The following is a 72,089-nucleotide window of genomic DNA, read 5'->3' as shown; positions in this document are numbered from 1 at the left end:
AAGTATTGCTCTTGTATACATTACCAAATTAAGCATGCATATCTTAACTGTAAAATAAAGTGTGCACACTTGAGTCTGTAGCTCAAGCCAGCTGTAGGAGTCCATTGTAATATTGTATTCAGATGTTGTGGGTTCAAATTCCACAGATAACAATATATTGGAAAATAATGTAAAAATATACAATAATTTCAACAAATTGGCACACATGCCATGCTGTTAAATTAATATGTATTATCTGATCAACATAGGTGCAATATATGCATATTGTAAGGATTACTTGGAACTATCATCAGTCATAATTTGTAGTTGTTAAAAAGTATACTTAATGTAAAAGGAAAATGAGTATTTGTATTGTAGCAACTTATTGTATGTCACATATGATGGTACTAATTATTTTCTTTTTTGTCTCTTACCCCACCCTTATCTCTCTTTTTTATTATTCTACGTGTGGTCACAAAATTCTGATGTAATCAATTTCTGAAAACTCACAAAATGATTTACAGCGCAGGTAGGTAGGCCAACCAGTGCAGCTCAGCCTGCCACACCTCCAACAGCTGCAGCACCGATGACCAGCACATTTTGGACTCAGTTGGACAGTACTGCCTCTGCAGCCCCTGCACTACCTGGGCCCTCCACATCAGGTACCATTACCCCAGTAGCTGGTACACTGGCACCTTCCAGGAGTATTGGCAGACATGGTGATTTTGTCACCCACCAGAAGATGCCAGGCATGGTGTGTGACTTCTTGGAAAGTACCATTGGTGTACGCCTCAGCCGGATGGAGAAGATGCTCTCCAGAATGTTGGACAAAAGAAAATATGAAGCACTCTAACAGCAAACTGGGGAGAGGGATGGTAATGACAGTTCTGAGGGTGAGGACTAGATTCTGACTGTCCCCATGTTTGATGGGCATGGGCATCCAATGTCCCCTCCCTATCCCCAATCTTAGTGTCTCCCAACCTGTTGTGTCCCTCACCATCCCTGTCTTTTGTCTTGTTTGTCCTGTTTGCATCCACTTCCTCACCTGCCCTACTTACCTTACCCTGACATAACTACATCCCTTACCCAATATTCCCCTGTTACTGAAGTAAAAAGACAAAAATGGGCACCTGTCCTAAAAAATATCATCCCATGCATATCTCTCCACTTCCCACATGTATCTTTTTGACACACTTAATTAGGTCTAATTGGCTATACAACATTACTGCATTGCCGAGACACATTTTTATTGAGGTGACAGTCCAAATTCATACAATATTCTATCCATATTCATTATACACTGCTGAAGAAGTGGATAACTATGGTTCTTTTCTAATTCTCTCCTGCACATTCCTATATTGCTTCCCCTTTGTTTTTTCCCCTGCTTGCCCTCCCATTTCACCACTTTCCTATCTACCCCATTTTTACACCTTTAATCTGGTCAAAAAAATAAAATCACACACCACACACATGGCAGAAATGCCGCTAATGAAGCTCTTAATTTTTTGTCCTTTGTGTTTGTGCAGAGTTTGGCATTGTGCACCAATGCTGAGTTATGGTAAATGATTCTTTACATCCTATGGCATGGTGCTGTTACCTCTGCACAACACTGCTTAAATTTACTGTATTAATCAAACACACAGTTAAAACAGAATAAAGGCACGCGTGTTAAAAACTGCATATAATATTTATTTAGACTGATATACGTATTTACACATGTACAAAATTGTTACCAGAGCCATGGAGACATAGTAGATGAACACAAATTCAATGGGTGATTATTTCCTTTGTGAAAAGAAATACACAAGTTAATTACAATATAGACAGCACATCCCTATGAGCAAACCAGGTGGTACATGACTTGTGCACTCAGGTAGATAGTACGCAGAACTTCCACCAGCATGTACCCACAGTGGTGACTAATTCCTTTTATTTAGTACAACTCCTGAGTATGTGCAGGACTTCCACATCCCATTGTTCTCAGCTCTCATCACAGCAATAATTGAGTACAATACACCCTTTTGCGTGTACCTCCAAACACATCTTCTAGGGATGATTTACTCAAGTTTACCTCTTTTTGCTACAGTAAGGTACCACACATGTTTTCAGCCATAACTATGTATTCTTTTTGTTGGATAACCATTAGGAGTTGATAGTGCACAACTCCCTTCAGGGTGTTGTACAAGATGCATGTGTGATATGTGTTCCTGAGATGCAGCCAGTAAATACATACCTCACTGACAACATTATTGGCATGGGATACAGTTGTGCAAGTGTAGATTGTGGCATATATATGCCATGCAAACCTGTCAACTAGCTGGGACTGATTGCAATTTAAACTACAGGTGTGAGAGTGTCCCTCTTAATACCTCCAAAATCTGTTAGTTATTCTCTCTTAATACCTGTAAAATCTGTTAGTTATTGAGGAAAGTTGCTTGATTCCCCTTATAGATTACTGACAAATCATTACAGTTGTACACGTGTGTTCATATAGAACATGTATACTGACTCACAATCACATATTTGGTGTCAATGACAGATGACTGGTGTTGTTATTCTGATATTGTCCGTGATTGTGCATGCTTCAGTCTACTGTTGTCCATGAGCCTGTTGCTATGTCTCCCACTTGGCTGAGACCTATACTAACATTACATTCATATTCAAGCAACTCATTTTGCACATCTTCACAATATGCACAAACCTCCTAGTGTATATACCGTCCTTGATAAATGTCTTCTCCACTGATCATGTCAGGATGTTTATATTATAACCAGTCATCTCCATTGATATGTGACCTTGTGTGACAGTCACATAATATACAATAACTGCTTGATGATATGACTAAGCTCACACATGAGGTATAAACGGCAACACATACTGCATCATGTAGATGTTATTACTGTTCATGCTACAACTGTCTTGTCTTTGTGGTGTATTTACATTGACATACCCTCATCTGCTGTACATTACCATGTTTCACTTGTCCTCTTCCTTGCAAGTCTTGAACCCAGGACCCTGCACACCATAGCTACAGCAGTTTACCACTAAGCCATCTCTCCTCTCTTTATTACTACAATTCATGTATGTGGCCCTTTTCAATACACACACTTCCCCAGAATAATTATTCCTAATGTAGTCTGTGTACCCTTGCTGATCATCACTAAAACTTTACTCAGTATACCTAAAACAGGTTTGCAAAGTACTTGCACTGACTACACTTTCCTATAACGTGTTAGAACTTTATGCATTCCCTTATATTAAACCCTGGTAGCCATTGTGGCTGTACCCACACTCCCGCAGAACTAGTTTGCCTGTAGGTACACATGTGTCCGTGCTGCTTTACATGGTTTCCTGGCTGGCAACACTGTTATTGGCCACAAAACCTTGCTTGTTTTCATGTAAGCACTATGTGCAGCATGCATATGCAGTTAGCACTGTTGCTCATTGCTCAAACATCCAAACTCAATGTAGGCTTTGCACTAAGTTTACACAGAGTTTATTGAATCCCCAGATTATTTTTATGTTTTTAATCAAATGTATATAAACAGATATTTCTGCATTGTAATTTCTGCACAAAATAAGTATATCTGCATTGTAATCTCTGTACCAAATTATGGAATCTCAAGTGTTCCTGAAACGGTGCAGATTTGTATCTTGTCTTTATGTCTTAACTTGTTGTATGAAATGGGTTTTTTCTCACCTGGATTCCACTTAAAACAATTTCTTCTCAGAGGACTATCCTGGTTAACAAATGCAATAAGTAAATAGATACATAGATCAATAAATAGACAGGTAGATAGATAAATACAATGCATCTAGAATATGCAATGTGACTCCAAGCACAAGTTTTTGAATATATCCAGCTTATAAACTGCATGCAGAACTCTTTGAACAATATATAGATTAAGCAGATTTCAGAAAGAGTCCAAATGTGGGAATAATTTAGCTACAACTCTTGTCCCACATTCCTTATGTCTCATGTCTGGGTTCATGAAAAGAATAAGCTTGAAAGTATGTAATATTTCTTGATAATGTACTAGGGACTCCCATTTAGATTCTATGTAAAGCCTATAAATAATAGACAGTTCTTTGTCTATGTGCCATATGGAGCAGCTGACTAGTAAATATGGCCTTTGTTGATAGAAGTCTGATCACTTGGCTGGCTAGGTGTGTTACCGTAGCTGTTCCCACCTACCATCACAGAATTTATGCCACTCATCTGCATGGGAAACACACAAACTGAGCAAACTTGGAACAAGTGTGTTCATCTGTGTTATGGACTGGAGTATGGTACCCTCTATGTACATGTTTTATTTGAATAATTTACAGATGAGGCATTGACAAAGTGCTTTAGCAATGAAAGGTGTTTGTTCGGTGCAGTCACTGAGGCACTGTCCTTAAACCCTATTATAATTATGGTGCCTTCCACAAGTTTCACAGCTGCTGCTTTGAGTTAGCTACTGAAACACACAAAATGATTTTACCTCATGCAGGCTCATTATTTTATTAAAACAAAATGGGCCAAAACAAATTACTATCTGAAAGACATTACTGCTTTGTCGTAGTGGTAATATGTTGTTTTGGTGGCTGCAGTAGTTATAGGTATTCAATAGCCCAGTTACAGTTAGACACACTTAACTCCATTACTAATGGTCATTTTTCTTGCAGTGGACAAAAAAATCAGAGACTTTCCATGCTACAAAGTACAGTTTTGATTTTGAAATGAGTTATTTATTTTTGTTGTTCTAAACTGAGTTGTTAGTCTAGCCAGTTTCCAAAGTATTTCTTTTCTTCAGTGGTTTCTGGTTATTGTATAATATTGTATTGCTCTTGAAAGACTGAGTCAAGTTTTTGTTATGTTCTGAAAATCATGGTTTTGGTTATTTAGTATTGATTTGTTGTTAGTCAATTAGATAAGTTCAGGAGGCATTATTCTAGCTGTTAGATAATTCACTGGTCATTCACAATTTTGGAAGAAGGTTTTAAATTTGAAGATACAAGTCCTCTGGGGTGTTCCATAAAGAAGCAACGTATAGTATTGTAATCAGAGACAACTGTAAAGTCCATAATGACATTTTACAGTTAACAGAAGGAGGTACCGTTGCATACTGAAATACCCAGACATTCTAATTAAAATGAATCATTTTAAATCAGAATAAAACTTCCCAAATAACAAAACAACTCCTACACTTTCCATACATACTGTCATGTCCAGTATTTGTGATTCAGATCTGGATTATCTGATGAGCAGCAACAGGTGACTGCTACATGAGTACAGCCCTCTTCTTTACTGTGCTATGGTGTCCATTAGACCCCATGCAGCAACCTCATTCGATGTTCCCAAAGTCTAGGTTTCAGCTGAAACTTTATCTGTTCTATTGTGATGCCCTTTCCACCCCTGCCTAAATCCTCATCACCTGATTGCAGATGTTCTGGATTGTAAGTTCTTGGTGCTGTTTCATAAGTAGCCAGTGCAATAATGAGACGATCAAGGAAAGATATTCACATCCATCCCCACAAATCCATCATAGAAGTTTCCCAAAGAAACACAACCTTTTCAAAACATTTAATAATAAAGACTTAAACAGGTTATACCATAACTGAAATAACACCTTCTGTCTTTGGAATTTTTCAAATAGTCAAAGGAAGCAGGGGTATGTCTGCCCTGTACTAACTGTACCGTGTCTAAAAGTGTACCAGTACCACCTGCATCTCAACATTTCCAGCTCATTAGTACAAATTTTCAGGTGCATTCATAAAGGAGCATCTAACTCAACTTATAGTACAGAGGTTTGTCACTTTAATGAAATTATAAGTCAAAAGGTTCAGAAATCCTAACCCACCTAATTTAAGTGAGTAACTGCAGCACATTTTAGAACCTCTGTCTTCTTCAGTCTCGTATACTTTGCAAGAATGGCTTCTGATGTTTCCCTAGACACAGACTGTTGTGTGGGACTGCTACATGTCTAAGAAAATACAGTAGAGGAGCAACAGCTTAAAAGCTCTTATTTTCTCAAAGAAAGACATCTTAACCTATTATAGGTGTGCAGCATGACAAAAAGTTTCTCACATAGTGCTTCTAAATGTAGCTTTATCATAGCCTGAAAACTTGAGTGTAGTTTAACTCCTAGATATTTTAGTTGATGCCGAAAACAGTAGAAAGGAAAGGAGCAGTTTTGGATAGCCACAAGGAAACCCAGTAACAGTAATGAAAATAGTTATGCCTCCATTCATCTAAAGCCCAAAATACTATAAAAAGATTCTAATGCATTATAGACAATTACTAAGCTAGCTGCCCTTGTAGACCATTTTAAGCTTAGGCAAGTTCCCTTCAAAGGTGAAAATCAAACCCTGTACCTTGGGTCTGGGAGGTAAATACCTTAACCATTACACCAACCTCCAATCCCAATATGATATTATTGATAATATCAGAACCCCATACCAGAAACTCTGAAAAAAATCAGATAGTCATCTACTAATAAAATGACATGCAATTTGTGATTCAGCAGCTGACAGCCCTTTAAGTGAGAGATCTCTGTAATATGCTGTGCTAAGGGTTCCATTGCTAGGAGACAGAGAGGTGGGGGAGATAGGATGCCTTTGACATTGCTCCTTTAAGAATGGAAAGCTTGAAGTTGGTAAGTACTGCGGTATAAGATGACTTATATAATGTTCTAAAAATCAAAATGAATTGGTAGGTAAACAGATTTCTTTATACCAGACTATGAGTATCTCGAATGTAACTAATCATACACTTTTTTGAAGTCAACAAAGATGGCCAGTGAAGCAAGAAGTGAACATTTTTGAAACTGTATTGCTGAAAATACTCACATGATCAGCACTAGACCTGTGGTTTGCAAAACCCACTTCAGAGGGATACATCAGCTTTGCTAAGCCAGGCTGTATCTTATTCACATGTGTTTTGCATTCAATTTAACTTTTATCAAGGAAATGGACTGATAATTTTCAACCTTAAGAGGGTCTTTACCTGGTTTAGGTACTATTACTCTCCTAATGTTTTTTTTTAAAGGTTGGTGGGGTAATATTGTAGGAAACATATAGAAAAATAAGTGTAACAAATGCATCTCTAACCAGGACTGAAAACTTTTGTACACCTCCAAAATTAATCCATCTGGTGCAGTTTCTTTGCCTTTGGGAAGAACAGAAAAAACATCTAGAATTTCTAGAATACTTATTGTTTTCTGTAACTCCTCTGCATTGTCTCGTGTCAATGATGGCATTGTAAGTGAGTTGGGAAAGTCTTAGACATCTAACAGAAGGCATCATAGAGGGACACAATTATTTACTGAGACTTGTAAAGTCAGAGGTCATACTTTTTATGTTAATTTGTCACTTGTGTCATGCATGCGTGATGTAATTCTTCCATTATGTAACCCAGTGTGCTGACATGGATCTCCTTTAATTTTACTTATGAAAATTAAATAATTACATTTAAATAAGAACATTTTGTAGTTTTAAATTTATATGTTCATACTTTTAAATATCTTATGACCTGCTGGCCTTTAAGAAGCTTGATAGCAGGTCCCCTTGTTGATAAGTTTTACTTCTCATTTTATGTGTCAAGATGATTTTTGAAGGAAGTCAACAAATGACTTGGTCTGTTTATAAAGGGGATCAAATTTCATAATATTAGATGTCATGCAGTGTAGTCATCATAACATTTACCTGTTGCTAGTATTTATTTTAACATTTTTTCCAGTCTAGTGTTACCCACCCAACCAGTACACACCAAGCATCAACTCAAGGAGAAGCAGTTTGGCCTTTAGTCTGTAATCTGGGTAGAAGTCCTAACATATAAGAAACATAATATAATAACAATTCCCAAAGTCTTTCTGAATAGTTCAAGTTTCAAAACCTATGAGTTTTCAAGTAAGGAGTCAAATTTGTTTGTGGCTTGGTTGAATACTACAGGATGCAAGATAGTATTCCTTAGTGAGGATAAAAGCAGGACAACGATCTCCCATAACTGACTACACATGCATTTTACAATTAAATGAACTATAGTATATGACTGTTTGACATTGGCAGATACATACTGATAAAATATTGCTCAAAACTCATGGATTAGGAGGTGGAGTGTATTGAAGAAATAAGGGAAGAGTAATAAGACAATCTTAGGATATTTACTAAGTGATGGATATCTGTTATACAGACTTATTGCGACTGCTGTTGTGTAATGAGTAATGCACAGAATATTCATTTGTCTGTTAATGGATTAGAAAGTTGAGACAGAAGAAGAAAAAGTAGGGAAGTAATAATATGTAGTAAGAAGTGATAGACGTAAGAAGGTATTGTGAGCTTTGTAGTGTTTGTATTGTCTTCATGTAATGCCTTAGTTTGTAAAGCATTTACATGTTGCTTCATCAAAACAGGAATTCTTTAAGTTGGTGTCTGAAGTTATGGAAGGATGAGAAAGATCTTAATTTCACTGGTAGTCTGTGGTTGTGATACCATTACACAGAGGCTGTGATCTGTGGTGGGAACGTTGTTTCAGGTGTGTTTAGGGAGTTTAAGGATATTGATCTGATGATACACGTGCCAGTTTCTAATAAGCTGGATAGCAAAGAGGTGGAAGATTTCTAGATGCATTAGTTAGTAGGACTGGGATGGAATAAGTAGGGTCCATCGTTGTTTTATAGGAAGTCAGTTTGCTTTTGCCATAATTGAGCAGTGATGCTCTCTGCAGAGCACAGCAATAAATCAACTGATTGGCTGTTGTTAGCCACCAGTAACAAGGACGCTGTACTCAACTTAGGCCCAATGTTCCCAATTATGTGGTCACTGCCCTTGTAAATTATGGAAGAATACACTCAGTCATTAATGACAGACATTACAGTTTCAAACTTCTTTTCCTTCATTGAATGCATGCTAATGCAAAAGCTGTTATCTGAGTGATTTTTCTAAGTTTAAAAGAGGAAGAATTAAATCTGTCCCTGAATGTGTATCTGTGCCATACCAGTAATTTTGGCTTTGTGTACAGGACTTGCTTGATGAAGCTAAGAAGTATGCATATGTATGCTCTATACCTCTCCATCATAACTTATGGGTAGTTTCTGGCTGAGATCTGCAGAATATAATAAAAACTCTAACCACGCTAATTTCTCAGCATAGCAAGGTAATGTTACTATTTTCTGTATCAAAGGTGCAGGATTCAAAGCCTTCTCCCTCCTCTGTACATTAATTTCTTTATTTTTACAAGGTTTAGCTGTTATTCCATAGTGTTCCTTGTTGTCTAGTGGGATTAAAGAGGACGAATATCCTTTTTGGGAGGTAAGACATTGCATGGTTGGAATCTTTTTAATACTTTTAAGGCAAACTATTTATACTACCCCTAGTGTCTAGCTGCCCCCAATCCATATCATCTTTCTGTTTTTTTTAATAAGTTCTTTTATGCAAGCCATATAGAGTATCCTTGGTGTTTACTGCTCCCTCCAGCACACTTCGTATTAAAAAAGCCTCTCTAGTGTTCTACCCTGACAATGTTGCAGGATTGTTTGTTAGATTTTAGGAGTGTGTGGATTTGACAGCCCAACTCCCACACACACCTAACCTACATCCTCACTAAACCCCCTACTGAGACCTCATGTATACACTCACACATGCAGCCTTTTGCATATACACACACGTGCAGACACACACACACCTCAGTACTACTTGCCTGCTAAACTTCTGAGCACTTACCTCTGCCACAGTGGATGAACATAAGCTTTTAGCTGTGTTCATTAACACAAGTAACCACGTGTGGTCTTGTTAACTTATGCAACTGAGCAATTCTCTGAATCACTCAGCTGTAGAAATATTAGCATGGGCAGTCCTTAGAGAGAGCCCATGGCTAATTAACATATTCCTGTCCCCTTGGCCGCCCCATTAATGTTTAGCATAGCCACAGAGACAGTCCACTGTACTGCTGCACATCTCCTTTTGCAGTACCATGGTGCCTAATTTATTTACGTTAAAGGTGTGATCCTTGCTATTTCACCAAATATGTATTTTCTTTCTTCCAGACTATCTTAGAAAACTTTGACACCCTTTATTGAAATAGTTTTGCTACTAGTCTGCAGTTTTCAGGAGGGTTGAGAAGGTGGCCTGATGGTTAAGGTGTTTGCCTTACAAACACAAGGTTCAGGGTTTGAATCTCACAAGGGATAATTGGCTAGGCTTAAAATGGCTTGCAAGGGCAGTCAGCCTAGTACTAACCTATGAACCTATATCTTATTGTCCACAGCCCATTTACAACTTTATTTCTTAAAAGAATATGCAAGATAAAATCAATCCAGTCAGGCAATGCCTACACCAACTTTTGGCTTATTTCTTAATCAGTGTTTTCCCATTTCTGTTATGAAATTACTCATCACAAATACATTTATCACACATACTCAGATAACAAACTCCCAAAGCTGTCTGTAAATTTTCACCCAATGATGCAGCTCCATACAAGTATATTTTGTAGGATCCCCCCAGAAGTTATATATGCACAAACTCCATGGTCACACAACATTTTGTAAAGCAGAAATTCCCCAAAACAGTGCACAGTAGTCTTAAGCAATCAATTGCCCACTTTTATAAGGAGAAGAAAGTGATTTTCATGATCTAATGGGAAGGCAGGCTCTAACTTGCAAAGGAAGAGCAGAATAACCTTAAGAATAAAGCCAATGTGTATGATTGGGTTGTATTAAAGCTTTCAGGAGATCTAACTGTTGCTGCTGTGCATAAAATTAGGGTTAGATGCTACAAACATGTCTTAAATATTAGAACATGGAACATGTAAAATCATAAACGAAATGTGCAAAACTTGATCTGCTGAATGTTTTTGAACTGGAAAGATCTGGCATCACGCACTTCAAATCTGATGCCCACATGGTACACTGTGCCAGTAATGAAAGAAGGTAGACATTTATTGTAATTGTAATTAAAAAGCTTACAAGAACTTAATGAACTACAATGCAGTCAGTGAACATTTAATATTCGTTTCTGGGGTACACCCATTAAAGTATTTATAATTCAGACAAATGCTCTAACAACAGAGCCAAAAAGGATGTTGATCAGTCCTATGAGCAAGGACAAGCTGCAACTGAAATTACATGCAAATAACATATGCTGATTGTCATGCATGACTGGAACAGAAAAACAATTGGGAACAAAGGTCAAATGGTTAGAAAAAAAGGTTTTGGCAAAAGAAAAAAATACTTCAAAGGATCAAGACAGACACTTCACTCAAAATGTTTCGGAAGTCTTTAAAAAATCATACTGTGGGAAAACTTTTAGTGCCATTCTTTTGACATTCATAGTTAATAAGCAGGCATAGCCTTAGGTGATTATGTTTCACTACTTTCTATTGTCTGCTAAGTAGCTATGGTCTATTTTCCATGATTTTCATGTATGTGTATTTTCTGATAAGCTAGTGCTTATAGATTTATTTACATTTCTCTTCTAATTTACCAGCTCTCTATAAACCTTTGCACCTTGCCTGCTTTGACTATTGACTTCATTACTTCACAGTCATACTGTGATTTTCTGATGTGTACATTTACAAGTTTTATCTCGCTGTTCCATATTGCACTGTTCACTATTTATCTGACTTCTTATGTGCCTCACACAATTGTTATTTAATACCACTACTCTTTATTATACTTCAGAATAGTAGTTAGGGCTGGGCAAAGGAGACAGTTTCCCTAGGTGCAAAGTGCAAGGGGGCAAGATTGTCTATACCAGACCAATCCAGCTATCCTGATTAATCTTTAATGCATACCGGCCTTTAAAAGCCAGTATTGCATTTGAAACTATTGTGCTCCATGTGTGGCCTAAACTATAGCAACCACTTCTTATATTTGGAGCAGTTTGTTTCAGTTTAGAAGAAAAAAATTTGTTTGATTATTTTAAGGTTGCTACAGTTTAAAAGAAAACAAGATTTATTTTCTTTTTTAAACTAAAAACCAGAGTGCTATGTGCAAGGTATAAACTATAGAAACTACTTGCTATATTTGTAGCAAGCAGTTTGATACAGCTTAAAAGAAAGAAAGAAAAAAATTGTTTCTTTTTTTTCCCTCAAACAATATCTAAGGAAGGAGGGTTGGGGAAAGGCACATAAATGGGACCTGATTGTTAAGAGCACGAGGTACCAGATCATGGCCCTCTTTTCTGTTTTTTTGCACCTGTCCTGAGGATGGGTGGGAGTGAGAAGCAAGACCTTGTTGGCTGGTTAGCACCAGGTACCATAGGGAGTCTTTTTTTTGCTCCTCAGTCCTGATGTTAAGGGGTGGCAGATAGCGGAATAGCTCCAGGTGTTGGATAAGCCAGCCACTTCTGCTGATCTTGCCTTTGTTATACTTGCACACTTCTCTGTGGAATATTATAGCAATAAACCATGTCTGGGTGTGGGCACTGCTGGATTTACCCATGGTTGGTGTGGTTTGGTCATGAGGGCAAAGCCCGAGTGGCCAAACAAAGCCAACAATGGGTAAATCCAGCATTACCCACACCCAGAAGTGGGTTATTGCTATTATACAATGACATTATTTAAGAAAAAAATAATTACTTTTCTTAAATAATGGCATTGTATAATGCCTCCTTGCTGCCCTTCTGCAGCTGTCTGGTATTCTGCGGCAGTTCTGATGTACTGTGCATGCGTATGCCTACACAGTACATCAGAGCTGTGGGCAAAAGCAACTGAGAAAGCAAGATCTCTGCTGCTTTTTAAAAACTGTTTTGCTATGTTAAATGCATTTAACATAGCGAGACAGCTTTAAAAAAAGCAAGGAGAATCTCCGTTGCTTTTTTAAAGCTGTCTCGCTATGTTAAATGCATTTAACATAGCGAGACAGTTTTGAAAAAAGCAATGGAGAAAGCAAGATCTCCGTTGCTTTTTACAAACTGTCTTGCTATGTTAAAGGAGTTTAACATAGTGAGACAGTGTGAAGCAACGGAGATCTTGCGTTCTCCGTTGCTGTAAAAAAAGAGTTATAGTAATAGAAAAAGCCTGGGCGACTGGACCTTTTTCCATTACTATAACTCTGATTTACAACGTGCACGCTGACCAATCAGCGTGCACGTTTTTGAATATTAATGGGGGGTTGTTGTATAATATATCATATTAGATGCTTTTTTATGTATGTAAGATGTTTCAACAACCTTACCTTTTATATACCATTGTAGATACACATATTGCAGAATAGTGATTTACCATGAACTATATTTCAACTAAAAATATTATCAATTTAAGTATGTCTTCTTGGCCTAGGTCAAGCCTGAAAAAGGTTCTTGGACCAATGTACTTACCTGAGCAACACATGTATAAATAACTAAATGAAGAAATATAAATGAAGTGAGAGAACATTTAATGGGATTTTGTTAGATAAACAGAAATGTTCATTTCAAGCATGTTATTTTCAACAATGTAAGTGAAAACAGTACATGACTTCACCCAACTGACTATGTTTGTGAAAGTAAATGATAGAAAAAATAACAACATCAATAAAAACAAACCCTAAGGCCAATGGTGGTACATATTACCAGCTATTAGTTTGCAAAATCAGGCTGAAATTAAATAGAGTAAGACAGCCAGTTATACAGTAGTATGAGCTTGAAAATATAACACTGAAGCTCAGACACTTTTACAAAATTGATTCACTGAATTAGGTACAAATGACAGACTACCTGAAGAATTATGTAAAGACATCAAGGACGCTGTGTTTAAAGATAGTATAACACTTCTATAAAAAGTCAAAAAACAAAAACAGTCAAAACAGGTGACTGATGAGACTGTGAATATTGCTCAGAAGCATAAAGAAGCTAACTTCATAGGACAATGTGGAGCAGTTTTGGAACATAGCTAAAATGTTCAATGTGTACCAAACAAGGCAAAGAAAAGTTCTACAATGACATATGCGGGAAAATAGATTCAGAAAATACTAGAAGAACAACAAGAATGGCTTTTCTAAAACAGAAAATACCAGCTAAAATGATGTTCAAGGATCTGCGCTGAATGATGCCAAGAAGAAGATGAAGGAAAGGTGAAAAGACTACTGTTAGTACATTTTTAAAATCAAGCAGATCAATAATCATTCAGCCAGTACCTGACAACAAGGAAGTGAATGTGATTAAAGAAGATATAAAAAGCAGCACTGAATGCTTTACCAAAAGGCAATGCATTGATGACATTCACACTAAAGTATTAAAAGCACTTGGAAATAGTTTTTACAATATTTACAAGGCACTGAAAATAAATTGGGGTGATGGTGTTGTGACCAAATGATGGAAAAGATTTGTGTTTAAACAAGTCTTGAAGAAAGGTGATCTAGACTCATTGTGAAAAGTATCACACAATCGCTCTTATCCCACATGCTAGCAAGTTTCTTCCCAAGGTTATATAGTGAAGATTCTAAAAATAATTTGGATAAGAGTTGTCATAAGTGTAAACAGGATTCAAGACACAAAAGCATCATCATAGATGTGAGCTGGATCCTTGAGAAGGCGAAATATCAACAGGATATCTTTGTGTGCTTGTTTGATTATAGTAAGACCTTTGTGCAAAAATTCTGGGCCACACTGAGAAGCAAGGGTATACTAGCATGCCCGATGGCTCTCTGACACAGTCTTTACATCAGTCAAGAGGCAACAATTCTAACAGAACTGGAAGAAATAGATGGCTTGAAATTGGTAAATGTGTATGACAAGGCTGTGTATTTTTTTCATAACTTCTTGTATCTTTCGGCTTTTCCCAGTTAGGGGTCGCCACAGCGGAACTCCGGTCCACTAATGATTGGCAGTAGATTTTTATGTACCGAGTTGCCAGCCCTGATGTACAACCTTCAACGAAGGTACACCCATTCACGCATGTCTCCACACAGAAGACACTTTAGCTTAGAATCGAAAAGGACAATGTCGTACTGTGAGGCCACAATGCTACCGCAGCACCACCACCGCAGTGTTATAATTGATATAGAGGAAAAAATCAGAGAAGCAGGATGTTATGACGAAAGTCAAGGTTCAAAAACTGGAAGAAAAATTATCAACAGCCTTTACTATGCTAATGATATCGTATGACTGACTTAAAGTGAAAGAAATCCAAAATATCTCCTTATCAAGATAAAACAACATAGTCTCAAAGTAGTTTTGCCTCTTAACATAAAGAAGACAAAATCCTGACACCTCGTAAATTCAGTGAATTTATTCTAAATGTTGAAGAAAAAGAAATAGAAATGATAGACAGCTTCATCCTGTCTGGATCAATAATCAATAACGTATGAAAAAGCAGTCACAAAGTCAGATGGTGAATCTGACTTGACAGAATAGCCATGAAGGATCTAGATAAGATTTTCAAATGTAGAGCTGTGTATTTGAATATGAAGATTCAGCTTGTTCATAATATGGTATTTTTAGCAATTTTATATAGATGCAAAAGTTAGACAGTCTAGAAGGAAAAACATTGATGACATTGAATTATGATGCTGGTGAAGAATACCGTGTGAACCACAGACTGTCTGAAAGATGAGTCAATCAGTGTCAGAGGACATAAAAGTGCTCCCTGGTAGATGAGATGTCAAGACTTTGACTTACCACACAAATGGAAAAATCACTAGAAAGGAACATAAAGCTTGGCAAGGGTTTGTTTGTCTTTTCGGCTTTTCTCAGTTAGGGGTCTCCACAGCGGAACTCTGGTCCACTAATTATTGGCAGCAGATTTTTATGGTGCCGAGTTGCCAGCCTGACGCCCAACCTTCAGTGAAGGCATGCCTATTCACTCATATCTTTCGAATGCCACTCAACCACAGGGAGGACATGCAGACTCCACACAGAAGGCACTCCAGCTGAGAATCGAACAGGAGAACCTCTTGCTGTGAGGCAACAACACTACCGCTGTACCACCGCAGGGTAGGAGTCCAAATAAAAGTCTTGCAATGTGATGACTTGATATAACTACAGTTATGGTTGCCTGTTTTTCACTAATTAATCATCTAATTGAAGACAGAACTTAGTTCAGAACAGCTCTCTGCAGAGTCATCATGAGTAGACATTAATTCCACGGCACGTAACAACAAGTATAAAAACTGATCAGGCAGATAGATTTAAAATTGTTTTTATGAACTTTGCTTTGTGTATTGGTACCACTATAGCCAATCACTGTAGAACAGTGATATATCCATAAACGGACATTTTGTTTAGCTTGATTGATAGTATTTTGTTTCTGTTTACTTTTGTGAGGAACTCATATGACATATTGTTTGGTCCCATTGAACTAGATTTTTTTCAGTCTTGTTTGTGGCTGCATTTATTATATCTGCATGTAAACAAGAAACATATTTTATTATGCTTTATACATATTTTATTATTTATAAAACACTCCAATATATGTGTTTGGTTATTGTGCAATCTACACAATTTTTTTTTTTCTAAAAGGCCTTCAGTATGTCCTCTACCTGGATGATCCCTTCAGTACTTAAGTGCAATCACGTATTTTCCCTTTCAGTGTTTTGTTGTAATTAAAGAATCCCTACTTACTATTTTCAAACACTGAGACCAAGCTGAATTCATAATTAGTGATGACAGATTTAATCTTAAGTAGGTTCTGTGCACTATTCAATCTAGACTTGTTTTAATAGCTAACATAACTTTAAAAAGTTAATTAGTAAATGCTTCTATTGAATATTATATTCATTAGGTTGATTGGTGATTTTTTTCAAGTTGCCTGGAGATGTGTGTAGCATGTCAGTGAATGAACATGTGTGTTCTACTATAGACCATTACCCTGTCCAGAATGAACTAAGCAGATTACCAGAAAGTGGATAAATGGATATCTTATCCACAAAAGTGCTGAAGTCAGTTTCTTTGTATATTTATGATTTTTCTAGTATGTACTTATCAATGCACATGTCAGTAATGTAAAAAAAATGACAGTATATGCCTGGTTTATAAAACTATGTAATTTATTGCATCAGTTTCCTTTCATGATGTCCAGAAAGGAAGATTTGTTTATGACTGATCTGATTTTACTCAGTGGTTAAATATGATAACAAAATAATGAGTGTTTATTACAGGGAGTACAACCATAGGGTTGAGAAGGTTCCTATAGTGTTACATTTAATTCCACTGCTGTTTAGCACTTTGATGGTATTAAGTAGGTTCCTATAGTGTTAGATTTTATTCCACTGCTGTTATAGCACTTTGATAGGGTTGAGTAGGTTCCTATAGTGTTACATTTAATTTAACTGCTGTTTTAACACTTTGATGGGGTTGAGTAGGTTCCTATAGTGTTATATTCAATTTTACTGCTGTTTAGCACTTTGATTGTGTTGAGTAGCTTCCTATAGTGCTATATTTAATGCCACTGCTGTTTAGCACTTTGATGATGCATAGTAGGTTACTATAGTGTTAACATTTAATTTCACCATTGTTTAGCATTGTGCTAGTGATTTTTAGTCCTGAGCTGTTTTCCCAGTTTTTAGGAATTATTTTGCTAATACAGACACACCACCACTTATTTTATGGATTTGCAACAATGAATGCAGGTACACCTTTTTGTTTCAGGTACGCATTTTGCATTTTTAAATGTATTTTTGGTAAGGGTACATGCAGCAATATCCTGCAGGCATTGGATTCTTCTATGTCACCCTTTCTTTGTTGAGACACCAATCATGTAGCAAAGTTACCTACATCTCTGATTTTGTATCTTTTCTATTTTTCATTTTTTTGTTTATTCATTAATTTGTGTAGGAAATGGAAGTTATCTGAAATGTACTATTATCTGTGCTCCCCAAAAACAGAGGTTAATCCATTTAGATACAAAGAAGTTTGGTTGGATGCCCACCTTACTCCAGGCCAACAGTCACTTAATTCCCTGCCTATGATGCTAAGTTTATGAACATGGAAGGAACAACAAAATGTTGTCTTGATATACTGCTGTCATATGAGGCAGTAGAAAGAGTTCCCTAAACAGTTTTGTTTTTTGTTATGCTTGATAGGATGTTCACTAGTCTCACTGCATTCTGTTGCTTATCTTGGATGGATGACCTCCTTAGCCTGTTTACTCAGAAATGAGTAATGGTCTTGTCATAAATACCCTTGATTATTTTTTAGCTCATTTAAGATATCAATAAGTTTGGTCCCAAGTGGCACATTAGCTAACACTGTCACTTCACAGCAAGAAGTCCTCTGGTTTGATTCTCATTTGGAGTTCCTTCTGTGTGGAGTCTGCATGTCCTCCCTGTGTTTGCTTAGGTATTCTGCAGTACTCAGGTTCTCCCAAAGACATGCAGTAGGTTGATTGGTGACTCCAAATTCTCCTTGGGTGTGTATGTGATGTGGAAGAAAGGCCTGGTAATCTACTGCCATCCTCCCTGTCTAGTAAACACTATGGATGGCCTAGGCTGTTCATGGAATCACTTTAAAGTCAGACATGACATGCTGACCTGCATGGATTGATGAACTTTTGGGCCCAGTTAGATAAAACACCAAATACTGGAGAGAAAACTAATTTCTCTGAAAGTCTTCTTCTTGCTTTGTTACCCCTCCCTTGCAGAGAGCTCTATTAATTTCTTTTTCTGTGTTCAATGCTGTTCCCAATCCAAAGAAAAAAGTCAAGTTTAATCACACAACAGTTTGTTCTGTAAAAATGTATCATTAACTTTTGAGGAAAGGCAGTCCATATGGCAAAAGAACATCTGTGAATACCTCCATGAGCATTTTTAAGGTGTGTCATTAAGAAATTTCTACAGAAAATTGTTGTATAAGTAAAAATGAAAAATGATAAAATTTGAACATTAAAGAGAAAAGTGCATTGATAAAACATGTTTCTTATGTAAAATACTGTTGGCTATACTAGTGAATGTGTTATTTACAGTATCTTTATTCTGTCTAGTTGTTACGATTTCAATGTGAATATTTTGATATGGTAGTACTGGAACCTTGACCAGTTGTAATTTCATCAGTCTTTGAGGTTAAGGGATAATATCATTAAAGGCCTTAGCAAATATGAAACAATCAAATGTCAATACATAAATTAATTAAATAATTAATCCACAATATTTCCAGAAATTTAATACTTGAAAGCGCAATGGCCACTATAATGAACTTTTATATTCAGCACAATAGCGCAGTGGTAGATCTATAGTCTTAAGTTGCATTATAGATCAGAATCCACCAAATAATGATGACATCCTAAGCCATAACCAGTCTGTGTTTCATTAAAGCTAGAAGATACAAACAAAGACACACCAAAATATGTTAAGAGAATCAGATGTGAAAGTAGTCATTACTAGTGACAAACTGCCTCTGACAAATCCTGTCATATAGGTTCACAGGTTCATAACAGATTACTAGGCTAATGGCTCAAGAGCCCTTACAAGCCTAACCAGTTTTACCCAGATTTTACCCAATATTTCTGTCCCTCTGGAAAAGAAAACAAAGGTCAGCAAACAGGATCTTGACAATTTTTACAGACTACTTCTAAGTCCATAAGGGACATGGGCACCACCTCAGGAGTGAATTTGAGATTTACCATCCATTGGTCCAGATTGTGCTTGAAGATGGTCAGGGAAGAGTTCTGCTTTACATGAGCAGGAAGCCTATTCCAGAGGAGGGGCAATCTCTGCAACACATATCTGTTTCTCCGGCATGATCTATTTATGTCACAGATCAGGTTTAGATCTTTGGAGAGGGTAGGTCTCTTGCAGTTTTGAAAATATGCAACATTTCCATCAGGGCTGGATAAGAGATTGCCTTTTAGGTCAGGCACAGATCACACCCTAGTAATCAGTAGGAAACTGACTAAGGTGATAGGGCTTTTAATCAGCCCACATTTGACATGTTGGTTATATCCTGTATTTTTTTGATGAGACACCTCTGAGGATGCTCCAGCAGTTGCAGGTGCCTGGCGAGGTATATGCCAAAGGTTGCACTGTACTTGATTATTAGTCTGATGAGGGCTGAGTACATTAGGTCTATGACATCCTTAGATCTGGATGTCATGAGCTAACTTACAAGCTGAGACATAGAAGGATTTCCTCACCACTGTGAACATATGGTGGTCAAAGTTCAGATTATTATCTGAGTACCCAGATCTCTCACCACTGTATCTACTCTTAGGGGGGGTGCTATCAGTGTTGTAATATGCATTTTAGCAAGTGTTAACCAAGGCAAGGGCAGCAGAGTGGTACAGTGGAGAGTGTTGTTGCCCCACAGCAAGAGGTTCCTTGGTTCAGATCTTGGCTAGGGTGTCTTCCGTGCAGAGTCTGCATGTCCTCCCTGTATTTGCATGGGTTTCCTCCAGGTGCTCTGGTTTCCTCCCACATTCCAAAGAAATGTAGCAGGTAGATTGGGCAGTCTGGATTGGCCATAGGTGTGAATATGCATGCAAATATGCGGTGTGGAAGAACTACTGTAGCAGGTTTTGCCACCTGGTGGTGTAAATCTTGGCTCTCGATGATTGTCAGTGTTGAAGTAACACCCCAATGGCATGTGCAAAAATGGGAAAAATGGATTGTGGATGGATGGATGGATGGAAGGATTAACCAAGGCAAATTTTTATAGTGATGAAACCTCTGGCAAAAGAGCAATTGTCAAAAAGGATGTTTATTGGGTTTCCTGTGAGTAGAAGGTGGTGTTGCTGCTGTTGTTATATACACTAAATCTGACGTAGATATCAGGTTATTATTTACATTTGTAAACAAATAAATACACATGCAAGCACTTCTTTCCCTGTAGAACTACACATGGTATATAGGGGCTTATGGCAACCCTTTAGTGTAGCCTGGTGAAAACATGTAGCAAGCATGACTGCCACAACAACAAAAGTCTTGGCTTTTCTCATTGTACTGTGCTGAAAGAATAGAGAGGTACTGGATAACAAGGACAGGTAACCCCACCTTACAACTAATCTTGATATGCATAAACAGGCACATTCATTGAGGTAGTAATACTGGCTCAGGATAACATGATGTTTTAGCTGAAGATTGAAGGATACATGAGACAGATGATTTAGACAGAATGTATCTTGCATCATCAGTGGAAGGATGATTAGTCTTAAATTATTTTATTTTTTTATATATTTGCTAACCAGGCGAGCCCTTGGTTTGCCGATATTTATTTTCAGAGAGTACTATATGATTAAGTGACTTTCTTAGAGTCACACAGTAGGGAGATGGAGGTAGAAAGAATCAAATCTTTACCCTTTGGTTATAGAAAGTAATTAACAGTTCAGTGCCTTAAGTCACTCTGCTGAAAGGAAACATTTAAGCAATGTTGATAGTGAAGCAGACATTTTATCTGTCTATTTTCATGCCTAATGATGCATCAGATGATCCCAGGTAATGGCTTACATTTTCTTAATCATCTCCAGAACAATCCTATATCTGTCTCAGAAAGTTTCAAATTCTAGCAAGTTTGTTAAACCTACTATTTCCCCATGTATACAACACTCTCTATCTCGCTGTGAAAAATACATCTCTACACTGCCAATAAGCCAACCATCTCTTATTGTTTCAACTGTGCCCAAGTATTCATTTGCATTTTTATAGAAACCATGTCACATTCATCTTTGTAGGAGATACACATTTATGTAAATATTCAGGTTGTGCTAACATTTTGCTTTACCTTCATTTAGAATTTCACCTTACTTCACTTTTATTTCATATAATCTCTAGAGCAGACCACATGTCTGTTTATTGACAATTTCTTGACTTTTAATCATTAATTGACATTTAATAATTATTTTGCACTTATTCAACATTTCATGCCATAAATGAAAGTATTTCTATATAAAACACTTTGATTAAATCTGTCCTGCTTTTATGCACTATGCATTATGATCATTGAAAAATATAAAGTTTAACCTTTGCTCTTTCTTTTCTGCAAGGAAACTCTGCAGGAACTAAGTAAATACCAAGGACATCAAACTTTGCCTTGTTTGTGTAAATATAGTTAAGGCAAATATAAAGTTATGTTTTTCATTGAGCAAGTATTAGTACCGCCAGGCCATTTGAAAGGTCATTTAATAATGTATTAATGGTGGCTATAATAATGACTTAAAGGCTATGACATTTGAACAGCATTTCTAAAAAATGTTTGAATTTTTCATGATTATATGCAGTCTCATTATTATAGTTAACCTCTCACAATACAGACACTATTTATCACTGCAGGTTGTATGGGCAGAAAAGTCTACAGAATAACAGTTTTTAAAAAATAGTGAATAATGTCACATTTTATTTTCGGTGAACAATACCTATAGCAGCATCTTATCAGTGTGTACATTTATCTAATATTTTAACTCCAGTAAAAGTCAAGTTTCTAGTCAAAGAAAATTACCTGACTGGGGTCAGTTACTGAGCACAATTGGCATTTACATTTTCTGTGACCGTCAGTACAAGACTTACACCAGCCATCTTATGATTAGTACTTTTAATTAAAACTGATGGTAACAAAATAAGCCAAGATTCAGAGTATCCATGCCCTGTTTTTAGACTGCTTGGTATAGGAAATCATACAGTGAAGTGGAGGGGAGAAGAGATAGAATTACTAAATCAATATTTATATAGAATGTAAGGAAAAAAAAAAAACAAAGACTAAATGATGTGAATGAATACTGGCCAGAGGAGTTACATTAAATTATTATTTATATACACTAAGTAATGTAGGAGGAACCGAGTGGAGGCAAGGCTTTTTGAAGCAGAAGTGTAAGAGAAATACAATGGCAGGGAGGAGGCAAAGCATGTTGCACATTCTTTTCCTCTGATTTCATGAATGAACAGGTTATATTTTCCCCTAACACATTTCAGGATGAAATCACCTTCTAGTATGTATTGTTTGAGTCCTGCCAGTATGCTTGTTCTAGGACTTGTTTCAATATCTTATTGGAGGTAGGAAGTAGAAGATATGGCACTTCTACATAGAGGATCATATGTCCCCTTAGCAAGAGCCATGTAATCAGCCTGCATAGTGCCTAAAATATCTATGGGGCTGCTTTAACAGTACACCTGTGACTGTGAACTCTGAGAGGCAACTGCATGTTTTGCGCAGAAACCAAGAAAGACATTTAATTAAGTAGAGGGACATGTTCAGCGTATAAAGTCAGAGAATGAAGTAAGCTACTGAAAGAATGTTCTATGGAAACACTGTTGAGATATGTACTCGTAGTTTTGAATGCTTTGTTTGAGAGATGAAATGCAGTTTTTTTACTCAGACTGTTCAGGCATAAATATATTAAGATAGTAGCTGGTAAAAGAGAAGAGCTCTTTCAGAAAGAGGAAGATAAATATCCCTCTGCCACATTTATCTAGGTTTTTTTCTCATTATTTAGTCTTATCATACCTCTCAACTGTCCAGGTTTTCACAGAACGTCCAGATTTTTGGTTCATATTTTTGGCCTAGTCCTCATAAAATTTGTGGTTTTCTGCCAAAAACAATGATCTGAGAAGTTCACTCACTAAATAATGACATACATTTGAGTTGCAGACTTCATATTCTTTAGAAAATGTATGTTAAAACAAACCCTGTTACTCTAGTTTATAACAGCAATATTTAAAATATGTCCCTATTTTGGGACCTTTGTCCCCCCTCATTTTGTCAGGATTTGTCCACATTTCTTGCAATAAGAGGTTGTGAGGTATGAATCTTAACTAAAATAACTTTTCTAGTATAGGAAAACATATACAGGATGGATATGCGAGATCGGATAGGCAAATTGCATCAACTGTGTGCGGGTAATATATGCTAATCAGCAATTTGCATTGAATTGCTCAAGCTGACTGCTGATTTTTAATTTTCTTAGGCAGTATTCACTCATGGTTTATTTGTCCATTACAACATTGTTTACTGCTTATTGTAGTGATGTCTAAATGCTCAGTAAATTGTGCTTTACTATATTCCAAGACTGATGGTTTCTGTGGAGGGTGGAGATCATATCATGGCCAGAATGTTTTAATAGTGAATTGTCATTACATCAAGTAAACGTTGTACTTATGCCTTTAGAAAAGCAACTTTTTTGCCACTGCAAACATGCCTTGACCAAAACTTCACATACTAATGAAAGTAATGTAGTCAAATTCTGCCAGTGAGCTGCACTAAAATTCCTAAAGGCAGAATGAGTCTTCAGAGTAACCTATTTCAACTTCCTGAAAGGCTTATTAGAATAAAAGAAAGGTAGAACGATATGTGACTTATGTACACAAGCATCAATCATAGGGAGGTACAGACTTTCATGGCAAAGTCGGTTTGCTTCTATTTGAGAAGGATATTTGATTTTGTTAAATGAAGAATACTGCACATGCCCAGAATATGTCTTTAGACTCCCTCTTATCCAGTCTCACTGGGGCCGGACCTTAGACTGGATAAATGAATGGCCATTTAATCAGATAAAGCATATAAAATAGCATTTATAGCTTATAAATCAGCTATAATGACAGGACTTGTGATAGCATGCATTTTCTAAAGAATATGAAGTCTAAAACTCAAATGTCTGTCATTATTTAGCCTAGAGGAGGCAGAAGTGCTGTTCTCCTCTGTTGTCTTTTGCTAGTGCTATGGCAGAAATTTGATGGCCGGTTAAAGAGAGGCTGGATAAGAGGGAGACTACTGTACATAAATAGTAAAAACACACTTTACCAAGCAAGACATTTTTGTCACTAAAACAGCACACAATGAAAGGTTTTTGCACTGATGTAGGCAAGATATTGCAATCAAATTCAGCTCTGACTGCACTGAAATCCCTAAATACAGAATGGCATTCATAGTTTCATAGATTCATAGGATGTTACTAAGCTACTGACCTGACGATCTTTACGGGCCTATCTCGTAAATCCCAATATAATACTAGACGAGAGATATAATCTATGCCCAAGGTTTTTCTAGCAAGGACAACCAATGTCCAAGGGAGAAGCTGGGGCAATCCCCGGGCAGACATTTATGATTTTTCATCCAGGTTGTGCTTAAATATGGTCATGGAGGTGCTCTTCTTGATATGGATTGGAAGTCTATTCCAGAGGAGTGGCAACCTCTGACAAATGTATCTGTCTCTTCAGCAGTCCTGTTCATGTCATAGGCTAGATTGAGGTCTCTGGAACTGGTGACTCTAGTCCCACTTGACATATGGATGAATGAAATGTACAGTACCTAAAATGTCTTATTATAACTGAGATTTCTAATAAAAAGTCTGAAGGGAGGAAAGACATATGGTTTTTACACCTAGGTGCCAAAGGGAGTGTTTACATGCTTTTCACTGTTTCAGTCCAATATATTATCTTGCATTTTGCTTTCATTAGGGCTGAATGCATGACTTCTATTTAGGTGAGGAATGTGGTAGCTGTTCAGAATATATCTTTACTGAGTTATGATTACACCATAAAAAATCACATATATATATATATATATATATATATATATATATATATATATATATATATATATATATATATATACACACGCACACACAATTTCTAATGAACAGAGAGTTTTTCTGTCATTGAATTTAATCTTACTCCCCAAATTTAGACTGCTATGCAATGAAGCACATTGCATACAGATAAAGAAGCACAAGTTTCTTTTAATCTAAAACCACCATCTAAGCTGATATATGCTCTATGATATGTACTAGAGAATTTTAGCTTTGGAGCTCTAGTCCTATTTTGATATATAACAAGTAGATCTATGTTGCCCTTTGTACTTTTTACCATTCATTTAAAAAAAAGTCTTATTTTTTCAGTCGGACAAACTCATTATTTATCTGAATCTTGTCATAGGTTCATAGGTGGTTACTGGACTATTGACCCAAAGGTCTTTATAAGCCTAGCCATGTGTACCCAATATAATACTAGAGAATCCTAATATAAAGGATCTTGCCTAAACTTGAGATCTTTGTTAGCAATGACTGCCCATATCTAGGAGGGTCATACATGAAATCCTTGGCAGGAATTTACAATTTGCCACCCAGCCATCCAGGTTACATTTAAACAGGCTCATAGAGGGGCTTTGTTTGATGTGAATTCCTAGCTTATTCCAGAGGAGTGGCAACCTATGAGAGACACATCTGTCTCTTCAGCAGGTCCTATTTCTGTTGCAGGCCAGGTTAAGGTCCCTGGAGTGAGTGACCTTTGTCCCATTTGACTTGGGGATGTGCAGCATGTCCATTAGGTTTGGATCTGAGATTGCTTTGTAGGCCAGGCACAAGTCTCCTTTAAGTAGTCTGTATGCTACTGAGTACAGTGACAGTGCTTCAGTCTGTCAATGTATGACATGTGCGGGAGACCTGGAATTTTCTTGGTTAGAAATCTATGAGGTCTCTCAAGTTGCTGCAGGTGCCTGCTAAGGTATAGCAAAGGGAGCATTGTACTCAATTATTGATCTGATGAGGGTCGAGTACAGGGGTGTTATGTCCTCTTTTGCTCTTGAGGCAATGCCTTTGCTAATGAGGTGTGTGACAGTAAACACATGGTGGTCAAAGTTAACTAGCATTCCCAAGTCTCTCACTACTGAGCTGTTACTTAGGGTATTATTATTTATATGATAGTCTGCAGGGATATTGTTTTTACCAAAGGGGATGATAATTTTTTAGCACTGAGTCTGAGTCCATGGCTTTGGGACCAATCATTGGTTTGTGTAAGTTCCTCTTGAAGTATATTACATTGTTTGAGGATTCAGTGATTGCACCTAATTTGCAGTCATCAGCAAATCTAGTCAGCCACAGCCCCTTTGTTTTGGCCTGAATTTCTGAGAAGTATATTCCAAACAAAAGGAGGCCCAGCACTGACCCCTGCGGAGCCCCACTGGTGAAAGGTCTGCTGGTTGAGGTAAAGTCCCCTACCTTGACTGAGTATGATCTGTCGTGAGCCAGTTAGCAACCGACCTGATGACTTAAGGGTTGGTATTCAACTAGGAGAGTTTATCAATGATGCCTAAATGTGGGATGGTATTGAAGGCCTTAGCTAAGTCAAGGTAGGCTGTATATACAAATTTGTCTCTGTCTATGGCTCTGGTGATGTTTTCAAATAAGTCCAGCAGGTTTAACAGGTATGCCCTGCCTTTCACAAAACCAAACTGTGTTGGGTCAATAGTTTATAAGGTCCATGATGATTCATTACATGGCCTCACAGATAAGGCCGGTTAAGCTTATGGGCCTGTAGTTCTCAGGGTCTATTGCTATAACTCCTTTATGAAGGGGGATGACAGTTGATGTCTTCCATTCAGCAGGGATAAAGCCAGTACTCAGGCTGTGGTTGAAGACGGTGCCTACTGGAGTTGCTAACTCATGTTTTAGACCATTTAAAAAATAACCTGGCATACCATCTGGTCCCACAGAGGCTGTATTTTTGGCCTTGGAGAGAGCATTAATGACTTGCTCTTTGGAGAAGTAAGGTGGGGGAGATGTAGAGGGAATGCTTTGCAGAATGTTTGGAGGGGACAGGGGTGTGAAAATTTCGCCAAAACTGTCTACTAATAGGTTAGCTATTTTCACAGGATCAGTGTGTTGTCTGGGTCCTACCTTTTAGGTTACGGATATAGATGAAGAATGCCTTATGGACATCCTTAGTTATGGTTGTTAATTTTTTTTGAAGTTGCCCTTAGAGGATTTTACAAGTTGTCTTATTTGTTTGTTCAAGCAGAGGGTCTTAGACAGCAACTTCTTCCTCTTGCTGTATAATTTATTAATGCTAGATGTCTACCAGGGAAGCTTGTTTTTTCTTGAGCATCTTGTTTTGATCCTATCAGGTACAGCTGTGTCAATACATTTGTGTAAGAGTTTGTACAGGGCATTTGTGCATATCTTAGTATAGTCAATGCCGTCTGTGGGAACAGGAACTTGGAAATTATTTATGCCATCCCTTAGAAGGGTATAATTAGCTTTGGTGAATTTTTTAGCCTGATTTCACCTAAGAGGATTTCAGGTGTTATAGCTGCCTAAAATATGACTGGTTTGTGATCAGATTTAGCCAGTGAGGGTCCTATACTTGTGATGGTGCAATGGTCACCAAGGTTGGTGAGGACAAGGTAGAGAATATTTGAGCCCCTTATGGGGTTGTATACTATTTGTTCCGGGGCATTATTGTTAACAAAGTCCAGAAACCTTTGTGAAAGCATGTTGGTACTTGTATAAATTTTCCCAGTCAAAGGAGTTGTAGTTCAAATCGCCCATAACTAGAGTGTTTGGCTATAATTTGATTGACTCAAGTAGGTCCAAATAGGCAGTGTGGGTATCTTTGTTCATTGAAAGGGCCTAAAGCTAAAGATGACTTGAAGGGGGTGTCTAACCCACAGTTAGTTGAACTTGGAGTAACTCCCTGGAGTTTTCCTGTCTAACCAGTCTACAGGTGTATTTATCTTTGATGAAGATAGACACTCCTCCTCCTTTGGTTCTCACAGATTCATTTTGCAGTCTGAAAGTGTGGAAGGCATTGTAGCCTGGCAAGGCTGGGGTACTCTCTGCAGACCTGAACAACATTTCTGTGACTGCACAGGCATCAACATCCTCCAGGGAGAGGAGTGCTTTTAGAGAATGCAGTTTCTGATTTAAACTCCTAGTGTTTAGCAGCATAACCTTTAATTTATTTGTGAATGATATTTTCCTGTCCGAAATTTTGTTCTTGAGACCTTGCCTAAAAAAGACACCATGAGGGAGGCAAGTACCTTAGCCAGTAACTGAAAGCCTAGAAGTGACAGGTGAAGACCATCTCTGCCAAAGCTGTGTGGTCTATCAACCATGTCATCCCAGGCTGACAGCAACTGGATCTGCTTAGAATGACACTAGAAACTAAGCCAATTGAAGTCAATCATTTTTGTTTATATTGTGGTATCATCCCTAGATGAGGGTAGAATGCTGCTCTAAGCTAGAAAGATGGTTGCCTGGGACACATTCATAGAGCTCAATCTTGAGCTTCATATAGTCCAGTGAGGTACATCTCAAGTCATTCAAACCAACATGAACTATTATGGAGTCATAACAGTACTCGTTACTGAGACTTGAGTGCATGGGTGATCTGAAGGATCCTGGCACCCAATAGACATCAGACTGTAACCTTCTCCTTGTCCAGCCTGATGAGTGGGACATCTGTGTGTCTCACAATGGAGTCACCTATAACTAAAAATGTGGTTTAGATGTGCTTTGCCTTAGTGGCTTATTTGGTGAGACACTAGTGCTTGTATTTTTATGTGTATTGAGTGCTGCAGATGCTGTATTAGGTGTAGCATGTTTCTGTTTAGGTCTCTGGTGCTTAGGTAGGTTTCTGGTGAGTACCTCTGTGTATGATAGTTTGTGTTGAGTGCATGGTTTGTGTAGGAGGTGTAGTATGTGAGCTGGCAACCTATTCAGTGTTACTGTTCTATGCATAATAGAGCAAAGATTCCAGATTTTTAGTATAGATGCATCTGGCACAAATTGTACTTGGGGGATTTAAGAGTAGAGGGTTGTCGGTGTACATGAGGTAGTTGCTACACTGCTTCAGGATACCCATGTCAATCAGGCCTGTAGGAGAAATGGAGGGAAACTGACCATCCATAATGCCAGGTTAAATCCTGTTTTCACAGTGGGGACAGAAGATGGAGGGGTGTAGTATAACTGGGTGTTTTAAATGGGGTCTGTACAAATGGGGTGCTCTATAAAGGTCTATACTAGTGGGGGTCTCTAAATAGCATGAGATTATTGTAGATTTGGTGATTTTGTGACTGTTTAAGGGGCAAAAGCCCAGCTGAGGTGCTCTCTGAGCAGCTAAGTGCAATTTAAGGAATCGTCTGCTGGATCATGGGCAACTACTAAGGAAAAATGTACCTACTGAAGTTTTTTCCATCTATAACCACCACTGGTTATTCCCACTGCATGGTAGTGTGAGATGGTGCATGGAGGTGCACTAAGTGTAAACGTGAATATAGCAGAGCAGCGGCTGCTTGCCTAACTCTGTGGAGCTGTGTTAAAACAGTGAGCAAACTTAACTAACCAATTTATCCAATAAAAAAGCTCAAAACTGAGCCCTGTGCCAGCAACCTTCAATTAGATGAGTCCTAACTGCACTCTCCTGCCACATGAGTGCCGGGGGCCCTCTCCAACAAAATATTTATTTATTTATTTTATTTATTTCAGTTTGTTAACCTGGAAAGTCCATTGGGCCAAGGTAGCCCGTTTTCAATGGATGCCCAAGGAGAAAAGCTCCAGACAGAAAGACAATATACAATATAGTAGTACAGCATATGAGAACAACAGTTTAACATTCAATGTACAGCAAGGCATGATTTTACATATCTTGAAATATATGAGCTGAGTCAATTACTTATAAGATATTAGCAAAAACAATAAATTTATGTTCATTTAATACACTACATGTATTTAGGCAAAGGAATTTTAGAGAGATGAATTTTAGCAGTGGCAGAGATTAGAGTAGAATAGAATAGGGATAGGTATCAGGAATCAGGTAGGATGGGTACAGGAGCACTCCCAGAGGGAGTAGAGGTGAGAGTGGAGTAGGGTTTTAAAGGATGGTAGGTTAGGGGTAGTTCTAATGTAAGGAGGAAGAAAGTTCCATAATCTGGCAAGGGAGAATGATAGTAGAAGTTGCCCTGGTGCATGTAAAGGCTTGTAAAGTTCTAAGAGGTTCTGATTTGTGGATCTAAGTGTTCTATGTGACTGGTGAGGTTTTAGGGAAGAGGAGAGTGATGGACAGTTAGAAGGTTTGAAAATTAGCTTGTGTGCTGTAGTTAGTTGAATGAAATTTAGGTAGCTTGGGAGTTCCAACCAATTAAAAGCATGTAGGGAGTTGCAATGGTGAGTAGAGGATTTGGATCCTGTGGCAAACTTTGAAGTTTTGTTATAACATGAGGAAAGTTTAGATTTTAGAGATGATTGGAGGTTAGAGAGTAGCAGAGCTCCATACAAAAGGGAGGGTAGGAGGTAGATGGTAGACAACAGTTGCCTAGAAGACAGAGAAAGGTAGCGCCTGTGTCGATAAAGCATACCAAGTTTTTTTTATGTCAGTCTTTATGGGAAATCTGCCTCCCATAGTCATATTTTCCCTTCCTAAATGACATGAACACAAACTACAAGGAGGAAAAAAGGAAGGAGCCCCCAGTGGGGCATTTATCTGTATTAGGCTCAATAGATGTACCAGCTTTGTGAATGCAGTACAGACCAAATTCAGAAGCAATGTTCAGACTGGCAGCAAAGCACTTCTAAGGAGTAGGCATCCATACATCACACACATGCCTTAGAAATAGGATGTCCAACGTATGATGCCACAAAGATGACACTCTACAAAAGGGCCTTACAGAAACAGATGCTTAGTGCTAGAGCCATGGGTTCAAGCTCAATGCCAAGAAATGTATAGGTTCATAGGTAGGTACTAGGCTATCTGCCCAAGGGCATTTATAAGCCTAGCCAGAATGTGTGGACTTTCGCCTCCCTTTTAAATTAGTTTCCTGGGCCTCTGTCCAGCAGGGCCACTGAAGTGATCCCAGGGGTAAATTTACGATTTCCCATCCACTCGTCAAGATTTCTCTTGAAGAGCGTCAGTGAGGGGCTCTGCCTAACATAAATTGGGATTCTATTCCAGAGCGAGGGAAGTCTCTGGGACAGGAACCCACCCCTCCAGCATGTCCCGTTTACTGTTGTGCTGATAGTCTGGTTTAGTGTTCAATTTAACAAACAGAACCAGATTCAGCAGGTCTGAATCTAGTCTATGCTACAGCAGACAAAAAGTGCAACAAATTAGCAATAAAAGTTTAAAAGAATATACGGTATTCTTAAGAAAAGAGCTAAAATACTCCCTAAAATTTTCTACAGAAAAGTTACATTTTCTGTCATTTGAAGCATCATAAGACATGATTTACTAGCTCTCTAACCCAGGTGACTCGAGTTTGATTAGCAACACAGGTGCTGGAAGAACCAGGTAGGGGAATGTGGGAGTGAGTGCATCACACTGGTCTGGCCTTCATGGAGGAGGGTAATGAAGATATGCATCACTCAGATGCTCCAGTGCAGTGGAGGCTAGCACAAAAAACAATGTCACATGACTGGGAAATGAGGACTTGGTGTTACAAGCTGGTGGTGGCAGCCCTCAGAAGCATATGTGTGGAAGCACACACTTGGCAGGTGAAAACACAGAATGCAGGGGTGGGGACTCCACCTTAGAAATGCATACTAACCCTAATACTGCCTCTGCCCTTAACACTAATTGTAACCATACACCTTGCCTTAGAAAACCCCTTTTTTGTAGCACTACCACTACATGAGACAGCTTTGACACAAGTACATACACACACATACACACATACAAAATACTTAATCTATTCTCTTACCTAACCCTTACTCTAACCATAATCTGTAAAAACTTGTATATACACTAAAAATGTGGCCTTTCCCAACCATTCCTCTAACCGTAACACATGCACACACATACACACATAAACATGTCCTCCCTTACCTATCTCTTCCTCTAACCCTAGCACAGACACACACACTCATACATACATACAGATACACTAAACCTATCTGCTTCCCTAGCCTTTACTCTAACCCTAATACACACCCATACCCACACATATATCCCCACTTCTATTACACAACCACTTACCTTTGTTAACACAACACAAAGTCAGCTAAAACGCAGCTCTCTCAATCTGCCATTCATACAAAGTATCCTACACTGCACTGTGTTGAACAAAATGCAGGGCAATCACACACACACACACATACACAGTGGATATAAAAAGTTTACACACACCCCTGTTAAAATGCCAGGTTTTTGTGATGTACAAAAATGAGACCACAATAAATCATTTCAAAAATGTTCCCACATTTAATGTGACCTATAACCTGTACAATTCAATTGAAAAACAAGCAAATCTGTTAGGGGAAAAATATATATAAAAAATGTACAATACGCTGGTTGCATAAGTGAGCACACCCTTAAACTAATACTTTGTTGTGTGTGTACACCCTTAAATTAATACTTTGTTGAAGCGCCTTTTGATTTAATTATAGCATTCAGTCTTCTTGGATACACACCTACCATCAATTAATGAGACTCTGATTAACCCCAAATAAAGTTCAGCTGTCCTAGGAGGATTTTCCTGACATTTATTCAGTTGCCTGCTGCAGCAAAAGCCAATGTTCACAGAGAACTTATAAAGCATCAAAGGGATCTCATTGTTGAAAGGTGTTAGTCAGGTGAAGGGTACAAAAACATTTCCACAACATTGGATATACCATGGAACATAGTGAAGACAGTCATCAAAAAGTGGAAAAAATATGGGACAACAATGACTTTGCAAAGAACCGGACATCCCTCCAAAATTGATGAAAATACAAGACAAAAACTGGTCAGGGAGGCTGCCGAGAGACCTACAGTAACACTGAAGGAGCTGCAGAAATTTCTGGCAACTACTGGTTGTGTACTGCATGTGACTACGATCTCCCATATTCTCCATATCTCTGGACTATGGGGTAGGGTTGCAAGATGGAAGCCTTTTCTTACACAGAAAAACATCCAGCCTGGCTAAAATTTGCAAAACAATACAACAAGTCTCCCAAAAGCATGTGGCAAAATGTGTTATGGTCTGATGAGACCAAGGTTGAACTTTTTGGCCACAATTCCAAAAGGTACGTTTGGCACAAAAATAGCACTTTGCATCACCAAAAGAACACCATACCCATGGTGAAGCATGGTAGTGGCAGTATCATGCTTTGGGGTTGCTTTTCTTCAGCTGGAACTGGGGCTTTAGTCAAGGTGGAGGGAATTATGAACAGTTCCATATACCAGTCACTTTTGGCCCAAACCCTTCAGGCATCTGCTAGAAAGCTGAAGATGAAGAGAAATTTCACCTTTCAGTACAACAATGACCCCAAGCATATATCCAAATCAACAGAAGAATGGCTTCACCAGAAGAAAATTCAAGTTTTGGAATGGCCCAGCCAGAGCCCAGACCTAATTCCAATAGAAAATCTGTGGGCTGACCCGAAGAGGGCTGTGCACAAGAGATGCCCTCACAATCTGACAGATTTAGAGCACTTTTGTGAGGGAGAGTGGCCAAATATTGCCAAGTCAAGATGTGCCATGCTGACAGACTCCTACCCAAGAAGACTGAATGCTGTAATTAAATCAAAAGGTGCTTCAACAAAGTATTAGTTTAAGGGTGTGCACACATAACAAAGTATTAGTTTAAGGGTATGCACACTTATGCAACCAGTGTATTGTACATTTTTTATTTTGTATATTTTCCCCTAACAGATTTGTTTGTTTTTCAATTGAATTGTACAGGTTATAGGTCACATTAAAGGTGAGAAAAGTTTTGAAATGATTTATTGTAGTCTCATTTTTTATATCACAAAAACCTGGCATTTTAACAGGGGTGTGTAAACTTTTTATATCCACAATATACACACACACATATATATATATATATATATATATATATATATATATATATATATATATATATATATATATATATATATATATATATATATATATATATATATATATATATATATATATATATATATATATAAACACATATGAACATTGTAGGATCTTACTGTCTTGCTTAGATGGAAATCTCAGAGCACATTGTGTATTATGGGCTTCCCTTCTGCCTTCCATGTTTTTAATCATATAATTAAAACGCATTTATGATTGTTAACACACTCCACTGGATTTTATCAATAATATACGCATACACGTCTAAACACTTTTAATTTGTAAAACAAAGTGTATTTTACTTTTTGAAGCTTTCTCTTACAATAAACCGAGTACAGAATTCATTAACTGTTGTACAGTTAGATGGAAGAATTATTCACAACCAAAAACAATATAGTTTTGACTGTATACAATTTCATTTGCTTACAGTCTCAAAAAAGTACCGCAGTCTATAAGGATTACTATTTTGTATTATAAGAGCTTATTCTCATTTTCAAGACTTACAGCTTCCATGGTATTTTATATTTTTCTATAAATGCATGTCACAAGCAGAAGCTTCATGCTTTGCATTTTCTGGAGCAATATGTTCAGCTTTGTTGTGCCTTTTGGATTTTTACATTTGTGTTGCTGCTTTTTTTTCTATTTCAGTTTGTATTAGTTCAGTTTCTTCCTTTAGATTTTCATCCTGTTGTTTTATGAATTCTGCCAACCCCCTAATTAACTTCTTTAAGATTCTTGCCCAAGTTCATTGGCAGAACTTCAGCTATAGACAACAGGTTATTTCTTTATTCCATCTGGTTTTCTCTTTATGCAGCTTCGTTTGTATGTTATGGTGCAGCTCAAGTTTTACAAAGTCTTTTATTTCTTGGATTCCCTTTTCTTGTTTGAAGCATGCTCAAATTATTTGTCAGGGTCATCATTTGCATACACACATTTGTGCAGAACCATAGCAGGTCATATGGCACCTTGTGCACTCTCAAACTGGTACCCACCTCAACACAAAGCTGAGGTCCAAAAACAGCTTTCTGTTCTAAAACTATAGCAAGCAGCTTGCTAAAGTTAACTCACAATATACTAAGCATTTCTGCACCTCAGCCGTGACCTCAAATGCATAATCGGCATTAATTATGAAGCCAAGATATAATTGTGGCTTCACAAATGAATGCTGGTTCTGCACTCCCACACCATCAGCCCCTGATAATAACTCCACCTAACATTTTGTACTCAGGACAGCCACCCCCTTCACCCCATTCTAGTTATGGCTCTGAATTAGCTTCACCCTGTTACAACAACTCACACATTCTTTTTTTTTTTTGGAAGGGTATGCTACATCTTTTTGTCTGATTTACATTATATTTGTTAAAGTTCAGCTATCATTCCTTCATAACCTTCTTTGAAACAAAACATCATACTGTGTATTTCTGGCATTTCACATTTGTATTGGGCTGCCATCTTTACTAATTTTCTTTATCATCAGTGACTACCTGTTTCAGCTTTACCAGCTCCTTTCTGCCTTTTTGTAGCTAACAGCAGCACAACTGATGACTGCTTTTGTAATTCACAACCCCTAGCTACAGCTGTGCATTTTCACAACCTCCTTGTTTTTTTTTTTCTTTTTTCTTTTAGGGGGGGTGGATGGGGGGGGGTGAATTTTTCTAAAACACCATTTGTTCCAGCCTCCCAAAATATAGGCTAAAAATCAACCTGTGAATCACAACACAGTTTCCTCCAGCTCTTTTAAAACCCTTACAGCTGGAATCAGCAGTTTCAAATAGGGTTTCAATTTCAGTTTGCAAAGTTATAATATTTTGTAAAAGGGCTTCAAAATTCTTTCAACCTTGCAGCTTCCTGTTTAAGTAGAACTGTTAACAACCCCATTTTAGTTGCAAGTTCTAACTTATTTTTCTAATCAGGGACATTATTTACTGTTTACAAATCTTTTCATATTTATTCCTTATCACTCTGAAAACAAGCAAAGGTAATTTGAATTGTACTGGCTTTCAAATGCAAGTACAAGTTGACTTTGTTCTTTTTTCATCTTTTTCATCTTTACTAAGCTAGGTTACTAATTCTACCAAATAGTGTATTTCAGGAACATCACATTTCAATTTTAACTTCAGAAAACATTTACAATTTTCAGAACCATGGCCTTAAGCTCAATGCCAAAAAATGTAGTCATCCTCTTTGGGAAAAAAAAAAAACATTTCCCATGATCTACCACAACGATGGTAGTCCACTGAACACAGAAAGTGTTATAAGAGATCTGGGAACACAGGTTGACAGCAACCTCTCTTTTGACCACGACACTGCCACTGTGGTCAGAAAGTCCTTCTATGTGGCACATCTCATTACTAAGGGTTTTGCATCCAGGAAGAAGTGGTCATTGTCTCCATCTACTCTTCCCTCATTAGGGAAGTCATCGAGTACAATGCCTCATTTGGCATGCACCTCACTAGACATCTGCAACAACTGGAAAGGCCACAATAGTTCCTCACAAAGAGGATCCTAGGCCTTAAACGCTTGGCCTATATGGACAGAGTCAAAAAACTCCAACTATTCTCTGTCTCATATCACCTACTTAGAGGTGATCTCTGTTTGACTTACAAAGCCATGTCTGACCCAGCTCTGTTAGAAATGCTACATCTAAAGAAATTTCAATCCCTCCACACCACATGCTCCAAAGACCTCAACCTTATTACCACAATCAACAGAACATGCTGGAGGGACAGGTTCATAACCCAGAGACTGACCATGCTATGGAATAGACTTCTCATACATGTCAAGCAGAGCACCTTACTGGCCCTCTTCAAGAGAAATATTGATGGGTTGATGGGAAATAGAAAATTCATCCCGGGGATCAGTCCAGTGGCTCTACTCGGCAGAGGCAATGGAAACTAAGGTCAGGTGGCATAATGCCAGGGTAATCCTATGGGCTAGGCTTGTAAAGGCTCCAGGGCCATTAGCCTAGTACACACCTATGAACCTATGAGCAAAAATTTTATTTTAGTCTAAATGCAGAAAAATAAAAGAAACAATACCTACTTTTTACAACTGATATTATTCTGCTGCTGTAACACACAATGTGCTAAATTGGAAGCTTATTAAGATTTCACTCTGCACAAGAGTTTGTTTCTCAATATTTATTTCAATGTAGAGATTTCCATTTGCATTGGTTCCCTTTGGTTCTCATTTTTAATACACAGTTCATTTACCTACAACACATTTTCCCCAGTAGATTTTTTTTTCTTGTCAGTATACTAATGTGTCAAGGTTCTTTTATTTGCATAATTATGATGTAAATAGAACAATATAGAAGTGTCAATGGATTTATATCTGGGTATCAGCCCACTTGAACTATTTCAAAAGCACCATACTTTTGAACCTCTACTTTCTTAACTATTAGCATTTCAAATACTGTTTAGGCTTTTTTCATAGCACACAGTGCAGTCACTATTATCCAGAGACATGACTCAGAACTTTCTGATTTATTTTCTCAGAATGCCAGTGCAAATTTTATTTTAGAAATGTTTTTGAACATACACTTTATACTGACACAATTTTTTCCAACACACTTTGCATCAGTTACTGCTTCACTTTCTTAAAGCATAGCAATTTTCACACTGTCCATATACTAGCAATACTTTCTTGTACTGGGTAATTTCTAACAACTTTCTCCAAATCATATGCACTTTGAAACTATAGTGCTTCATGATTCTTTTAATTCTTCATTTAAGATGCAGTAGTCTATTTTTGCAATGTGAGACATCAACACAATTTTAAATAAATCCAGCTTCAGCAATTTCTTTTAGCAGCTCAGCACATCCACTGTGCAGATTTTGGGTACACAGTAATTAAAAGTTCCATTGATGGGAAAGGCAGAATAAACTTCCTATATACACATTTCACAACACTGCTTTGAATTACAGCACACAGTAAGGAACTCCTACCACAATGCTTCATTGGGAGGGTAACTCTCCCACACCCATTGTAATACACCATCTGAAATTCACCGTTTCCACATACAAATTAACTCAGAAGCAGTTTGCTTATATTTTAATACTACAGAATAAAACAGTCAAATTTTCCATCATTTTGAGATCTTATGATCATGTTTAGTGTAAGCAGAGGGTCATCTAACTTGATGCAACTAATCATTAAGTGGAATACAGAGCTAATGTTAAAAGAGGTTTTAACTGAAATTCATGCTCACAGAAGAACTCTTACTGAGCTCTCCATTAGATTGTATATGAAAGTATGACAAACACTTGCTAGACAATCACATAGTCTGCTAGGATGAATTAATAGCTCATGACTATTGTAATTGTTTCTTACATTTACTGCTGAGAGAATTTCACTGTGATCTCAGAAGACAATTATAAGATGGTGTACTTCCAGCTATGCAGTGCTATATTTAATCACTGGAGGGAGGTGGTGACACCTCAAAGCTTGGGGAATAAAAGATTTATGGCAGCCATCAGGGCATTCCTTCTATTGTGGAGGTGCATAAAGTACATTTAAGCCCCAAGCAATCTTTTTCTCTTTGGCTTTCACAAGATACAATAAGAAAAAAACAAGCTACCTAATAAGTTTTGAAGAGATTGTAAAACAGACAGGCAATTCAGAGAAGCTCATATTCTTTACCAGGTATAAGTGAAAATGATCCCCTAATTGATGCAGCTGAATTAACCATTATTATTCAACAAAGTTTGGTTCTACCTTTTCACATAAGCCAGTTATTTCCATAGCGTATGGGCCTATCACACACTTACTCCATGGAAGCCTACACTGAAAAGATCGATACAGAAAAACTCCTTTGGAAAATATTCCTCTGACCTATTATGGCTTAGTCATGGCTTCCTAGCTTTGCTACTGCAGGAATTTTGAGTAAGAAATGATTGTTATTTGAGGTCTATGCTACATTAGTACATATTTTATTTAATTTTGAAGGGTATATTGAAATTATCTTAAGGAAAGATTTAATGCAAACTTGAGTAATATTAAGAAATATTGGTTTAAAACATGAGCAATAAGAATTCTTAATTTCTTCAAACAGGGACTGATGACTTATTTGCTGCTCTACTTATCCCAGTACAAGCATAATTGTTAAACTGTAAATGATTGCAAAGTCTTATATTGTGATGTGACATAACTTTTTCAACTTGTGAAGCCTGTTGCTTTCTTTAATGTATAGTGATATCTGTTGAATCTAAGTCAAAATTATCAATAAAGAGAATATTAAAACAATACAAAGCATAAGAAAAGCAAAAAGACATTCAGAGGCATTGGCTGTTTTTCACTAATGCAAAAGAATACAACGTTGAGTGTGGATAACCAAAACATATTTATTTATTTGCTTTTTATTACTCAAGTGTCTATCAATTGGTTTACCTTCTGGAGTTGGCTGCCCACTTTCCTTAGGTGGATTTCTTTGCTTTGTGGTTTTGGTGGGTTTTTTTTTACTAATGCCCCATAAGCATGCTATGTATGTGACTTAGTGTTTCAAGCATAGGAACCAGAGGTTGCCAGAGAAATGGTAATTGTGTGACAGGAAGTCTTCAGGAAGCATTAGCAACCACAGACTATTTATGATGAAAACTGTACTTCAGAACTAATGTGTATGAGGAAAGTGTATAGTAACTTACATTTCTTTTCTGGTACTGAAATATCCTTGATGGGCACTTGTTATAGCTAAATTAGCATTTACTAGTTACACCAAATTTTGTTATTACAGGTCCTAGTAATGCATTAGAAACTTCTCTGCATTGAGAGCACACTGCCTACAACAAATCTGTGATGTATGAGGCAGCAACATACTACAGATAAACAAGGAAAGTTTTCAAAAAATTAACACACAGGTATTCAGTTAACAAGGTAAAACATGATGTAAGCTACTGAATAAAAGTTATAGGCAGTAATTGCAGGTAAAGTACCCATGCTAGTTTTGTTTTGTTTGGGGGATGGTATGGTGTTTCTTTGCTTGAAGTCCTCAAACAAGGTCACAGCACAATGTAAGCTACTGAAGGAAAACTCTAGGCAGTCACTTTTGCTGAAGTATCTATTTATAGTTTTTGAAGTTTTCCCATAAACTCTCCAGAACCTATGTATTTGTATAAGATTGTATAAGACCTGCCAGAGCACACAATGCTAAATGATAATTGATTGTATCAACTTTCTTATTACTTTAGAAGAGTAAAAATATACAAGTATACACATATTGATATAATACGTATCAAATTTCATCAATAATCCTCTAAGGATTGTGAAGGTATTGTCATTTATTATTTACCAGGCTTATCACAAACACTAGAACTCCAAAGTTTTCTCAAGTGCTAATAATCAAGACAAGAGGCAGAACCATGTTAAGGCAGTATATCAGTAGGCATACATAAATATAAGGGATCTCCATGAATAGCATGGTAACAATTTGGGAATGCATTTCTTCCAGGATCATTCTCTTTACTAAAAAAAGAAAAAAAATGAAAATCCATACTCATAAAATAGACTTGTCTAGGTGCTGAATCCATATCCCTCCCAAAAAATTACAGCACTACTGTAATTATTCAGGCCCCTGCTGAACTGTACCCTATATGACCTGCCAGATAATTCATGTTACCCTTGCAGGATAACTGCCCTCCCATTATTTGTTACGGATGATTTGCCTGATGATTAGTTATACTTATTAATGCAGCCAATAGCATACCTCTCAATTTTATTGGATTTCATAGGAACTCCTTTTTTTTTTGCCATGTCACTTGTAAATTTTTTGATTTTCTGGTAAATTGCTGAGGATTTCAGACAGCCAACAATGGCAGATTAGAGTTTCATATTTCTTATTGTTCAGAAAATGTATATTGATGCAAAACCTGATGTTCTAACTTTCTTATGTGAATTACAGTAATATTTAAAAAATGTCCATGGTTTTGAGTCTTTGTTTCCTCATCATATTTAGGATTGTCCAGAATAAATGGGAAAAGAAGTTGAGAGGAATAGCCAGTAGATATTTGTTTGTCTTTATATACTGCAGTCTGTTGTTCACTTTATAATAACCTGGGCTTTTTTTGCAGTAAATGAAATGGCTTTCGGCAGCAAGACAGCAGTAGTCAGTTGTCAGAGCTGCTGCACAGCTTCATTTTGTTCTGTTGTTTTAATTGTCATCTTCAGATATGTGCTGCTTTATTTGTTTTGACATTCTAAATGGAAATAATGCATTTTGATTTTATTTTTGATGCTCCTAGCCTGCCCAAGCAGCCCATTCAACTACCCCACTGACTTAATTTCCCCCCAATTTTACCCAGCTATATTCACTGAGAGGAGGTGGAAGAAGAGAGATAGTGAGCTGTCATTCTAGGTAGATTCCTTTTTCTGTATGTACCTAAATGTAGAGTGGGGTGTGCAATGTGAGGAAATATCATTCACTCATCAACCCTTCCCTTCCTAGGTGTCCCATTCTCCAGTACAGAATTACATAGTGGTAGACCTCTCCCCAAGACACAAATATCTTTAAATCTTCTACATCCCATGGGATGAAAATGCTGACAGTGACTACTCCTTTCTATCCCCTCTGCTATTTGCATAGGCTACTAAATGTGTCCAAATCTGTAGGCTTATAGTCAGGAAATACTCAACTGTGCATACAAATGCAAGTACTACTTTTTCCAGTGAATCAAATTTCATCAATAATTCCCTAAGGATTGTGAAGGTATTGTCATTTATTATTTACCAGGCTTATCACAAACACTAGAACTCCAAAGTTTTCTCAAGTGCTAATCATCAAGACACGCGGCAGAACCATGTTAAGGCAGATCAGTAGGCCTACATAAATGTAAGGGACCTTCATGAATAGCATGATAACAATTTGGGAATGCATTTCTTCCTGGGTCATTCTCTGTATAGTTTGTACTTACATTTTGATCTTAAACTCCAACTTAAAAAGGCCTCTTTGTAGTCCCCAGAGAGAAAGATTCGCCAGGATCAGATAGCCACCAAGTGTTCAAGGACATAAAGTTTTGCTCACCCAATATTTGCTACAGGTACAAAGTGACACTAAGCAAAACAAGGTTCAAGTAGCCCCAGTATAGATTTTCAGGAGCAACAGGATAAATCTGTGCCCTCCCCATGCTTCCGACAATCGCATACATACACACTAACACCAAATAAGGAATCACAACTTAAGCCCCTATTAAGACCATCCATTTGATCCACAAGCACTACATTGGAGCTTCCTGCCTTTGGTTTCAACTAGAAGCAGCGCAGTATAACAAAATTCACCTTCATTATGATGGAAATTAGCTGATAAGGTCCCTTCACAGTGTCTAACCTCCTATGGCATGCAGTCCAACTCTTCAAATGACCCTTTTATGTATTTGTCTAATACAAGAGGAACTGTAGTTTAACTCATTGTAGCACTGTCTCTGACCATTGTTCTTTGCTGTAAAGCACACAATCACACACAGTATATATGGAGACTCAGCAACAAAAGAATCAAGTCATAGTTAATAACAAACCAAAATCAGCACCAGAAATATTTTGACTTAAAAACACTAAAAAGATTTTGCAGGGTCATGCCCCAGCACATCCTCCTATATTGATGGTTGTGTCCCCACAACCTAACAGCTATAACAGAGTAACTTTGAGGTCAGTATAAGGGAACATTTCCTTGTCATCAATTTTAAGCAACCTTAGACTTTAAGTAATTAATAATACATTAAATCGTGACTCACTGTTTTCAATTTAACAATATGGTATGTTACAAAAGTGCTGTTAATAAAATGCCACTCTCCCAGTCCCATGAAAACGCATACAGATATATATAGATGCATATATATATATAGATGCATATATATATATATATATATATATATATATATATATATATATATATATATACACACATATATTATGGGTCTAGTTTGTTTCATTGAATCTCATTTCACTGAATTTCATTTCACCCTGACCACTTCAGTGAAAACTCAAATTATTGAAAACTCATTTCACTGAATCTCATTTCAGTGAATCTCATTTCAGTGAATTGCAGTTAGTATATATGGCACTGTATAGAGTACTGTAAGGCAAGTAAAAGGTATATGCCCTTTTCCCCACTGTAGTGTGATCCTGGAGTTAATATATATATATATATATATATAGTTGGGGGGGTGGCATGCACAGCCCCCCCCCCACTTAGTTTGAGTACATATTGTCTTCTGGAGAGAGTTAGCTATTGGTGTTGCAACTATGCATGTCTATTGTTTAAAATATATTGTTTTGAAGTTTTTGGTAAAATACAATCTAAAACAAACAAGGTGGGGGGCTACGCCCCTCACACCCTCCAATGTGGCGGGCTGTGCCCCCCACACCCCTCCTAACTATATATACTAACTCCAGGATCACACTACAGTGGGGAAAAGGGCATATACCTTTTACTTGCCTTACAGTACTTACACAGTGCCATATATATTAACTGCAGTTCAGTGAAATGAGTTTTCAGTAATTTGAATTTTCAGCGAAGTGGTCGGGGTGAAATGAAATTCAGTGAAATGAGATTCAACGAAACAAAGTAGGCCCACATATTATGTGTGTGTGTGTGTGTGTGTGTGTGTGTGTGTGTGTGTGTGTGTGTGTGTGTGTGTCTGTGTGTATTAGTGATTGAGGTGTACCAAAAACACAGAAAGAACTGCTCAAAAAATAAAACTCAACAGTTTCAGTTTCTGATTGGTCAAAAACCTGTGGTGCCACTAAATCCAGACGTCCCCTGCACCACCTTACTAATCCATGCTAACAATGACCCTAACTCTACCCTTGTCCCTAACCACAACCCTACCTTATCCTAGAACAACCCTTTCCATAAAATCACCGCTACACAAGATGAGCAGTGGCAGGCTACTAGCAATAGCTCTGCTTCTATACAGACAACATCCTTTCTACCTTTAACAAAACAACAACAGCAGCTCTCCCTGATTTTACAGAATGTCCCCGATTTTACCTCATTTTTGCTCTGCAAATCAGGATTACTGAGGATTACAGTTAATCATTAATGCAGACATTAGTTTTAAACGTATTAATATTCAGAAATGTGTGTTGATGCAAACTGTGTTACATTCACTTTTTTATACAAATTAGAGGAATATATATATATATATATATATATATATATATATATATATATATATATATATATATAGGAAATTGTCCTTGATTTTGTGTCCTTGTCCCCCCCTTTCTTTTTTGATATTTTATCCCTGATTCTTGAACAAAGAATTGGAGAGCTATGGCCCCAGCCACATTTTTTTCAATGTTTAGCACCAGTTTAAACATTCAATTTGCCAGTACTATTTATTTTTGGATAACATTTGCCGATTGTTCATCTATGATCAAAAAGAGCACACAGTTTTCCATAGCCTCATGATTTACAGGTAATGCATTGACTCTTACGTTTTGCCTTCAGCCCCACCACCATCACCAAGATCCAGCAGATCAAAGGCGTTCATATGGTAAGTAGGCCTAATGGAGAATATACATACGAAGGTCCCAGCAAAAAAAAATCATGAAATTAAGCACTGCTTATGCGTGCTTTCTGTATAAGCATGTATAAAGCTAGCAGTTTATTACTGCAGTCAGAAATAAATATTGCTTGTTTCAACTATGAATGTTAAACTGTGACATTTCCTTTTTCACTCACAGTTAATGCAGGCAGTAGGACAAAAGATGTTAAACTAGGACTGTCCTGCTCACAGTGGGACAGGTGGTAACCATAATTTCTGCTCCTTAGAAGCCTACCTTATGTATTTATTTATTTTTGGATAGCAACTTCTGCTTGATAGAGTTCCAAATATCTTCTGTATTTAGGTCTAGATATTCGGTGTGCCAATTCCATTTTTGAAAAAAAATCAAAAGCCTTAGTTAAGTCAGTTTTTACTAGATTCATAGCTTTGAATGATGATTATTCACAGACTGTATAACAATTTTATCTCTAATTCACAATAATTCACAATATGGTCACTTAAATGTAAAGGAGGCATCAGCTCATACTTAAATATTTTGTATGAGTGAGATTATTACTTTTATAAAAGTAAAATGCACTTCCTTTTCCTGCATCTGGCTTCCTCCATCCCGCTTAGGCCTGATAGGTTTAGGTCCCTTATGAGGATTGTAGTGTACAAATTTATAAAATGTAAAAAGTCTGAAAATTGTCCTTTTCGTAGATGTTAGGGGTTGTCTATGAATGTAAATTAAATGTGCATTTGTGTTCATTTTTCTTTTTTTTTTGTCCAAAGCAATCAAATTTATTGTCAGAATCTATAAAAGTTATTTCATCATTTACAACAACAAAAACTATTGCAAAGCTACATATGGCCCCTACCATTTTCACAGTGTATTATGTATCTGAAAAATAAACTGAGCCTTGAATGCAATCATGCCAGTCTTTAGGTTTCAACCATGTTTCAGACATGATACCAGTATCACATTTAACATTTTACTTCTTCAAACTCAGAATTTATAAATAACATTTCTAGCACTTGTATATACCATCTTGATTTTGTTATGCAAGGAAATTGTTCCTCTTCCTTATGCTGATTAAAAATCTGTGCCAGTGAAGGTTCTAAAAATTCACTACACTGTAAAAATGCCATAGCAAATAGTCTTCCATTAACATGCCTCCAGTGAACAAAACAACCCTTATCAATGCATGTATGTCTACATCAATGCAATTGTGAGTTAAGAAAATCCAATTAATTCTATAAATCTTTAGCAGACATGCATTACTCCTAATGATATTTCTATTACTAAACAAATAAGATTATTTTTTTAACAGCATTGCCAAAAGATTGGATTCATTATTTTTTCATGAATATACTGTAACACTGTAGCAATTTACTTTGCAATATGTAGCTAACTGCCTTCCCTTAATTTGTTCATACCTGTCTGAAATATGATCCTGCTTTATTTTTCAATAGATATTTCTGCATTGACAAAAACACTATCAGTTCTTTTGATGATGGAATCCTCAATTATCCGAGTCTTAGGTATGGCAACCTTATTCTCAGGTGTGACATTATTTCTACTGTTAATGATGTCAACAGATAAGTCCTCATCTGAAAAAAATATACATAATTGTATTAAAAATACAGTATGGGGATTTTGTTTAGCAATGGATGGTAACATGCCTAAGCCCGCATCTGCGCTTGTTTCCCACCTTTCCTGTAACTAGTCTAGTCCAGATACAGATTTGCTGTATCCAGGACTGTTTGTAAGCTTCTGAGCCCCTCAAGCCTTTCTGTGTTGGAGGGAAGCCTTCTAGCTTGTCAGTGGGAATGGTAAACACTAGGTAGCCTATCTACCACAAGAGGAGTGGTTTCTGGACCAGAACTTGTAGTTTGCCATTTCGGCAGTTTTCCCATCTCTTTCAACTTTCTGGTTTAAAAGCCCACGTTTGCGCTTTTTCACCTTTCCTGTAACTAGTCTAGTCCAGATACAGATTTGCTATATCTAGGGCTGTATGTAAGCTTCTGAGCCCCTCAAGCCTTTCTGTGTTGGAGGGAAGCCTTCTAGCTTGTCATTGGGAATGGTAAACACTAGGTAGCCTATCTACCACAAGAGGAGTGGTTTCTGGACCAGAAATTGTGGTTTATTTGCCATTTTGGCAGTTTTTCCATCTCTTTCAACTTTCTGGTTTAAAAGCCCACATTAGAGCTTATTTCCTGCATTTCCTGTGACTAGTCTAGCCCAGATACAGATTTGCTGTATCCATGACTGTTTGTAAGCTTTTGAGTAATGCCAAAGTCTGCTCTTCAATTTTTCCCTTAGATCTGTTAGTTCTCTCCTCTCCTACACTTTTACTATCTTATTAGTTTAGCACTTTACCAGACTTCTTGTAGCAATTATTGTAGCATACAAAAATGCTACCAGCACTAAATGTTCTGCAAGGAAACAGTACTTATTATTAATGCCCACCCCTCCAGGCATATCTAAAGGTCAGTTCCCTGTGCTTTCTCCTATTAACCTAGTGAATTTGGGCATCCTGAGGCAATGTAGCATCTGCCTCATGTACACTGACAACCCTCTCCTCTTACCTCCCAAAACTCAGACTTGCGAGAGATGTACTTATATATCTAAATTGGAAGCCAATCACTCTCCAGCCAAGACCGGAATAGCTGGTCAAAAGAAGAAGGTCAACACTTGCACCACACCACATGCAACACACAGCCCTCCAGAACACACACCAGCAGTACCTTCACATAAAAACACAAACCACACACCCACCTTCATGGAGGCTCTCAATAAAAATCTACCCAAACAGCAGAGACCTCAAAGGCAGAAATGCACTCGATCACCACAACACAACACTAATCACAAGACACATAACTTTCCTAAGCAGTGTGCCACTCAACCAAAGCCCCTAAAGCAAAACAGCATGCCCATCACACTAGTCACAGGTGACTCTATAGTGAGGCACACTGATGTCTGACTCACTAGGTTGAATAAGGAGAAAGTAACAGTCAGCTGCCTGTCAGGCACCAGGATCCGTCACATAACACATGCACTCAGGTACCTCAACAACAGGTATAAATATGACTCTGTCATTGTACATGTGGATGTGAATGACCTGAGACGTACCTCCCTGGACTACATGAAAAGAGACATGGAGGAGCTCTCAGATTATGTAGCCCAGGTGGGTATGACCCTAGCCCTGAGCAGCATCCTACCATCACCCAGGATGATACCACAGTACAAGCAGAAAATGATTGATTTCAACAATTGGCTAAGTATGTCATTTAAGGGGATCCAGTATCTGTCTGCCTGGGATGACACAATTGACAGACCTCAAAGCTTTGCTGGAGATGGCCTGCATCTGTCAATCCTGGGCTTCCGGATACTGGCCAAGGCTCTTGCCACCCCTATAGTGCCTTTTTTAGGTGGTGTTCCAAAGACCAAATTACCACTGTAACAGTTACAAACAAATGCAATATGAGGGTCATGCTGCTCAACGCTAGAAGTCTAAATCTCAAAATGCAATCACTCGAAGCACTCCTTAAAATAGACAACATCGACATTTGTGCTGTAACAGAGACCTGGTTCAAGGCAGCAGAAAGCACCCTTGCACTACCAGGTTATAACTCATTCCACACCTTTTGGCCCCAGAACTTGGACCGAAGCTCCAAACGTGGTGGTGTTTCCATATTCATAAAGGATGCGCACACCTCTAGCCTGGTAGCCCAACATAATGCATCTGAGATACTTCAGCTGCAGCTAACATTGGGTAAGACAGCGATTCAGGTCGTAGCCTGTTATAGATTCCCAACCATGTCCCAAGACTCACACTCCACGTTCCTAAGCACCCTGGAGTATATTAAGGTCCAACCTAACACTCTCATACTGGGCAACTTCAACTACCCCTCCATTAACTGGGAAAACTACTCATGTACCAATACACTTGCCCAATGTTACCCGGAATTCATTAATTCCAATGCCCTGGACCAGCTCGTTGTTACCCCCACTAGAGTTAGCAACATCCTTGACCTAGTCATTGGTAACATGGGCAACCGATGATCTACACCAATAATCAACTCATCCCTGGTTAGATCTGACCACAAACTAATCACCCTGGAAATCCACATCCCTTCCACCCCCCTCCACCCCCTGTAAAGGTAACCACCATGAAAAACTTCTCCAAAGCTAACTTTGGGCTCCTAAAAACAGAGGTGGCTAACTTCACAACACCCATGCAAATGGCGAATAGTTGCAGGACTGCCGAATCATACACCGATGCACTGTATGAACATGTACACAAATGCATGGATCTTGCCATACCTAATAGAACCAAGACCCAATCCTCCAAAAAAAAGGACGCTAATCTGGTGGTCCCCTGCCATAAACAAACTCTACAACAGAAGGAGGAAACTGATGCGGAATAAGGTAAAATCCCAAGACTGGAAAAACTCCCTTATCAGCCTCAACAAAAAGTTGAGATCCCTCATCAAATCCTCTAAAGCTAGCTATGAAAACAGAATTGCAGCAGATAGTAAAGACAACCACAAGGCCTTCTATAGTTATGTAAAGAATCTCCATGGCAATACCCAGATTTGCTCTGAGCTACTGCACAATGTTACCTCCTATACTGAGACAACAGACATTGCCAATACACTGGCCGACAGATTCAGTGACAACTTTAACCCTTTCCCCCTAAAGGAACAATCACAAGACCATTCGATTGCCAGGCACCCAGTATTACTGCTGCACAGGTTAAAACAGCACTGTCCAAGGCCAAGAATACAGCTTCTATGGGACCTGACAATATCCATGGCTGTGTTCTACATGAACTACAGAGTGAACTGGCACCTCACCTGTGTTCCCTGTTCAATCACAACCTCACCTGAAGCTTTGTCCGTACCAAATGGTACACTGCTACAGTCATCCCTCTCCACAAAGGAGGAGCTACTACAGACCCTGGCAACTATCGCCCCATTATCCTGAGTCTGATATGCAAAGGTAAGGAATGCATCATTATGGATCTAATAAACAAGGATATAGGGAATCTCCAAACTCTGGATCCTACACAGTTTGGTTTTGTGAGGGGTAGATCATGCCTGCTCAACTTGGTCGACTTCTTTGAGTCAGTCATCAGAGCTGTTGATGAAGGCAAGGTGGTTCATACAACCTAACTTGATCTGGCCAAGGCCTTTGATACCATTCCCCACTCAGGAATCAAAGAAAAACTCACTAAGCTAGGCATCAACCTCTATAAGACTAGGTGGGTTGCAAGCTGGCTAACAGAGAACCCACAGTGTGAAAGTAGCTGACTCCATGTCAAACTGCAGACCAGTGATGAGTGGAGTCCCACAGGGTTCGGTCCTAGGTCCTCTCCTGTTTGATATCTACTTCTCTGAAGTCCAGGCCAACACGAAGGGACTCTGGCTAACAAAGTTCACAGATGATTGCAAGTTGGGAGCTATTATTAACTCCCCAAGTGATGTTGATATCCTACAGAAAGGCCTCACTGAGACCAACAACTGGTGTCAGAACCATGGCCTTAGGCTCAATGCCAAAAAATGTGGCATCATCCCCCTGGGGAAAAACCCGGTTCTCTTGAATTACCACATCAATGGTAGTCCACTGAACACAGAAGGCTTTATAAGAGATCTGGGAACACAGGTTGACAGCAACCTCTCTTTTCACCACCACATTACCACTGTGATCAGAAAGTCCTTCTATGTGGCACATCTCATTACTAAGGGTTTTGCATCCAGGAAGAAAGAGGTCAATGTCTCCCTCTACTCTTCCCTCATTAGGCCAATCATCGAGTACAATGCCCCATTTGGCATGTACCTCAATAGACACCTGCAACAACTGGAGAGGCCACAAAAGTACCTCACAAAGAGGATCCTAGGCCTTAAACACTTGTCCTATATGGACAGACTCAAAAAACTCCAACTATTCTCTGTCTCATATCACCTACTTAGAGGCAATCTCTGCTTCACTTACAAAGCAATGTCTGAATTAGCTCTGTTAGAAATGATACATCTAAAGAAATCCCAGTCCCTCTGTACCACATGCTCCAGAGACCTTAACCTCATTACCACAATCAACAGAACATGCTGGAGGGACAGGTTCATAACTCAGAGACTGCCCGTGCTATGGACAGACTTCCCATACATGTCAAGCAGAGCACCTCACTGGCCCTCTTCAAGAGAAATCTTGATGAGTGGATGGGAAATAGAAAATTCACCCCAGGGATCACTCCAGTAGCTCTACTCGACAGACACTGGGAACTAAGGTCGGGTGGCATGATGCCAGGGTAGTCCTATGGGCTAGACTTGTAAAGGCTCCAGGGCCATTAGCCTAGTATACACCTATGAACCTATGAACCTAAATGTAGTTGGTAATGTGTTTTTACCCTTTACTTTTGAACCTATCTAAAGGTTTTCCTTTCAGAGTTAGTTATGTTCTTCTGCTGTAGGGGTATTTGAGATCTCTGTTTCAATTCAATCATTTGTCTTTTAAATGTGACATTTGTGCTCAGTCCAGTGGATTTCTTATGACTTTAACATAACTGATTGCCATCGGTGTTTAGCTTCTTCTAAAGTTAGTAGAGTTTAAAAGAGAGCTGTGGATTATTATTTCAGAGTATCTATCTTGTATTTTCACTGAGAGCAATTACTAACCCAACTAAAGAAATCTGGCTTACTTCAGTGTTTGTTTTTATTATAATCTACGTAGTTGTAAACTGATTTAGCATGATTCTTTTGCAAAGTTGTTTTTCACCTGAACATTTTACATAACTGTATCTTTGTTAGTCACTCATGAATAAATTAAAATGATGCTACTAAAGTTTTTTATTCATTTAAAAACTTGCATTCACAAAGCTCATTTTATCCTGTGGGACGGGCACCAGTACATTCAGTTTATTCTAATTTAAGTATATATTATTGTATAATAATGTAGGTCACATATAACACTTTCTACAAATAGCTAAAAAGCTAGTTTGTATAAAGTCATTAAGCACAAAAATATTAAGTTCTTCAGTTAAAGAACAGAAGCAGAAACTCTAGCACAATTCTGCATTGTGAAACAATGCCCAGAAAGCTCAGTACTATACTAGACTCCCAAGAAATAGTATACGAATTTGGAACCTGAACAGACTCTGAAAACTATGTAGGACAATAAAATAAGAGACGTTATCTTCAGGTTTCTGCAGGATGTAACACATTTTATTCTTATATTACCTTAAAACAAGACAATTCAGAATAGCCTAATAGTGGATACACAGGGCAGGTCCAGTAACCAGTGCAGTTATCAGAATGAATAAACAATAATCAAAGTTGTCCAATTGATAAATATAATAAAAAAACACTGTTGTTTCATTAGCTGTACAGACAACCAAAGTAATAAACTTGATTGCAGATAGTGGGAAAGCAGCCATATTACATATGTTCTTATAGTGTTGTTGTATTTTATGGCAATGAAATGTTTCATAACTATTTGAGAAGAAGCAGCTGATCTGTGATATATAGCAATAAGTAGCCTGTTTTTTTTTCTTTTTAACTTATTTGCAGAAGTTATTGCTTATTCTAGATATTTATAGCAATGTTATTGTATACTGCATACTTCTACTGTATTTCATAGCTATTGGCTCACTTGTGATAAACATTTCTGTAGTGTTTTCTGCCTAAAATAGTTTAGGTTGTAGCTGTAATATTGTCCATATTCCTGATTGTGTTGTGGGCCTAGTTGTTTGTTAGAGCTGTTTTCTGAGCTCATTGTCCAGGCCATCTTAGTTAGCAAAGACCATCCCCACTTCAGTGAGAGTTTAGAGTTTGTGGTCATTGTCTAGTTGGGTTGCCAGGGCTACAGGTTGGAGAAAGCACCTCATTCATTCTTTTGAGCTTTATTTAAAGTTGTTTCAGGTTTCAACTTTCTGTTAAGTGAACTTGAGTGTTTCAGCCATTACACACAGAACTATCTGAGGAGGAGCAGCTGATCTGTAATATATAGCAATACGTAGCCTGTTTTTTTTTTTTGCTTATTTGTAGTAGTTATTGCTTATTCTAGATATTTGTAGCAATTTTATTGTATAATGCATGCTTGTACTGTATTTCATAGCTATTGGCTCACTGCTGGTTTTCTGCTGTGATAAACATTTCTGTAGTGTTTTCTGCCTAAAATAGCTTTCCGCCCTCCCTCTCTATTGGCATCCTGTCTTTATACCTGCTAGCCTTGCAGTTGCCCGCTCCTACTCTAAATTTGATTTTGGACACTCCTGCCAGTCTAGTGTCATTAGCTCATTCTACCTAATACAGAGAGAACACCTGAGAAGGCCAATCCACTTAGTTTCTTTCATTCTGCCCCCCCCCAAAAAAAAAAAAATGTCTGAATATCGTTGTGTTCTGACTGTGCTTCTCAAACATTTTGGAAATATAGAGTATATTTTAGTGCATTTTTAAAATTGTATTTGCCTTAATATTGCTACAACTCAAGTGCTCTAGGTTGCACTGCATCTGAATTGTTTCAGTATGTTTTAGCTGCTTTTCTGTATGTATATAGACTTTTCTGTATATGTAGACTAGCTACTTATTCTACTGTATTACTGCCTCAAATCATTTTTTCAGTTGTGCACTTGCCTTGCTTCATTTAAAAAGTTTAATTGCTAATTTTGTAGAGTTTTATTTGTATTTACTGTTTAGAGCTACACACTCAAATGCGTTAGCCTTTTCTGTGTTTATTTAGTGTATTATTGCATTGTTTAGCCTGTTTTAACCAATATATATATATATATATATATATATATATATATATATATATATATATATATATATACTTGTTTGCTCATTTTCTGCCTTTCCTAGCTAATATAGTCCGGATCCCAGGCTTTGCTGGTTTCAGGACTTTATTTTCTGTGTTCAGAGCTATCCAGACCTTGCTGTGGTAGAGGGAAGTCCTACTGCTTACTTGTAGGAGAGGAGTGGTTTCCAGCTCTGAAATTGTAATTTTAGCCATTTTGGGCAGATTTCTATCCCTTTCAACTTTCTGGCTTAAAAACGTGCTTGTTTGCGCATTTTTCACATTGTGCAGCACCGCGGGGCTACGGTTAAACTATTCCAGGGGCGAAAAAGTCTGCTCTTCAAATTTTCCCTTAGAACTAGTTGGTTTCTCAGTAGTAGTACTAAAATCTGAACCCCTGTGACTAGCACTTGCTCTAGAACCTGCTGGAAAGCACTAGGAAGCATTAAACTGATACAAGCACTCAACTCTCCTTGTTAATAAGGAGAAATTAATCGAAGGTACTAAACAGCCTATAATTGCAAAGTACCTTGCAAAGGTAAGGCAAAACAGCTCTTGTACTTTACAAAAAAGCACCTAAACAGGCATGTCCAAGGGTCAGCTTCCGGTGATTTTTCCTGTCTACCTGGTGAATCTGGACATACTGGGGCAATGCAGCAACTGCCTCATGTACACAGACAACCCTCTCTTCCTACCATGCAACACTACAACCTGCGAGAGATGCACTTACATAGCCAAACTGGAAGCAAAGCTCTCTCCAGCCAAGATTGTGCTAGACAGTCAAGAGATGAAGGTTAACGCCGGCACTACACCTCAAGCAACACACAGCCCTTCAAAACACACACCATTAACACGCACACATAGCAACACCAAACCCACATATGCGGAGGCCCTTAAAATTAACCTGCCCAAGCAACAAGGACCTCCGAAGCTGAAATGCAAACAGACAGCAGTCACAACCAAAGTGACACATAGCTCAACACCAGTGTACCCACCCAACAACAGCCCCTAAGGCAAGACAATGTACCCAACACTTTAGTCATAGGAGACTCTATAGTCAGGCACACTAATGTCCCACTCACCAGACTGAAAAAGGAGAAAATTACAGTCAGCTGCCTGTCGGGTGCCAAGATCCGCCACATAATGCATGCACTCAAGTCACTCCACAAGTAAAAATATGACTCTGTCATTGTCCATGTTGGAGTGAATGAGTTGACATACCTCCCTGGACTACATGAAAAGAGACATGGAAGAGCTCTCGGATCATGTGGCCCAGGCAGGTATGACCCTAGCCCTAAATAGCATCCTGCCTTCATCCAGAATGATACCACAGTATAAGGACAAAATGACTGACTTCAACAATTGGCTAAGCTTCTGTTGTCATTCAAAGGGGATCCAGTTTTTTGCCTGCCTGGGACGACATGATTGACAAACCACGATACTTTGCCAGAGATGGTCTGCACCTATCACCCCTAAGATTCAGGTTACTGGCTAAAGCTCTTGCCTCCCCTATAGTGCCTTTTTTAGGCAAGGTTCAAAGGACAAAACCACCACCATAACAAATACAAGCATGCAAAATCTGAAGGTAATGTTACTCAATGCTAGAAGTCTAAACCTTAAAATGCACTCTCTCTCGAGGCACTCCTAAAAATGGAGAACATCAATATCTGTGCAGTAACTGAGACCTGGTTCAAGGCCCCAGAGAGCACCCCTGCAATACCAGGCTACAACTCTTACCACACTTTTCAGCCACCAAACCAAGTCTGAAACACTAAAGGTGGGAGTGTCCATATTCACCAAGAATATTCACACCTCCAGGCTAGTTGCCCAACACAATGCATCTGAAATTTTCCAGGTGCAACTAACACTAGGTAAGACTGAAATCCAAATTGTAGCTTGCTACAGATCCCTCACCATGCCCCAAGATTCTCACTACACCTTTCTAAACATGCTGGAAAATATTAAGATGCAACCAAACACCCTTGATTTCAACTACCCTGCCATTAACTGGGAAAATTACTCAGGTACCAACACCTTTTCCCAGCGGTTATTGGAATTCATAAATTCCAATGCTCTGGATCAACTAATCCATTGTCCCACCAGGGACTCCAATATCCTAGACCTGGTCATTACCAACATGGGAGATAGATGTTCCACACCAGTGGTCACCCCCATATTGGTCAGATCTGACCATAAGCAAATCACCCTTGACATCCACATCCCACTCCTAACCCCCAGTAAGGAAACCTCCATAAAAAAACTTCTCCAAAGCCAACTTCATGCTACTCAAGTCAGAAGTTAAACTTCATGACACCCATGCAGACGGGAGCTGAAAGTTCGTCTGCTGAATCCTACATTAGGGCACTGTACGAGCACATCCACTCGTGCATGAATCAAGCCATCCCAAATAGAACCAAGACGCACTCCTCCAAAAACAGGAAGCCAATCTGGTGGTCCCCTGCCATAAACAAACTATACAACAGAAGAAAGAAACTGTTGCAGAAAAGAGAAAAATCACAGGATGCAAAAAACTCCCTTACCAGCCTCAGTAAGAAGCTGAGATCCCTCATAAAATCCTCCAAAGCTAGTTACGAAAATAAAATTGCCAAAGATTCCAAAGACAACCACAAGGCATTCTATAGTTATGTCAAGAATCTAAATGGCAATGCTCATATATGCTCTGAGCTGCAACAGAATGGCATTAAATATACTGATCCCATGGATATTGCCAATATCCTGGCAGATCGATTTAGTGCCAACTTCACCCCCCTTTCACCCCCTAAAGGGCCCATCTCAATACCAAAAGATTGCCAAATTCCGGTAATCATGGCCACACAGGTAGAAACCGCACTCTCCAAAGCTAAGAATACAGCATCCATGGGACCAGATGACATCCTGGGCTGTGTACTACATGAATTACAAAATGAACTGGCACCTCACCTAAGTGTCATGTTTAATCATAGCCTCACCTCAGCTTCATGCCCACTGAGTGGCGCACAGGTACAGTTATCCCACTAAACAAGGGGGGATTCATCTTGGATCCCGGGAACTACCATCCCATCAGTCTGACGAGACTGATCTGCAAGGGCATGGAACGCATTATCATGCAACTTATAAACAAAGACATTGGCAACCTTCAAACACTGGACCCCACCCAGTTTGGGTTTGTGAAGGGCCAATCTTATCTCCTGAACCTGACTGACTTCTTCAAATCAGTCTCCAGAGCTGTGGATGAGGATAAGGCAGTCCACACAGCCTATCTGGACCTCGCCAAGTCCTTCAACACCATTCCCCACTCTGGAATCATAGATAAACTTACTAAGCTGGGCATAAATCCCTACGTCATTTGATGGGTTGCCAACTGGCTTACTGACAGAACCCAGACTGTAAAAGTAGCTGACTCCAAACCAGCTCCAGACAATTGACAAGTAGAGTACCTCAGGGTTCAGTCCTGGGACCGCTCTTGTTTGGCATCTACTTCTCTGAAGTACAGGCCAACAATAAGGGACTCTGGCTAACAAAGTTTGCAGATGACTGCAAACTGGGATCCATTATTGAATCCCCAAATGATGTGGATAGTCTACTAAAGGGCCTTACAGAAACAGATGCTTGTTGCCAGGGCCATGGGCTCAAGCTTATTGCCAAGAAATGTATAGTTATCCCCTTTGGGAAAAAACATGTACCCATGAATTACCACATAAGTGGCAGTACACTAAACACCGAAAGTGTGATGCGAGACTTAGGGACACAGGTGGACAGTGGTCTCACCTTTGATAATCACATTGCCACAACAGTCAGAAAATCCTTCTATGTAGCACACCTCATCACTAAGGGCTTTTCATCCAGAAAAAAGGAGGTTATTGTCCCACTGTACTCATTCCTCATTAGATGCATTATAGAGTACAATGCCCCATTTGGTATGTACCTCACAAGACATCTGCAACAGCTGGAAAGGCCGCAGACATACCTCACTAAAAGAATCACATGCCTAAAGCAGATGCCCTATGCTGACTGTCTAAAAAAACTCCAGCTATACTCTGTGGCATATAGTCTACTCAGAGGCAAACTCTGTTTAACATACAAGGCCATGTCAAACCCTGAGCTGTTGGACATGCTCCACTTAAAGAAATCCCAATCCCTCAGAGCCACATGCTCCAGGGATCTAAACCTTGTCATCACAATGAACAAAACATGCTGGAGGGATAGGTTCCTGACCCAGAGACTCCCCATACTCTGGAATAGACTGCCCATACATGTCAAGCAGAGCACCTTCCTTGGCCCTCTTCAAAAGGAACCTTGACGATTGGATTGGAGATAGGAAGTTCACCCCAGGGATCACATCAGTCGCCCTGCTAGACAGGGGTCCAGGCAAGTAAATATTGTGGGAAGAAATATCCAGGGAATTGTTATGGCTAGGCTTGTATAGGCCCTAGGGGCCAATAGCCTAGTACCAAACTATGAACCTGTGAACTCTATAGATGCAGGAAATTAAATCTGTCTATCAACCAACATGGCATTGATTTATCAGTTTCACATTTCAGAATTTATGAACCTACAAGAAGTTAAGGTTGTGCACGTACAAGAAGTGGGGTCTCCTGCACGTACAGGAAGTGGAGTCTCCTGTCCACCATCACAGCAGTGGTTCAAGTAGCTGTGTAGACACTGAAAAGTCAAATTGTTTACAGCAGGTGTATCAGCTGCACTGTTTGATGCAGATGTTTAGGGAACAAAAGCTAAGAGGATTCCCTCTGGACACAGAAATACCAGTGTTGTGGCAGTGCCTGTCCAAAGTTATATTGAGTAACACTACTTGTCAGAATAAATAATATTAACTTATGCTAAAACAAATTAAAGTTTGCTGTCATCAGTCAACACAGTGAAAGTTTAAATAATGTGTCTTTGTAAAAACTATGAACAAAATCATGTCAAATTAAAACAAAACTACCTGGAACCCTGAAACTATCACAACCTGTATTATTAACTAACATTTTAAAATCAGAGGGCACATGTTAAACATTTGGCAATTTGTCTATTCCAACTGAATCTACATGGGTTATTTTATTCGTGTCATATTAAACATGTTAGAAAATAATACAGAAAATATTTAACATACTAGACAGCTTGTCCTGCAGAACCTACATTTTTACATGTCATATTAACTTATTATAAAATAATGGAGAGAAAACATTTCAAACACTGAAGAGTTGATATAGCTTCTATTTCTGTATTATTGATAGAGCAGTTAATTAACAAGAATACTTCAAGTTAAATAAATTAAAATGGTTTCAGCGAAACAAGAATGTCATTATTTAGATTTATAATTAAAGGAAGATTCTTGTTACATTTTTTAAAATGTTGGTAAATTTTTTGAGCCAATCATCAACAGATATTTGAAAGATATCAATTGACAAGGGTTAGTCATAAAATCACATATATGTCAGTCATATTCTGCAGGTTCAGTGCTACTGCACCCTCTCTACACTGGAGGGCATTCAAGAGGATTTTTTTTGCACACAATCTTTCAGACACTCAGTAGGTTATTGAGAAGTACAAATCCTCAGCACAGATTGTTGGAAATTAACTTACCGTTATTTATATACTTGAACCCACATTTTCTATCTTTGTCTTCTAGGAAGGTTAAAAAGTCAGTACAAAATGACATTCCAGTTCTCTGTATAAATATAAATGATATGTTAACAGCATAAGATAATAATAATAATAATAATAATAATAATAAGTCCCAGTTCTCCCCCATTACAAGAATGGAAGTACCTTACAGAACAAATGAATGACATGGAACTAGTTACTTTTATATAACATAAAATATGTACTGGCAAATATAAGGTTAAAAAGAAATAGCTTTCACTAGGGATAATGAGCAAACTTTTGTGATAGCATTTCGTATAAGATTTAAAATGAAATTCATGCACTTCTTGGCGAGAACCAAAATTATAGCAGGAATATGCTCATGATTACCGGCCCATGCTGCAATCCAGATTATTCCTTCCACTTCTCTTTTCAGGTTTTTCCTCCCTTTTTTATATAATTCTGTCACATTCTTCAGTTAATCTATGATATTTCTATGATATTTCTAATAGGAAATTAAGGAAATGTATTTGTAAGTAATAAACATATTCATATCATCATGTATATCAAGAGTGTAAATATTTTATTTATTGATTTATTTATGTGAATTTATTTACAAGTGAGGTCTGACTGGGCATAAGGAAATATACACAGATACAGGGGAACTGGTTGAAATGACCACAATGTTGATGACCAGAATAATAAATATATATATATATATATATATATATATATATGGTCTGTGGATATACCCTATATATATATATAAATAACTTTTTTTAACAATTGCAAATTGGTATCTGCACACCCTAACTAATCAAAAATTGTCAATCTTGCACAACTGTTGGCCATCTGTTTCAGTCAACCATAGGGTGTCGACCACCAAACAGATACCAATTTGCAATTGTTAAAAAAAAAAAAAAAAAAAAAAAATATATATATATATATATATATATATATATATATATATATATATATATATACACACACACACACACACACACACACACACACATATATTTGTGTGTATGTATACATTTTATGTTATTCTTCACTGACTTCATTAGATATCTGTGTATCATTGCTAAATATATTTTACAATATTCTTGAGTTGTTAATGCTAATTCCTGAATATGCAATAGAAGATGAACAGCTAGTCCCCCCATAATTATATTCATTTGATCTGCTAGGTTTTCAGTCTATCCATCTTGAACTTGCCAAAACGTGCCAAAACTGCATCCTCTAATCTGAAGCATGTGTAACCTCTGGTAGAGACCTGAAGCTTCACAGGTTATCCACTCAGATAACTGGGGGATGGTGATGATATATTTGATGTCTTTGCACCAGCCAGTACTTCAAGTAGGAGCTTTGAAAGTCAATCATAAGAATAATAGCACCCAGCTAAATGCTCACTCTAAATGAAATACCAACAAGGTCTACTTCACAAGTCAGGAGACCGCCTGGTGAGAGGGAGAGTACCCAGATGGAATAATTGAGAGATGTGTGGGGTTAGGTGAGCATGGAAGCTATGATCTTAAAGTATTCTTTCATTTACTCTTAGGTTATAAAATTAACAAGGATAAACCTCTGAAATATTAACTAATCCCACTTTTCTATTAGAATTAACTTTTCATTCATTTTGCATAAAAATAACTTTAAATAGCTAAGGGATGCAACTTACACACACACACACACACACACACACACACACACACACACACACACACACACACACATGATTTGTTGCAGACCAATGTTTCAAATAAATTATAACTTGACTTTGTTACTCTGTAACATCTGTAAAAGGATAATGCAGTCTGTTCCGACAACGATGATGATAATACCTTTATTAATATATTTTCAATGCAGTACACTTGCTTTCTCCCATATGTCTCTTCAAAATTGGCAAACAAAACTATAAAATGCATGAAGGGCAACAAACTCCTTGCGATTCTAGTTTCAAAGCCATATGATAGAAAGTATCAGGGAGTAGCCAACACTGATGTGCTTAACAAACTATTTTTTGACAACATGGCTTCAAGTGGTTTATTAAAAGGTTAGAACAACTTATCAGTTTGGAAGCAGGCAAAGTCTGAAGTGGATCCTGGTATTTGAATCATATTCTCTGTCATCTGAGAGACTCAATACAAGCTTTTTGTATTTTACATTCCTTCTGTATGTGTAATGTCTGTTAAAAATAAAACAAATATTGAATCTTGCATTTACTTTTGTGCCCCACTTTAACAATGAAAAACTTTTCCCCTAAAGATTTTGCTAATAGATTCCAAGACTGAAGAAAGAACCTCTTTTCCTTGGATCTAACTCCTGCGTATTGGTAGCATCATCTCCATTGACCATCTGCTTTATACCTGTTGAAAAACACCCTGTTGCACTACTGGAGGTAACGTAGAAAAACAATAAAATTCGTAAGAAAACTTCCTTGTTCACCACCACGGCTGAACCAGTTGTAGTTTAAAATAAAAACTTTAATGTAAAATAAAATTCAAGAAACCAAGTTTCTGTAAAAGTAGAGAGCACAAATTCCCAATGATAAGTGCTTTCAGCTTCCTTAGCCTTCATCAGATTATAGCTATAGTTCGTGCTCTAATACTTAAATCTAAAAAGAACCAATTGCTACCCTCTTTTGGCACACATCTTCCTTTTTCACCCTATTGTAATGTTCTCCAATCAGAATCTCAGAACTGAACGAATCTCCCTAGCTTAAGCCAATCTCTCTCTTCTAGTTCTTTGCCTAACAACCAATGGTGCTGGCATCTCTTTAGCCAATTACACGTCCATTTCCTGATTTATTCATCCTATCAACTCTGCAAAGGAAGATTTGTTTGTCCTCTTTTGGCATGCACCTTCCTTTATTGGCCTATTAATATTCTCCAATCAGGATCTCAAAGACAAACTAACCTCCATAGTTTGGACCAGTTTATTCGCTTTCAGTTCTTTACCTAGCATCTAATGGCATTAACATTACTTTAGCCAAATGTGCAACCATTTTCTGGTTTGTTTGCCCTATCAATTCTGATAGAGCTTTGGCCAATCATGCGCTCTGGACATCCATGGCTTGAACCAATCAGTCTTTCCCGTTTCTTATCCCAACAGCCAATGGCGCTAGCTTCTCTTTATCCAATTACACAACCATTTCCTTCTAATTCTACAGGAGCTTTTACCAGTCATAAATCAACTTTATTACCATCCAATCATGATGCAAAACCTGTCTGTTGGATCAATCACCTATTCTCTTCCTCATTTTTCTCTGCTCTAGAGCCAATCCGTAATCTTCTGGCTTTTAGTATTGGTTTAAGCGGAACTGCACTGTTTAAGCCTGGGAAGCGATTCGCTCTCAGGTTGGTTATCCAGCTTATCTCTTGAACTTCAGTTTTATTATGTACATCCCCTTCCCTTACATTACAGGGAATTACTTCCATAACCTTAAACCTGAAGTAATGTGACGGGATGCTTGAGACATGCATTGCAAGTGCATTATCTGGATCCAACTTCTTAATGTCTCTTAGATGGTGTAAAATACGATCTTTTAGCCATTGGTCTGTCTTGGCTACATAAAACGCAGAGCAGTAAGAGCAACAGGCTAAATAAATAAAGTGCTGTGTGTTAGTTTGCATAGACATCAAATTCATATAGACGATCAGTATTTGGATGTTCAAAGATATTGTCACTATGGAGGTACACGCTTTACATTTAAGACATTTAAACGTACCTTCCCAATTGGTAATTGTGGGTTTATCAAACCCATCTTTGTTGCACAGTAATCTTTAGATTTATTTCTGTTCTTAAAAGTAAAATGTAGTGATTCTCCAACAATATGTTTTATTTTGTTATCAGCTGTCAATACTGGCCAAAACTTTTTGATGATATCACATATTCGTCCGTTGTCCATGCTGTATGTTAAGCTGCAACTTGTATAGTTTACTTGGGCTCTTACTCTCTTAGTCTTATTACAAAAGGTTGCTCTTGTTTGTGAAAAATATGGACGGCCTCTTCCTGCTCGAATATCATTTAAATTAGTAGTCACAGTAAGATTCTTCTCATTATAACCTCTACATTGTAGATTAGATTTTAAGTTGGTAAATTCTATATCAAATTATGTGTCATCCATACACAGTCGGGATATTCTGACTGCTTGATTCTCAAATATGTTGCTAAAGACATAGCCTGGGTGCATACTATAATGATGTAAATAATGGTTTCTCCAGGTGGATTTTCTAAACATTTTTGTACTCAGGCCTGTTTCTGGGTGCATGGAAACCCTTACATCCAGGAAATCAATAGTTTCCTTGGAGTAACTAATTTTAAATTCTAAAAAGTCCATAGTAGAATTAAGGTATTGAGTAAATTCCTTCAATTGCACTTAATCTCCTTTCATTAGGATAAAAATATTGTCCACGAAACGACCATAGTAAAATATATACTTGTTCCATGGATTATGATTGTTCAATACTTTTTCCTTTTCCCAGTATGCTAGCACAAAATTCAAATAGCTGTTTGCACAGGGGGGGCCCATGGCAACTCCCCCCCATACTTGTAAGAAATACTCTGAACCATAAACAAAAACATTGTTTTCCAATACCAGTTGTAATAAAGAACAAAATAGATCACAATCTAAATGGGCTTGATGTAGGAAAGATCGAATAGCCTCAACACCATAGTCATTGGGAACGACTGTAAAGAGACTAATATCCATAGTAACCAATATAACATCATCCATTCTTGTCAACTCTTTTGCCTTATTATATAAGTCAGTTAAAAATGAACCAGTGTCCTTAAGAACCTCATTAGCAAAAGGTAATGCTTGCTTCAGTTCATTTTCAATATAAATAGACAAAGGTTCAGTCACCCATCCTCTGCCTGCTACTATGTGATGTAGAGGAGGGTCTTGACTGTTCTTATGTAGTTTAGGCAAACCACTAATACTAGGAAGAGTGGGATGTTCCATTTCAAAGAAGTCAAACAGGTCTTTGGATAAACGTCTTCCCATTAGCATCTCATATAAACTGTTTCGGACACTATTAATCATCATTTCAGTACCTCTTCATTAGTTTCTTATAGGTATTCTCATCCTGGAGCATCTGATGCATCTTGTTCTTATACCAATCAGCATCCATTACGACCATACAGCCGCCCTTGTCAGCTGGCTTCACCACTATTTCATTTCTTCGTTTCAACTGGTTCAGAGCTTCTTTCTCTACTGGGGTCAAATTATAATAACCCCCTAAGCCATTTCTTTCTCCTCTTATTTTTGCCACCTCATCCTCACATAGGCGGGAAAATAATTCAATAGTAGGATGATTAACCGGGTAAAGTTAATAAGTTTCTTGTATTGCAACATATTATGGCTATTTTCTACTCCAAATATGGATTTAAGTGTTACATTCCTGGCAAACAGTCGAATATCTGTTACAAATTTATTAAGGTCAGATGGAGTAGCTGGAATAAAACTCAAACCTTTGTTAATTACTGAAAATTCATCTTTAGTGAGGGTCGCCTGTGATAAATTCACAGACAAAGGAGGTTCATTTAAAGTTATGTCATGAACTTTTTCCATTTTCTTTCTTGACTCGGTGTTCTTGAGTTCCTTTGGAATTGTTGCTTCACAAAAACCAGCAGCCCCCACTTAAGAGGGGTGTGCACCAGCCCTTCTTTTGGTTTGGTTGTTGCCATGGATTCGTGACTGGCTTCAGAGGATGAATCTGTTATGCAGTGGATCAATCCACTAGTGCTAGCTTCCCTTTGATCAGTTGCTGAAATTTCAAGAGTGGATCTATCTTGTTAAGTATCTTGCTGAACAGGTTGACGATCAGGCATTACTGTTTCACTGACATTTCGTCTCCCTTGATTTCCTTCATCTTCTTTCCTTGTACTAAAGGGTTTAGCAGTAGCAGTTTTACTCCGCCCTCTTCGTTTGTTCCTTCCTAGGCCATTCGAATATATTTCCTAGTTTAAAATCGTGGAAATCACATGCTAATTTCCTCGTCTTCTGATCCCTTAGTTTGTTCTCATATACATTCAAGTTAAACTGCAGTGTTTCTATTTTGTGAATGAACGTATGCTCTAAGCACATATCTTCTAGCTCAGCTTGTTTCATTTTAATGTCTAGTGCCATTTTCTCCTCTTCAGGTTTAAAATATTCAATAAGTAAATTCATATATTTCATGTACTTCATGTATTTCATACTTGTATCCAGGTTTATAACTTGCCATCTGGCAAGTAAATCTGGATAGGTATTTCCGTAGCTCGGGAGACATTTCACTCATTCCTCTGGGTATAATTTTATGATAAATACAAGCTTCCAAATGAAAACACTGCCATTGCAGCCTTTTCAGGTTTAAGTTTATGGAAGTAATTCCCTGTAATATAAGGGAAGGGGATATACATAATAAAACTGAAGTTTGAGAGATTAGCTGGATAACCAACCTGAGAGCAAATCGCATTCCAGGCTTAAACAGTGTAATTCCACTTAAACCAATACTAAAAGCCAGAAGATTACGAATTGGCTCTAGCGCAGAGAAAAATGTGGAAAAGAATAGGTGATTGGTCCAACAGACAGGTTTTGCATCATGATTGGATGGTAATAAAGATGATTTATGACTGGTAAAAGTTCCCGTAGAATTAGAAGGAAATGTTTGTGTAATTGGATAAAGAGAAGCTAGCACCATTGGCTGTTGTGCTAAGAAATGGGAAAGAGCGATTGGTTCAAGCCATGGAGGTCCAGAGCGCATGATTGGACAAAGCTTTATCAGAATTGATAGGGCAAACAAACCAGGAAATGGTTGTGCATTTGGCTATACAACTCCATTAGAGGCTAGGTAAAGAACTGAAAGAGAGTAATTTGTCCAAACTATGGAGATTCGTTCGTCTTTGAGATCCTGATTGGAGATTATTAATAGGCCGATAAAGGAAGGTGCATGCCAAAAGAGGACAGAAACAGATCATCCTTTGCAGAGTTGATAGGACAAATAAATCAGGAAATGGACGTGTAATTGGCTAAAGAGATGCCAGCACCATTGGTTGTTAGGCAAAGAACTAGAAGAGAGAGATTGGCTTAAGCTATGGTGATTCATTCAGTTCTGAGATTCTGATTGGAGAAAATTATGATAGGGCGAAAAAGGAAGGTGTGTACCAAAAGATGACAGCAATTGGTTCTTTTTAGATTAAAGTATTAGAGAGCACGAACTATAACTATGATCTGATGAAGGTTAAGTAAGCTGAAAGCACTTATCGTTGAGAATTTGTGCTCTGTACTTTTACAGAAACTTGGTTTCTTGAATTTTATTTGTACATTAAAGTTTTTATTTTAAACTACAACTGGTTCAACCGTGATGGTGAATGAAGAATTTTTCCTATGAATCTGCTTTATACCTGGACTATTCTCAGTACTATTTTATTGAAGTAGTTTCAGGAATGTATATTCCTTTACAGGATACCTCATTCTCAGACTACAGCAGCACATTTTTGTGGAACTCAAATAGGTAGCCTACTTGCTAAACTTATAATCTATAAGCAAAGAAAGCTAACACTGCTCTAGAGCCAAGAAACCTTTAGTCCCTTCTGAATCAAATGAAAAATAGTTAGATAATCTTCAGTCTTACAGACAAGACATAGATTACACTCATGGGACATTTAACTTTTTGCTTGACTTTATAAACATTTACTTAAACTGGCAGTGAAGTCACAGATGTTGGCTAAACATGATCATATTGCTGTTCAATGCTGAGCATACTACCATTTTGAAGATGGTGTCTTTGCAAATATATTCTGAGCCTGCCTCTTTCTACACCTCAGCTGTATCTTTTGATGGGTTTATCAAGACTTCTTGCTTGGTAGAATGAGTCCTATTGCCTGAGTTGTTCCAATAATCTACATAGGTTAGGAAGGGCTAAAAGAAATGATACCCTGTTGTACAGTTATAAATCAAATATTCCTGCCACTGTCAGACTTTTCATATCATTCTGAAAAAAACATTTATAATAGAATCCTTTGCAGATAGTCTTCTTGCCTCAGAGCAAGACGTTTCCTGATTTGATTCTTGGCTAGGGTGCCTTCTGTGGAGAGTCTACATGTCCTCCCTGTGTTTGTATAGATTTCCTCCAGGTATTCCGGTTTCCTCCCACATTCCAACAATATGGAGTAGATGAATTTCACACTGTAAATTAGCCATAGGATGAGTATGTAAGAACTATAGTGGCAGGGTTAGCTACCAAGCAGTGTGCACCTTGGCTCTAGATAACCATCAGTGTTGAAGTGACACCCTGACCCCATGTGCAAAAAAATGGGAAAAAGAGGCTGTGAATGGATGGATGGACATCTTTAAAATCCAAGGCCTTTAGTAAGTGGTTTCATTTGATTATTCAGGAATATGTGCTTTAGCTGAACTCTGTCCATTTGACAATAGTGGAACAGCTTTCACTTTCAGGAACTAGGTGATGTTGCCCTTTCTCTACTGTTGTGCAATCATGGAGTTGGTATATATAAGTTGGAGGTGGAGGTCTCCCTTTAAATAGGAAGCACAGGGGTAAATGTTTTGTTTTTTTTCCTGAAGATCTACCCCAGGATTCAATAAAATCTGTGTAGGCTCCATGTAGAGCCTACATGGAATGTACCTGTGTACATGGCCATTGTTCCCCCTCGGTATCACGCCATGCATTTTAATAATGTTGTGCTGCCAAGGCAGATCATAGTAACATAGATATTGAATCCGTATAGGCAGTACTGTAGAGGCAGTCCCGTGGTTGTAGATTGTACAAGGAATACCTGGACTGATGTTATGTATAGGATAAGAATCCCTGTAATGTACCATGCTAGTATACAAATGTGTGAGTTGCAATAGTTGTCTTTTTTTTTACTTTTTGTTTTTTTTATTCCCATTTGCACTGCGCAGAGTGCAGCTGTGCCGAGCTGCACTTACACATGCACAGCTGACACCTACATCTAAAAGTAGAAACCAGATGTAATTAATTATAGTTGTCTATGTTTTTTTATTTTATTCCATTTTTTTGAATGGCCGTTTGCAAGGTGCGGCGCAGTGCTTAGCAATGCTAACAGGTTGCTTAGTAGTATATGTGAAGGCATACTGGTTTTCTCTATCCAAGTAGCTAAATAGGTAGTCATAGCCTAATGTATAGTAGGTCCTTGGTTTGAGTCCCCAGCAATCATACCTTTTTACATTTATTGCTGTGAAAATGTGTGAGGTGATCTAAAGGTTTGGAAAAGCTGCATGGTGCTAAGCACTGCTTAATTGTGGTCAACAGCTACTCCTGTTTGCATGTTGCTAAACTTCACTAAAACATAGATGTTCGGGTTTACGTGATGCTCAGCTCTGCTAAACTGGTTTGCGAGGTGCTAAGCAACACAGCACTTTTTTGAATGTTACAGTATGATGTGTAAGGGCAGAAAAACAGCCTATATTGATGCCAATAGGCAGGAATTCTGCAGCATTCATTAGAGTCTTGTTAACCTGTTGATATGCCTGGCAGTGTTAGTGAGGGAGCACACTTTCAGGCACAGAGGTGGTGTGTGCCGGAGTCCAGATTGTTTGTTGGACTCCTGGTCCGGAACTACGAACCCCAGCTGTTGTAGAGCAGTTACCAGGGCTCAGAATGTAAAGATGGAGTCTGGGATCGGTTGGCCAGGGATCTTATCGGTGCTACTGATATCCCCCCACACTGGTGAGCAGTGCCATCACCACTATGATGACCTGAAGCGAAGGAAGAGGGGAACCTTGGACACCTGGATCCAAGAGGCTAGGGCTGGGCATGCCCCACAGATATGCAAGTATGTTTGTTACTACTTTAATAAAATACAAGCTGAATCCATGCAAAACTGGTATGCATGATGATGTGCTTCTCTTCCAAAAGCTGCAGCTGAATGGGATCACAATGTCCAATCTCACGCCGGGTGCCTGGCCAGGATGCGCCATGAGTATGGTAAGTACAGGTATTTTCTGATAACTATAGTGCAATAAACAATGCCAATGACAATAAGCAATAAGGTTTAAAGCAGGACTGTAGTTTTACAACTAATGTGTGCAAATAACTGCAGTAGGACTGTATTCACTGCATATATGTTCTAATGTCACTGCAGTCAACTGTAAAAATGAAATAAATAAAGACTGCAAAGGTAATTAATTGCCTGATAAATATATTGCACAAGCCACAGTATGGTTCAGGGCTGCCTTCAGGCCCCTTTCAGTCAAATGATGCTCTGTATTCCTCCCACTCCAGGAACAAAGTATATGGGTAAGGTAGCCCATGTTCTGGGCAGATATCATGTGTATACTTCACAGATTCTAAGGAGTAATAACAGTAAAGTGTAAAGCAGGATTCTGATTTGATAAGTAATGTGTTCAAATAAGTGCAGTAGGGCTGTATTCATTGCATGTGTTCTAACGTCAATGCAGTCAATTGTAAAACTGAAATAAAGAATGCAAAACTAATTGCCTGATAAATGTATTGCACAAGTCACAGTATGGCTCAGGGCTGTCTTCAGGCCACTTTCAGTCAGATAATGCTCTCTATTCCTCCCACTCAAGGAACAAAGTATATGGCTAATGTAGCCCACGTTCTGGGCAGATATCATCTATTTCATTCATAGAGTCTAAGGAGCAAAAACAATAAAGTGTAAAGCAGGGTTGTGGTTTGATATGTAATGTGTTCAAATAACTGCAGTAGGGCTGTATTCATTGTATGTGTTCTAATGTCACTATGGTCAATTGTTACATTACATGTACATGTCCCCTGGATTCACAGCTTTTGGGTTCTATCCCCATGCCTGACAACTAACACATGATTGCTGTCTAGTCTACTTAATGTACACAAACATACCTCTCAACTGTCATGATTTTTCATAATGTAATTACAACTGCCCAATCTGTCTGGTCTGTGATTAGCAGATAAATTATTACCCGGAATGCAATGTATTTGCAAATCCATTTACAGAACACCTTGGTAGTTATTTACATGCACATTATGTGAAACAATTCTGTGTAGTTGTGTACCTGCATTTGTTAGTGCTTGCCCCATGCTGTCCCATGCTAACAGCTTGAGAAGTACGTACTTGGTACATCATCTATAGAAGAATTTGAGTCACTGTATTCACAACTGACACTGCACACCTGTAGAAGCATGTATTAGTAGTCTCTGCATTAATATCATCTGCAAATTTACTAATAGTATGTTTTTCTCTCCCCTCATCTTATTTAATTTATTAATGTTATTCTGTTAAACTAACTGTTATTTCATACTGGATTACTGTTAACATACTTACTACTATTTATTGTTGTGTTCCACATAATACACTTTAATATGTATTTGGATTAATCAATATTATGTTCCATTATGTTAATGCTAACATTGGTTTGGTTGTTACTAATCTTAACTTATTGTTATATCTAATTTACTATAGAGCAACAAGGTAGGCTGATTCCAGGTAATCCATCTACCTTTGCTCCTCCAGCCGTGGCACCTGGGCCCAGCATGTCTGGGCTGCAGCTCCTGCACTACCTAGGGCATCAGGTACCACCCACAGGCTGGGGCTGGGCCCCCCTCTGGGAGTGATGGTGGAGCGGTGGTGTTGTCACCTGTGATGAACTACCACAATTGCTGCCCAGGATAGTGTTCTGGGGTTTTAACTGTTGCCTGCACCAGATGGAGGGCATGCTCTCCACCCTGGTGTGGCAGCTTCATCCATTCAGGAGCAGTGAAGGAGCACTCCCAACAGTCCCATGGGTGGAGAGTTGAGTCACGCTGCTACCTCGTGGAGGCACTTGAGACTGGGATTCCACAGCACCCTCCCCATTCAAGGTGATCACCCCTCTCTTGTGTCACACACCACCCTTGTCTACTGTCTTGTCTGTGTTGTCTGTCTGCAAAAGCTTCCTCACCTTCCCAACTTACCTCCACCACATGTAATTATGCCCCTTCTGCAACATTCCACTCTCACCTTAAGAAAATGGGCACTTGCCCCAAAGAAAAAATCTCTTTTCATACATAGCTCTCCATTTCACACACATGTCCACAGGACACACGTAATTTGGTCCAACTGGCTTGACAACGCAGTTATGTTGTCACCACCCCTCTCTCTGGGGGTGACAGTACAAATTCATCTACAAATTCTGTGAAAGTGCGCAGTTGTTGCTGATGAGGAAATGGATAGCTATGGTTCTTACCTATACCCTTCTTGCACATCCCTACCTGCCTTTCACTATGTTTTCCCCTGCTTGCACCCCGTTTCACCACTGTCCTATCTCCCCATTTTTCTTTTCTTTAATGATTTTTTGCACAATGCAGAATGAAGCTGCACATCGCACATCATCTGAAAGTTCAGTTAAATGGAGATATATTGATATATGTGTTTTAAATGATAATAAACTCATACAAAATAAACGCCTGTCCCCTATTTCAAACCCAAGACCATCATACCTGCAGACCACTGTATTAACCTACCACACTACACAGCTGTTAAAACAGTTGGTTTATGCAAAACATAGTAATTGCAAGTTGCCATCATTAAGCATGTTTAAGCAGAGCTGCACATCATGCCTCGTTGTGCAAACTTCCTGAAAGAGTAATGGAAAAACTGGGAGTGTAACTTGGAGTCTGGTACAAGGCTACACCACTAAAAAGCCAGATGCAGAATAATGGATGTAAGTGAGGTCTCTAATAGCAGGTAAATGTACACTTTTATCAGCAACATGAAGAAATACACCTGCTAAAACATTAATAGCAAAATACATGTTCAACTGGGATTCTGCTGGAGAAATACATCCTTATAAGCCAGGCACATAATAATGGATGTAATGTATGTCACAGCTTGTATGTTTGC

This window comes from Protopterus annectens, chromosome 1.part1 (genome assembly GCF_019279795.1).
Source record: "Protopterus annectens isolate FY-2018-M chromosome 1.part1, PAN1.0, whole genome shotgun sequence".
Taxonomy (NCBI): domain Eukaryota; kingdom Metazoa; phylum Chordata; order Ceratodontiformes; family Protopteridae; genus Protopterus; species Protopterus annectens.
The sequence above is the reverse complement of the archived record's forward strand: the minus strand, read 5'-3'. Positions refer to the sequence as shown.